The 72,089-nt window shown below is 40.4% G+C and overlaps 1 protein-coding gene across 1 annotated transcript; it reads right to left on the reverse strand.

The window, feature by feature from the left end:
• Positions 1 to 9,587: 9,587 nt before the first annotated feature.
• PIWIL4 (piwi like RNA-mediated gene silencing 4) lies at positions 9,588 to 50,746 on the reverse strand. Its single transcript, XM_024731308.1, has 20 exons — positions 50,604 to 50,746; positions 48,959 to 49,037; positions 46,555 to 46,686; positions 43,356 to 43,570; positions 38,750 to 38,871; positions 36,294 to 36,374; positions 33,989 to 34,186; positions 32,016 to 32,127; positions 27,632 to 27,755; positions 26,431 to 26,548; positions 25,794 to 25,905; positions 23,160 to 23,344; positions 21,108 to 21,180; positions 17,322 to 17,522; positions 16,177 to 16,280; positions 14,391 to 14,461; positions 12,872 to 13,025; positions 10,993 to 11,118; positions 10,739 to 10,886; positions 9,588 to 10,026 (listed from the first exon to the last, which is right to left on the reverse strand). The coding sequence occupies exons 1-20, from the start codon at positions 50,688 to 50,690 to the stop codon at positions 9,910 to 9,912; spliced, it is 2,559 nt and encodes an 852-aa protein (XP_024587076.1). The 5' UTR covers positions 50,691 to 50,746; the 3' UTR covers positions 9,588 to 9,909.
• Between the last annotated feature and the right edge of the window lie 21,343 nt (positions 50,747 to 72,089).

The following is a 72,089-nucleotide window of genomic DNA, read 5'->3' on the forward strand; positions in this document are numbered from 1 at the left end:
TATTTATTCTCCTTGTGATTTTTTTTCACTCTAAGAATGTGTGTTCCAATTTTGGAATATTTGAAGGCATTATCTCTTGAAAATTGCCTCCATCTTCTACCTGTTCTTTGTATTTCCTATTTCTGGAACTTCTACCAAATGTGTGGTGAGGTGTCTCATTTTACACTCCACGTGTAGCTTTTTTTTTTTTTTTAATGTTTGTGACATTTTTATTTATTTAACATCTTTATTGGAGTATAATTGCCCTACAATGGTGTATTACCACAGATTACTTTTTAATTACAAAGAGAAAGCAGTGTCTTTACAGGAGTGATTTGGTAACACTACTTTAACCAAGTGATCAAATTTGGCATCATTACTATTGGAACGAACTGACATTACATACTTCATTTAATCATGCACACACATCTTTTGAGACACACAAAATCACATAAGTATTATTTTTGCCAAAAATGTTTAACCAGCATCTAAAAGTGAGGGAACGATTAGTCAAATATAGATGAAGATACATTTTATAAGACAAATTACTTGGAGTCTTCAAAAATGCCAATATCATGGAGAACAAAAAAAAAGCGTATTGAAAGGGGGTCACTTCTAGATTTCAGGAGATTAAGGGAACATGACAATCAAAAGTAATGCATAATACATTGATTGAATTCTGAATAGGGGAAAAGTAGCTATAAAGAGCCTTTATTTAGTCAAAGTTTATACCAGTGCTTGTGTTATTTTATCAATTTTTCCATTAGTTTGAAATTTAGGAAAGTAAAGAAACTAAGACAAAAGCAAGAAAAAGACAATAGCTAGAAGGCCTTCAGTGTTATAGAATAGGTCAGTGGACCTATTAGTTCATCTGAAACATATAAATTATATAAACTCCATACATGCATGCATTGTAGAATAATACTTATATCTTAGAATTAATCCATATACAGAAATAAATGTATTGTCAGAATTGTCCTAATTTGTAGTGTGTCTCATTATATAACTTTTCTCAAAATTCTTTTCCTATATATCATTTTCTTTTTTTTTGATTTTGCTCCTCTTACTGTGGAATGCTATACACTTTTAAATTTTCACTACATCTTGAACACAGGTGTTTGCTTTAATTGCTGTCAGGCACTGTGACAGGTGCTGAGACACAAAGATAAATAATAGAAATAAAAAATGTTTCCTTTCCCAAAGGAACCCACGTGTAGCTCTTTGTACTGCATTCTAAATCTACTGATTTCCTAAAGTCTGCTTTCTGATTTATTAATCCTCTCTTTGTCTGGTTAACAAATCGATTGAGGTATTTATTTCAATGATTCTATTTTTCATTTTCAGGATTTATATTTGGTTCTCTTTTAACCCATCAATTCTCTTCCAGATTTGGGGAAAATAGCTTAGATACAGTACTCACTTTACACTAAAATATAATCTAGATGGATGCACAGCACTATAGAAAAGGAAATAAAAACCAAGAAAACGTTGTCAAATATCTAGACAGGGATAGATCTTCTAGGTTTCAAATCACACTCTGCTTTAGTAACATTAAAAGAAAACAGTGATAATTTGAATATATAAACTTAAAATTTCTGAAGCTGAAAAGACAACATAAACAAAATTTAAAAGGACATGGTAAATTAGAGACATAGGTACCAAAGTATGACAAATTATTAATATCTTTAAAATACAAAAGCCTTTGGGCTTCCCTGGTGGTGCAGTGGTTGAGAGTCCGCCAGCGAGAACACCAGAATCACAACCAACTGCTGAACAGTCATCGACAGGAAGACACTGGAACTTACAAAAGAAGATACCTCACATCCAAAGACAAAGGAGAAACCACAATGTGATGGTCGGAGGGGCACAATCCCAATAAAATCAAATCCCATAACTGCAGGGTGGGTGACCCACAAACTGAAAACACTTATACAACAGAATTCCACCCACTGCAGTGAAGGTTCTGAGCCCCATGTCCGGCTTCCCAACCTGGGGGTCCAGCAGTGGGAGGAGGAATTCCTAGAGAATCAGACTTTGAAATCTAGTGGGATTTGATTGCAAGACTTCAACAGGACTAGGGGAAACAGACTCTACTCTTGGAGGTCACACACAAAGTAGGGTGTGCATCGGAGTCGGAGGGGCACAATCGCAATAAAATCAAATCCCATAACTGCAGGGTGGGTGACTCACAAACTGAGAACACTTATACAACAGAATTCCACCCACTGCAGTAAAGGTTCTGAGCCCCATGTCCGGCTTCCCAACCTGGGGGTCCAGCAGTGGGAGGAGGAATTCCTAGAGAATCAGACTTTGAAATCTAGTGGGATTTGATTGCAAGACTTCAACAGGACTAGGGGAAACAGACTCTACTCTTGGAGGTCACACACAAAGTAGGGTGTGCATCGGAACACAGGGGAAGGAGCAGTGACCCCATAGGAGACTGAACCAGACCTACCTGCTGGTGTTGGAGGGTCTCCTGCAGAGGCGGGGGGTGGCTCTGTCTCACCATGAGGACGCGGACACTGGTGGTGGAAGTTCTGGGAAGTACTCCTTTATCTCAGCACTCCCAGAGTCCACCATTAGCCTTACCAAAGAGCTCAGGAAGGCTCCAGTGTTGGGTCACCTCAGGCCAAACAACCAACAGGGAGGGAACAAGCCCCACTCATCAGCAGTCAAGTGGATTAAAGTTTTACTGCCCTCTGTCCACCAGAGAAACAGCCAGCTCCACCCACCGCCAGTCCCTTCCATCAGAAAACTTGCAGAAGCCTCTTAGACAGCCTCATCCACCAGAGGGCCGACAGGAGAAGCAAGAAAAACTACAATCCTGAAGTTTCCAATCCTGTGGAACAAAAACCACAATCACAGAAAGATAGACAAGATGAAAAGGCAGAGGGCTATGTACCAGATGAAGGAACAAGATAAAACCCCAGAAAAACAGCTAAATGAAGTGGAGATAGGCAACCTTCCAGAAAAAGAATTCAGAATAATCATAGTGAAGATGATCCAGGACCTCGGAAAAAGAATGGAGGCAAAGATGGAGAAGATGCAAGAAATGTTTAACAAAAATCGAGAATAATTAAAAAACACACAAACAGAGATGAACACTACAATAACTGAAATGAAAAATACACTAGAAGGAATCAATAGCAGAATAACTGAGGCAGAATCTTTGAGAAGATAAACAAAATTGATAAACCATTAGCTAGACTCATCAAGAAAAAGAGGGAGAGGACTCAAATCAATAAAATTAGAAGTGGAAAAAAAGTTACAACAGACACTGCAGAAATACAAAACATCCTAAGAGACTACTACAAGCAACTCTATGCCAATAAAATGGAAAACTTGGAAGAAATGGAGAAATTCTTGGAAAGGTATAACCTTCCAAGACTGAAGCAGGAAGAAATAGATAATATGAACGACCAATCACAAGTAATGAAATTGAAACTGTGATTTAAAATCTTCCAACAAACAAAAGCCCTGGACCAGATGGCTTCAAAGGTGAATTCTATTGAACATTTAGAGAAGCACTAACACCTACCCTTCTCAAACTCTTCCAAAAAATTGAGGAAGGAACACTCCCAAACTCATTCTATGAGGCCACCATCACCCTGATACCAAAACCAGACAAAGATACTAGAAAAAAAGAAAGTTACAGCCCAATATCATTGATAAATATAGATACAAAAATCCTCAACAAAATACTAGCAAACAGAATCCAACAACACATTAAAAGGTTCATACACCATGATCAAGTGGGATTTATCCCAGGGATGTAAGGATTCTTCAGTATACGCAAATCAATCAATGTGATACACCATATTAACAAATTAAAGAAGAAACACCATATGATCATCTGAATAGATGCAGAAAAAGCTTTTGACAAAATTCAACACCCATTTATGATAAAAACTCTCCAGAAAGTGGGCATACAGGGAACCTACCTCAACATAATAAAGGCCATATACAACAAACCCACAGCAAACATCATTCACAACAGTGAAAAACTGAAAGCATTTCCTCAAAGATCAGGAACAAGACAAGGATGTCCACTCTCACCACTATTATTCAAGATAGTTTTGGAAGTCCTAGCCATGGCAATCAGAGAAGAAAAAGAAATAAAAGGAATACAAATTGGAAAAGAAGTAAAACTGTCACTGTTTGCAGATGACATGATACAATACATAAAGAATCCTAAAGATGCCACCAGAAAAGTACTAGAGCTATCAATGAATTTGGTAAAGTTGTAGGATACAAAATTAATTCACAGAAATCTCTTGCATTCCTATATACTATTGATGAAAAATCTGAAAGAGAAATTAATGAAACACTCCCATTTACCACTGCAACAAAAAGAATAAAATAACTAGGAATAAACCTACCTAGGGAGAGGGCATCATCAGAAACTCTACAAACAACAAATGCTGGAAAGGGTGTGGAGAAAAGGGAACACTCTTGCACTGTTGGTGGGAGTGTAAATTGATACAGCCACTATGGAGAACAGTACGGAGTTTCCTTAAAAAAATAAAAAATAGAATTACCATATGACCCACAATCCCACTACTGGGCATATACCCAGAGAAAACCATAGTTCAAAAAGACACATGACCCCAATGTTCACTGCAGCACCATTTATAATAGTCAGGTCATGGAAACAACCTCAATGCCCTTTGACAGACGAATGGATAAAGAAGATGTGGCACATATATACAATGGAATATTACTCAGCCATAAAAAGAAACGAAATTGGGTCGTTTGTAGAGACGTGGATGGATCTAGAGACACTCATACAGAGTGAAGTCAGAAAGAGAAAAACAAATATCGTATATTAATGCATATATGTGGAACCTAGAAAAATGGTACAGATGAATCGGTTTGCAGGACAGAAATTGAGACACTGATGTGGAGAACAAACGTATGGACACAAAGGGGCGAAAGCCGTGGGGTGGTGGTGGTGGTGATGTGATGAATTGGGAGATTGGGATTGACATGTATACACTGATGTGCATAAAATGGATGACTAATAAGAAACTGCTCTATAAAATATAAATAAAATTCAAAAAAATATATATATATAAATGGCTAATACACATTTTCAAATTGTTTTCCTTTGCCAGTAATCAAATATATATAAATAAAAACAAACTATCTGACCTCTACCATATTAACAACATATTTTGCCTCTAATGAGAATATACAAAACATGTTAGCTGTGAGAGCCTAAGATATGACATTTTGGGGAAAATATTTGCAATATATACCAAGCACCTAAAAAGTATTCTAACTTTTTGACTTATTAATTTCACTTTTAAGAATCTAACCCAAGGAACCAACCCAAAATACTGTGAAGAAAAATTATGCCATCTTTTTATAGTAAGGGAAAATTCGAAACAACCTAGAGCTACAATAAAGAGTGAAATATGCAGTGGAATGGAGGAAGGATGGGCTGGGAGTTTGGGGTTAGCAGATGCAAACTATTATGTGTAGAATGGATAAACAACAAGGTAAAATTTTTAAAGAGAGGGGAAATTGTTACATCTGTACAATAAAATATTATTCAATCATTAAAATTTATGCTTACCAAATTTTTAAAATACAAAAAACATGTTATAATCATATGTGAAAAATTAAGTATATAAAACTATATGTAGGGTATAGCTAAAGGACTAGATGAAAAGTATATATCAGAATGTTGACAGTATGTACTTCTGGGTAGTAGGTGTATTGGTGACTTTTTTTCCACCTCATTATATATTTTTGTACATTCCAAATATTCCATAATGAAAGTCTATTATTTTTATAAATTTAAAATTAAGGATTTTTAAAAACTTTCTCAATAAATTGGAAGGAACTGGATTCCGTCTTAAATTCTTCAGTCATCCTCACTCTCTCCCCCTTCAAAACAAATCCTCTCCTCATCTTTCCCATCAGGACTGTTGGATTATCTTGGCCAGGGGGTAATGGGTCAAGTTGATAACCTGAGCAACAAATCTCAGGCATTTGACAGCACTTCTCAAAAGCAGGCATTTCATGTCTGAGATGTTGAAGTGTGTTAGGAAGATTTAAGAGTAAACTGTCCTATGGGAAGTGGCTAACTTGAAATCCAATACTTTAAACATATGATATCTCAAGATAAATAGTTTTCTTTTAAATTTCAGGTTGTGGTCAATGGGAATTCCTAAGACTAAGAACCAGCTCATTTTTATTAAAAACTTAAAAATGACTTACTGGTTAAGGAAGTTGTGTCAGTTTGAGTCCCTCAAGAAACAGACACCAAGGCAGAATTAGAGTTTTCAGAGATTTATTGAGAGAAAAGCCTGTGAAGGATGAAAGTGAGAGGGGGTAGTTAAGTAGGGGGAGCATACAGACCAACATGCCAGTCCTACATCCATGAAAGGAGAGGAGGAAGGGAAGTGGTTGGTAGGAAGAGCCCCAGACTACAGGGCAGTTCTGAGAAAGCCTTGGTCAAGTTAAAGAGGACTGCCCAATAGTGGAGTCCCATGTTGAGCAGAAATGGCCCAAATCTAGCACCTCTGCTGGGCCCAGTCAGTGGCAAGGAGCAGCCTGGGGTGAGCCTGCTCTCAACATCACCACTGCAGTGGACCCTGAGCGTAGCATCTGGAGGCTGTCAGCCAGTTGCAGTAGGTGTGATTAGTGCCCTTCATGGCTGCCATGGAAATGTATTTGAAGTATGCTCTCTTCCAGAGCCTGCTTTCCAACCCCCAAATAAAAGCAAAACCAAAAAACCCACTCCCTAAAACAGCAACTGGTAGACTGCTTATATCTAGAGAAAACATTAAGCTTTCCTTTAAGCAAGATTGTAGAATTCAGAACCTAGCATAGTACCTGGCACATTACATGGACCTGTATTTGTTGACTAAATTATGTCACTTCATGTCTCATGAAGTATAATAACATGGCACTCTTGTTTAAACCCAGATACCGTAGACTGGACATTTCTACAATGTGAACATTGTTAGGTGTCTTTACAAGTAGATACATTGAGGCTCAGAGACGTTAAGTCACTTGCCCAAGGTCATACAGCTGGTAAATGGTGGTTCTGGGATTCAAACCCAGTGCTGCCCTAGACCAGTAGTCCTCAACCCTGGCTAACCATCAGACTTCACCTCAGACCAATAAAATCATTATTTCTGGAGGTGGGCCCAGGGGCCAGTGTTTTTTTACAAAGCTTTTAAATACAGGAGGTTCTAATGTTTCCACAGTTGAGCACTACTGGTCTACTCCAACCCCTTCTCATATTGCAAATTGGGTAACAGTCTCATAGAGGAGAAGTTATCACATCCCAATCAAAGCTAAAAGAGTTGGAGGGCTTCCCTGATGGCGCAGTGGTTGAGAGTCCGCCTGCCGATGCAGGGGACACGGGTTCGTGCCCCGGTCCGGGAAGATCCCACATGCTGTGGAGCGGCTGGGCCCGTGAGCCATGGCCGCTGAGCCTGCGCGTCCGGAGCCTGCGCTCCGCAACGGGAGAGGCCACGACAGTGAGTGGCCCGCGTACCACAGGAAAAAAAAAAAAAAAAGAGTTGGAACCAGAGCTCAAATGAAGCATTTCCTAATCTATGCTGCCCTCTGGCAGCTCACTTGGGGTTGGCTATTCTTCCACAATCTGTTGTACCACATGGACCAGGCAAAGGCGGGTGGGGGGGGAGGGGGGCTCGGCCTATACGACAGTCCTTGTGTGCCCCCTGGTGGGTTAAAATGGTAAAGAGCCACTACCTTGGACAGTGCTTAATAGGTAAAAGGATGAAGAACTCTACAGGCCTGTGGCTTGTCTCATCAACGCGCTGCGTGTAGGTTTATACAAGCCGGCTGTTAGCTGGTGGCGCTTCGCTTCAACCTTGTACTTGGAAGGAAGAAAACCACATCATCAACACAAAAACACAACCACTCTGGATTTATACAGTGCCTTGCCTCTAAGACTTGCTATTCAAGGCCAACTTTAAAGCATATAAGGCACTCCCTCATCTAAGAACTCTGGGAGAAGTTTTTAAAAAATCTTTTATTAAGGCAGTAGAGTCTTGTCGTTCACCTCTCAGGCTTTGGAGTCAAACACACCTGAGGACAAGTGCTAGCTCCACAATTATTAATTTTATAAACTTTGGTTAGCCACACGGCTCAGTTTTACCACCTGTAAAATGGTCATTATAGTGTCTAATTCATGTAGTTGTTGTGAAGAGTAAATGTGTATGTAAAGTGCTTGGCACTGTGCCTGCAATGTATTAACCCCCCCTCCACCCTTATACCCCACAAAAGGTTATTGTTACTATTACTGGAGTGGACCCATGATGGGTGCGTTTTTGCCCGGCCTGGACAAAACTCTCGAACAGGAAAAGACTGTGCTCTCTTAAATGATCTCTGCATCGGTGTCTGCTTCCCCTCATCCCTCAGAGAGAACCTTCTGCTCTCTGCTTCCCACTTCACCGCAGCCTTTCACACACTCTCTCCCCTGGGAGAAGAATCTGGAACTCTGAACTTTCCTGCATCGAAATATTCTCATCCCTGGGGCAGTCTTGTGAAAGGGATAGAAGATGAGGAGAAACCAGCAAAGGAAACTGAGAATGAGCGATGGATGCAACAGGAGAGAAACCAGGAGAGTGTTATCCTAGAGGCCGCGTGGAGTGTCTCAAGATGGAGGAAATGACCAACTGGGTCGAATGCTGTGACAGGTCAGGGAAGATGAGGACTGAGAATTAACCATCAGATTTACCGTCGGTGTCACTGGCCACCTTGACAAAAGCAATTTTGCTCTCGTGGTTGTGGTGAAATTCTGAGTGGAGTATGGAATTGGGTTCATTTTTCTGTAAAGAGGAGCAAAGAAATGGGGTGGGAGCTGGAGGGCAAATGTTTCTGTTTTAATATGGGAGAAATAAGAGTATATTTACAATGCTGATGGGAATAATCCAGTGCGAGAGGGAAATTGATGATGCAGAAGGGAGAGGGAAGGATTGCTAAAGCAGTGTTCTTGATAGAGCAGAGGGAACGGGATTTAGTACACCAGTGGAGGGCCTTCCACAGGAGCGCAGATACAGTTTATTTATGATAATGAGGCGAGGGGCAGGGTCTATGCACAGAGATGCCCTTAGGTGGGTAGATGGGATGGTAGCCTGTGCAAGTTCTCTCCTCATGGCGTCTGTCTTTTCTGTGCAGTAGGAAGCAAGGTCGTCAATGAGAGCAGTTGCTTCTAAGTGAAATAAAATTCCCTAAGAGAAATAAAATTCCCTAAGAGAACAAGTGAAATCTGAAAAAGAATATATATCACTGAATCACTTTGCTGTACACTTGAAACTAACACAACATTGTAAATTAACTACACTTCAATTTTCAAGAAGAGAGAATAAGTGGAATATTCATTTTTAGAAATATAACTCAAAGAGTGACGGTGAAGTGGTCTACTGGGTAAGGGTCTTTGCTGAAAACCCTTAAATAATGAAATTCACATGAAATGCCAACTGAAATTTGAATAACAGTAAACACACATGTGATGCGCTGAATGTTCTTTATTTTCTAACAACTATTTAAACCACTCAACAAAACGCTCTGTAACATAATTTAAGAAAACTTCTGCAAATTTTAGTGTAGAAAGTAGACCCCGTCTGCCTACCATCAAAACATCATGCAAACATTTATTTTCTTAGAAGCTATTTAGCTTTGTAGTATTACTTTCAGGTGATGGTACATTTTAATTCCGTACACCACAATGAGCATCCACTTCAAACAAGTAACCTTTAAAATAAAACAACATCCATTTCTTTTGAACCATTTCAGATTCAGTTATTTGGGTTTTTTTTTTCTTTTCCGTAAGTTTAAACTGAATCTCCTTTCCCCAGTCACAGCCTCGAGCTTACGGCAGATTTGTACGAAGTACACCAACGACTCCTCAGAAACCTCCGCTAGGGATGCCCGTGGTTCATGTCATCACAGGTAGAAGAGAGAATTGGCTAATTCCAAACTTGGTTCTTTATGAGTGCTTTGTGCCACCAGAAAGGTCAGCTTGTGTGCATACTGACACGGGGCTGGAACACTGATTAGGCCCTAAGGAGGAAAAAGTATTGGTAATGATTAAGAGGATAACTTCCTCTTCAAAGTGATATTTTTTTCCTGAGTTTTTTCATCCACTAGTTTTATACACAATAGAATGTAAGTCAATTGGAACCAAACTCAATCAACAAAGGGCACCCTTTCTCCTGGGAACTTAAATTCACTAAGCAAGATGGGAGAGCAGAGAGGGCCAGTCTGGCTTCCCGGTGCTGGGACCTGTGAGCCACATGCTTAGGGCTGATCTAAGTTTCCTACAACTTGATGTTCCAAGGGGCTCAGAGAAAATCTTGGCTTTGGACTTGGTGAGCAGCTCTGGGCCTAACGTACAGGAATACAGAACAGAGCCAAGCCTGTTACTTTCCCACTAGACACAACACCTGAGTTGTCTTCAATTGCCTCATCTGTAACTTGGAAATAACAATACCCTGATTTCCTCCCAGGCTGGCATAAGAAAATGTATATAATAAAGTCTTCTAGGAAAATTATCAATGCTAATGCATTATAGAGTTACTGCTACTTTATGCCTATGACAGAGTGGGTTTCATCCACTGTGGACTTAAGAAGTCATTCATTCATTCATTCATCCCTCCTTTGTGGAAAATCAGGCATTGTGCCAGGGGTTGGGACACCAAGGTGAATCGGGTGACAATCCCCTGGTAGGCGCCTTGAGTACCACTCTGTACCTAAATAAACAGCTGTCACTTACTGGCCAGTTGTAGTAGAGGTGGCACAGTTTGAATGTGAGTCTCTGCATGTGGTCGGGCTTCAGGCCATTGTCATCATAAATGACATTATAGTAGGTGGGATTAAGGGTTCCCCGACAGGCAACCCGGCTGATCAAGTAAAAGTCATACCTGAGGGGAAAAGAAGGACTGTGAGAAAGAAGGCTCGCAGAACAGGACCGAACCTGACCACACACACTCAAAGCTCTGTTAAAAACGGATTTTCTAACAGACTTGCCATTCAGGCCGCGTTGCTCCTGAATCCACGATGGTGCCAAGAGGTGGGTTCTGCAGAGTTCGGCCTGTTTCCATCAAGAATCGTGGCATGCACCTCTTCCTGACTACGATCACTGACAGTTTGGGGCTTGGAACAAGAGAGGCAAAATAATAAATTAAAAAATAAATAAATAAATATGGAGAGAACTAAACCAAGCCATGCAACTATTTATTTTTATATATATATTTGGTAATCTTAAAATGAAATAAATTAATTGATCAGCGAAACATTGCAAAACAAAGAAAAGAAAAATTACCCCCAATCTCCCCTCCCCCAGAGACACAAACAATTTTTTAAACCAAGGATTGTCTTCATTTGTTGCAAAAGCGTGGTATGCTCAGTCGTTTGACCAATTTGTATCACTGAAGGGGGACAGGGAAGAATGCCTCACAGGACAATGAGCTACAGTCAGCACTTCTAAAGAAAGGTTTTTCAGAATTATCCGTGGAGACAAGATTTTCTTCCCATTAGCAATCATCTCTCTATTTTCACCTTCACTCTTCTCAATTTCTTGATAGCAAAGGAAGAACCAGAAGTTCCTCTTATTCTTCAAATCAACGCTCCTGAATCCTGCAAAACACGCACCTGGGAGGATCGATGGACGGTCCACATACACATATGGGCCAAATGCTAAATGACCAAGTGTTAAGTCAGTATTTGGTAGACTCCAAATCCAAATATTCACCCATCATGGAAGAAACCTCTAGGATGCAAGGGTCACTGAAATTTCACTTTTTTTTTTTTTTTTTTTTTTTTTTTTACGGCAGGTGGACTCTCAACCACTGCACCACCAAGGAAGCCCTAAGTGTTTTAATTATTTTAAAAATATATTATTAATGTTTTCAATCTTGAAACTTTTTAGAAGTTGATGTCATAGTGCAGGAGAACTAACTCCTTAGCACCGTCAGCTGCTAAATTTACTCCTGTGATCCCCAAACTGCACGGAGGTGATTCTTAATAAAATCTAACTAACCCAAGGTCAGCGGGGAATGAGAGATTTTGGCTCTGATATTTTGGATACAGCTAAAGGTGGTTCTGCCTCCAAACTATGATTCTCTCCCTCCTTTCTGATGGTTACTAATGAGGTCAAGGCTCAGCTCCTTTGGGGCTCGTGGCTGCGACACTTTGGTTGACGGTGGTGATGACAGTGTAACCCTACAGACCAAGCTCTATGCACAACAGAATAAGATGCTTTCTGAGGATTTTAAGAAGCCAATTTCAGATCGTCATCCTCCTCCATCTTCTAGTTCTAACATTTTTCTTGCACTTAACACTTGACACAGTCATGGAGAAAAATATACCAAGACATTGAATCTAGAAGTGTGACAGCAGAACAAGGTTCCTGGTGTCTAGCATGGTCTGGTTTTCATATGCAGCCCAGCTTTCACAGCACACACACCGCTCCCAGCACCTTCTGCGGACCTGAGCTGCACATCAGTGCCTGCAGGTCAGAGGCTTTTGCCCCGTGTGTTGATTTAGGCCTCAAATTTGAAACCACAGCTTGTTTTTTTCCCTAGCATGTTAACAGGTGTGAAGCATCTTCACCTGCCAGCAGCCCTGCAGGCTTCCTGCTGAATCTCAGTGTCAGGCACCCTGGAGGATTCCCGCCTTCTTCTGGTGTCCCGACCCAGGGCCCCCAAAAGCTCATACCACCCAGACTATTTACATAATACCATCCCAACTACCCTCCAACCTAGTGTCGGTTGTACTTGCATAATGCAGAAATGCAGTGAAACTTAACTGCATGGGAAAAAAAAAAGAGATGCTGGCATACAGTAATTTTAATAGTTGCGATGAATATGCTAGAACTGGAAGTGGGGGAAGGATACTAATTTGATACCTGGTATTTGAACTTGCTTCTGTCACACTGCTCAGTAGCTGTGGAACTTCATATTCAATGAGTGTTCTTAGCTGACCATCCCCTACACCGTCACGGTACACAATTATCCGTCCTGGCAAACCCTGGTTATGCGTGTACCATCTGTTCAGTGCCCCTGCAGGATTTGGTGTTAGTAAGAAAAGAATGACTTGCTTGATGCCAATAAAGAATAACATTCCCATATATTTCAACATTTAAATAGCTTGCTAGTTCAGACCATGATAAGATAGGGTAATACCTAATTTGGGTTGTATTTGCAATAATATAAAAATGGATAACTTTCCAGAACATTCCTGCAACTCTGCTATTTAAGGAATCATTATAGTTTCTATGGCATAATGTATTCTCAAACTTAGCATATCTCTTTAGTAAAATTTTAATATTTAAGCAATAAATTAAATTTTAATTCATGCAATAGACATACAAATTTCCCAAACCCATATTAATACTAATTTAGTTTCTTTAAATCTATAAATCCTCTCAATAAGGACAGACTGGATAATTTTATGTAAATTTCTTCTCTAATGAGCATAAATATGAAAACATAAGGAAAGGACTTGGCTGTTCCTCTAAAAGCATCTCTTCACGTGGATTCACCCATCACTCTCGCTGACAATACGAACTCTGAAAAATGTCCCCTCGCTCTAAGAAACTGCCTGAAGAGCAGAGGCCAGACAGTGACTCCTGCCCAACAGAAGCTTTTCATAACTGCTACTGAGGTTTTGAAGTGAGGGGAAAGTAATATGATAAAATATTTCTTTTCATGCATACACGGCACCATCGTTTTAGGAGAGTTTATTGTCCAGGAAATTCATTTGTTTGATAGAAGATGACCGTATATGTAAGTCTACTACCAAAATATGTCACCAAATTCACCTTTTTTGGAAACAAATATTTATGACCCCCCGAAGTTTATAGTTGGGACGATGCAAATCGGGGAGTGATCTGCACAGGTCACAACGCTAGGGAATGACCAAGCCAGATTCAGACCAGGGTTGGAAAGGGCATGGGAACCCCAGACCCCCTCTTTCTACTGCATCCCATAGTAAGGAGGGCACCCTCCCCGTCTGCTGCCTTTCCCATCTTCTCCTGCCACGCCACACTTGATTTGTCAGCATCTCCATCCCAGTACCAAAAGCTTCTCTCCTATTTCTAGACCTAACGCTGGTCTGTCATAATCCTTGCTCCTCCAGGGTAGGTTTATTCTGACCTTCAAACTGCTTGCAAGAGCCACCAGCAGCTACAAACTTTTTTTCCTCCTGGCTTTTAGTTTATCACACACAGACACAAATGTAAATTCTACAGAGCCTGTCTGTTAGCTTGAGTCAGGCCACAACTTCAGGGTCTCCTACTGGGTGGCAGTCAACTCAGGCAGGCTTGAGAAGTCTGTTTCCACCTGTCTAGTCTGCTAGAGGCTTATGAATTTTGGGTCTGAAAGAACAGTGCTTGGAGCCCACCCCCATTGTTACATTTTTAGTACCAGTCATGAAAACTTTTAAGCAATCTGCAACATCAGCCGTTGTTCTCTGAAGCATACAGCGGGAGAACCATCTAAAGTAAGCAAAGAACAAAAGTAAAGTTCAGTTTCAAAATTTCTATTCTAAGCATGCATTAGTATTAAGAAATAGACATAAGTAAATTAATGTTCATAATTTTATATACACTGTATGATTACAATTATATTAAAATGCTCTCCCTCACCGCCCCCCCCCCAAATAAAATTTATTGATACGAGAAACTAAAGCACAGTGCTAGCATCAGACGTCTCTGGGTTCAAATCCTGGCTGGTATACTCACCAGCTATGCGACTTTTTTATGTGAACCTAAGCCTCAGTTTCCTCATCTGTGCCAAGGAAATTTATAAGATAGTAAGGTAGTTAGTACCTCATAGGGTTGTTGTAAAAATTAAACGAGATAATATATGTAAAGTACTTAGCACAGCACTTGGTACCTAAGAAGCATTGATAAATAGAGGCCACTACATTATTATTATAAGGGAATTTATTAGTTTAGCAGATCCACTTTAAAAATATTCAAAGATTTCTCAAGCATAAACTTCATTTCTATAGGTAAGCTTTTGGGAATTGAAATCTTAACATGATTAACTTATTTAGATTTCAGAAGCAAGTTCTCTTGCTAAAATTATTCATTAAAAGCACTTGGAAAATGAAGATCATGACTTAGTGGTATATATGTGTCCACATTATTCCAGTTCTCTAAATCTGTGCAATAATAACGATGCAATTAGAAATGCTGCTAACAAGCCGGAAGTCCCTTATGTGCTTGATTAAGGAAGTGACATACAGAACAGGGATCTCATACAACCTGGACTGAAGTCAGAGGCACGCAGTTACATTGCTGCTTTTCCTGTCTCCCACAATCCCCAATATATACCTGATCACAATTTAGAGGAGTAAATCACATAGCTTAATTCTAGGAAGAAAACATGGTTCAAAACAGCCTCAAAACACATTGTTTAGTTACGAATATTGAAACACTTCTAAGAACTACAATTTAACATGTACTAAGAGTCAATGCTTAATGTGTTATCCCTCATCCTTGCCTATGTTTTTTTTGTTGGTTTTTTTTTTGCGGTACGCAGGCCTCTCACTGCTGTGGCCTCTCCCGTTGCGGAGCACAGGCTCCGGATGCGCAGGCTCAGCGGCCATGGCTCACGGGCCCAGCCGCTCCGCGGACCGGGGCACAAACCCGTGTCCCCTGCATTGGCAGGCGGACTCTCAACCACTGCGCCACCAGGGAAGCCCCTTGCCTATGTTTTTAATAGCTGTGTAAACAACCACCACATCAAGTTTCTGCGAGCATTAAAAACAACAATAACAGCAAGCATGTCTTGAGCATTTACCGTAATAGGTAAGTGAGAGATCAGGATATAAATCCAGGCAATCTGATTCTCAACTGCTTGACATCGTGTATGTAAACTTCCTAGTATGGAGCCCGATACAGTGCAGGTGTTCAGAAAACAAATGCACAAGAATTTCTACACGGCCGTCATTTGGGGAATATGATTTGCATACGAGCAATAGCTTGTCCTAATGTATGTATAAAAATAGTTTTTTAATGAAACTACATTTTACCCCAATATTATCCATCACATTTATAGATGTAAGTATAATTTATGACCATAAGTGTCCATATTTTAAAAATGAGTGAAGAATACAAACTATTCCTTTCTGTAAAGTCTTTAGTTAAACCACAAGTAATAGTCTAAATAACTGAAGAATATGTTAGGGTAATTTTAAAAGTACCTGGTGATTCTGGGGTTAATACTGGCCACAAATCCAACCACCACCATTCCCTGGTTGAATGCATCTTTACAGACATCAATACCAACCACCATCAGGGACTTTAACTGTAAAATTAAAATTTTTCATGATTTAATGGAATGAGGTGTTTTCCCAAGCAATGATGTATTATGAAGTTTTTAAAAGACTGTCCCTAGTTACTGAATTATTTAAGTTAAGCTATGTGCCAGGGAGATCAAAGTCGAGATGAGGCAGATTATTAAACCAGAAACCAGAGAAACTTAAAGATGAAGGGAATAGTAAGAATCTGCTTCAAAGAAAAACAAAAAGCAAAAAGACGGAGGGAACAATATAGTACATACTTTGCTTAAGAGACTCATTGTAATAAAAAATGGCCACCATCCTTTATGGGGGTGGGCAAGGGCCATCAGTGGCTCAAGAGATTCTGGTAAAGTGGCCTGTCCATTTCTCCCCTGTCTCGAGGCTGAAGGAATCTGAAGGGAAATTCCATTCCCCATTCTTCAGCTCTCTAAGGAATCCTCACTTGTCTATGTCCTCCAGGAGGGGCAGCTGGGGGTAACCTTGTACATCCTGGGTAAGGGAATAGGCAACATTCCCTCATTCCTCACCCTCCTCACTTCCTCCCATGGTGGCCATAGCTCAGGAAAGAGGAGAAGATTTTCTCAGTTCCCAACACGACTTGGAGGTTTGTATCACAGGCTCTGCCGGTTCCCCAAGCTCTAGTGGGGGCGTCCCATCCAGGGTTCAAGGCTACTCTGCAAAGTATCACCCTGCTGAAAGCAGGTAAAGGCAGAGGCCATGGAGCACAGATTTTAAACCACGGCTGGGAGGCTCCAAATCAAGTGCCTCCAAGTCGATGCCAAACTAGATTCTGTTTCACGAAAGATTCTGTTATTAGCTTAACCAAAGCTCCATGAGAACAGGGGCCACGCCTCACCTTCTGGATACCCTCCCAGTGGCTGGTGTAACGGAGCCCAGAGCAGACAAACATACAACCAACCAACCCAACAAACAAAGCAAATATTTCTAGGATCACGTGAAAAGATCTCCTCCTACTTTGATTTAATTTTTAAAATTCATTAATAGATAGATTGATGACTAAAAGAAAAAGAGTGACGGTTCCTCACAGGGATCTCCACAGCCCACAGCTCGCCTCCGAGTTTACAGGTCATCTGCAAGGCAATCTTGGTGGCGATGCTCATCAACATTCCCTGTTTATTCAACGTCTGAGCAAGCACACACTGGCTGGGGACTGGGCAGTCGGAGAGCAAATATTTTTTAATGGAATCGTAATAGCTATTCTGATTAGAAGGCAGAATACACATTACCTGAAAGTCAAAAAAAAAAAAAAAACAGAAGAAAAGAAAGTTCATTTACTTATGTTCAGAGGAAGCTTTAGAAAAACACGAATATATGGATGCAAACATCTTTTGCCCTTAAGTTCCCAAGAAGCAAATATTAACATACCCACAGTTCTTCTCTTTTTTATTATTTTTTTTGTTTGGCCACGCCACACAGCTTGCAGTATCTCAGTTCCCTGACCAGGGATTGAGCATGGGCCACGGCAGTGAAAGCACCAAGTCTTAACCACTGGACCACCAGGGAATTGCCCCTACAGTCCTTCTCTTAAATGGCCTTTAAAGAGCAATGAATCTAAGCCATTTGAAATGCCTTCTCATCAGCCATCCACTCTGCAAAGCCTCCCTCCAACCCTACCACTTCCCTTGGCTCTTCCTCCCTCCTTGCTTCTCTGCCAATCTGATTCTGCCAGACTCCTCAAATTCCCTTCCATCCTAGCTCTTCCTCCAGCTGCCTCCCTTACTGCAGTGATCCTTCCCTGTAGCTCTCCAGCTATCATCCCCACTGCCTCCTCCCCAACTTCATCCACAGATAAGCAAAGTGGAGAATTAGCTTAAATTGTCGTCTTTTTCCCATTAGGCGCTGGACAGGCAAAATAAAAGGAAGAAGCAACAACACATTTTTTGTTAACCTGGACTTGAGTGTAAGGTATGAGGGGAGGGAAAATAAGGAAAAAGAAGCTTCAGGTGCTCTGGTATTTTTAAATTCCACCCTTCTCTCTCACTGCCTCTACTTCCCATCAGGTACTTCCCTCACAGAAGGACCTCTCCTGGCCTAACTCCATCTCCTTCCTATGTTTTATTCTCTACTTTCAAAACACCCAAATTACAGAAAAGATAGGCACTGTCATAATTAACAGAAAACAACGTGATTTTTTTCACCTACAGGACTGTTCATTATCATAATGTCAAAAGCCAAAATTATTTACACTTAATTATATAAAGTTGGGAAAAATATTTTTAAATTATCAGCAAAATTGTCTTAGGGGGGTTTCCTGCCTTCCATCCCATGAGTCTGGGGCTAAGCAAGGGAGGTGGAAGAACAAGGAATAGCCCAATGGGGACCAGGACCAAAAGAAGGTGGGAGTCAAGTGAGACTGGTTACACACCACGGATAAAGCAGCAAGTATGTGGAGAATAATAAGGGCCATGTTTCTCACTACTAGAGAGATGAGGTACAAATATGGAAAGGGGGAACACTTTCCTGTGGCACTGGGCTGCAACTGGAGGCGTGAACACATTTTTACTCTTTAAAATTTTAATAAAACATTGTAATATATACATAACTACATATAGTAATAAAATAAATGCAAGTGTGTACTTATATATATGCACACACATACATATACATATTTCTTAGCTTTGCCCATTGGAAAAGCCTAGAGGCAGTGACACCCCAGTAGCAAATAAACACACCCAGTGCCCAGCTCTTGGTTTCTAAATACTGTTCTCTACCAAAAGGAAGCAGGGCTCATTGGGAAAACATATGATTCTAGAGTTAGACAGCAAAACTTAGATTAACCTGGAATGTCTTATTGTGCCAGACAGTAAGGAATTGTTCCAAGAAAGTTGGGAAGGTGTCAAAAAGACACACAAGTCAGCTTGAATGGGGCTCCCACTGGCAAAACCAAGGACAATTTGGATATTGAAATAAATAACAGTAGTGATAGACTGTAAGCTGGTAAATAAAATAGGAATCCATGAATCCATACTGATGTAAATAAGTGAACAAACAAACAAATGGGAAGAAGAGAAAGCTCTTCATTATAATGCCAACTAATAATTATAGAAGGAAGTACAAAATTAGAAAGCCACGATTTGGCAACCATCAGAGTAGTAATGGATTCAGACAAGAATTATCAATGGATTCTAAAACTAGTGGGAAAAGTCTGATGAAGAACAGGATATTTTCATAGTCTCAAAGTATCTCCCTACCAAAAAACAAAAAGAAAAAAGCCTGCTTAATTACAAAGAGAAAAAGTGTAACTTTACAATGGAGAAAATTGACAGAAACCATCTTTATCAATGGAGTCCCCCCGGTAAGATGCAGTAAGAACACAGAATCATTGCTGTAATACCCCTGCCCAAAGTGCATAACCTGAATTTAATCATAAGGAAACATTAGACAAACCCAAATTGAGGGACATTATATAAAATAACTGGTTTATGCTCTTCAAAACTGGAAGGTCATCAAAGTCAAGGGAAAACTAGGGAACTGTTACAGACTGAAGGAGAGATTAGAGAGACAGGGAAACTAAGGGCAACATATTAGATCCTTTTAACAGAGAAGACACTTGGGGAACAAATGGAGAAATATGAGTGGAGTCTGTGGATTAGCTAGCTGTACTGCTCCCTGATTTTGATGGTTGTTCTATGGTTCCATAGGAGAGTGGCCTTGTTTGTACGAAATGTGTGCAAATGTATTTTTTAAAAGGTAATGGGCATCACTCCTGTACTTACACTCAAATGGTTCGGGAAAAAAATAGATAGGATAGATAGGAAGGGAGGGAGGGAGGGAGGGAGGGAGGTGGAAAATGATAGAAAATCATAAATATAATAAAATGTCAAAAATTGGGGAATCTGGGTGAATGGTATATTACAGTTCTTTGTACTATTCCTGCAACTTTTCTGTTAGTTTGATTTTACTTTTTAAAGTGAAAAATAAATGCTCTTAGGATGATAACTTCCTGTATTATAACATCCTTACGGGCCATTTTTTGTGGAAACAAAGAGATAGCTAAGCTGCTTTGCATGCACTATAAATAGGAAAGTTAGGAGTTGGGATGAATGAGCTAGGGGGGTCAAACAGGAGATGGGACAGAAAAGCACTGCAGTACTGTGGGAGACTGAGAGAACATTTCCAAGAAATAGGAATGATTGAGAGATTTTTTAAGAAAGGGATGTCAATTTTAACTTGTCTGGAATGTTGACATGTGACATAACCATGCCTTGGCCCCAACCCTCAGCAAAGTCAGATACACCACACACACACACACAGGACACACACATACACAAACACACACACATACCACACGCACACACACACACACACAATACTTTGGGAAATGAAGCAATTGTGGGTGTCCCTCAGGGTGATGCAATGCAGGAGGAAAAGGCACCCATGAAAGGGGGCAAGAATTCAGAGGAGGCAGGGACATGGGGCCATAGGTGACATGGAAACACTTAAACCTTCCAAGAATCTCCTGAAACAATGGGGAGAACACAGGGTGCCCCAACACTTATGGGATAAGATGGGAGTCAATTTATCTTAAATCTTGAGTAAAAGATGATCCTCCCAGTAAGTTGGAAAATATGTAGACATCCAAGAGGCTGATACAGGAGTAACAAAAAGTATTTAAAAATTAATATTAGAAACATGAAAGGAAAACAAAATATTGATTAAAATATCAAGATAAATACTTTCTTGGGTGCTTGGGGAAATGCACAGCAATTTGCAAACTTATCATGGGAGAACATGTTTAAATTCCTTCTTTCAAGGCTATTAGATATGAAGAAAAAATTAAAATTATACCTCAAAACTTATCCTATACTTACCAACTGAACCTCAGGATCAACGTATTTCTGTATAGCGTGAAGAAATGCAGCTGGATTTTCTTGTACTTTTATGCTACAGAAAAAAAATTAATTTTGAAAATGCATAGTTCCCTTCTTAGTAGCACATAATCATATAGAACTAAAAATATTAGTTGATTTTTATAACAGACTATAATTTGAGGAAAAAATCATTAAAGTGAAAGCTTTTGAGTCTAAAATTGCTTCTCCCACACATGATACACCAGGAACATTTCATTACCATTTTTATTAACTTAAAAAATAGTTTGGTGAAAAATGAAATTTTCCCCACTGTATAGAGTCCCTACAGATGCTATTTGAACAATTCTGCTGTTCAAAATGGAGTTGAAAGTGAACTTCTGAAACACAAGTCTCAATATCAAATGACTGAAACAGAGTTCAAGTTAAACTGGGATTAACAATTCTCTAATTCTGAATCTCCCTGGGAACTTTAAAATAAAAATCATTAGGTTAATGAGATCAAGAGGTTCAGTTAATCTGTATGATTCATACTAAAACCTTTCTTTTTTCCTTAATGGCACACTGTGTGGAGCCTGGAATATTTAGCCATAATCAATCAATCAGTGGACAAGTATCAATACTTATCAATTATCAGTTCTGTGGTTACATTATATTAGGGGCCAGATGCTACAGAAAAAAATTGCCACGGAGAAGAATTTTTAGATCTGTTTTCTTGACATAGGTTCAGCCTCTCATATGTAAATAAATGGGACTTTCCCAATACCCAGTGGCCTTTTGAAAGTTGACCAGCAGGTGGCAGGACCACTGTCTGCCGCTTGCGGGTTCTAACAGGAGTGGCCATCAACGTTGTTTCAGATGGAAGAAAACTACACATATAAATCTAGTAAGTAAATGGATACTTCATAGGGAAAAAAAAGGATGGACTAAAATATGAGCTTTCAAATAAAACAGGCCAAGGACCGAACACGGGCATGGGCTTGTTGGAATTTGGGTGAGAAAGAGCCTATGATGCCAGCCCAGGTTCCGAGACTGTGGCTTCTTTCATGAATCTTTTCCTGCCTTATTACCTCATGGGTTAAGAGAAATTAGAGCAGGTGAAACTCAAACCAGGCGATTTGTTAACAGATGTGATAAGAGAAGAATTCTATACTACAGTGTAAAATGAGACTTTGGGAACAGCTATGGTTTTCAACAATGCTTATGCTGCTGATGTAATTAATTAGTAACCATGTGTTTAAAGAATAACTTCCCACCCTGCCAATTTAGGACATTTGCACCTCCACTACAACAAAGAAAAAGAAGTATCTGTTGCTCTTTTTTATGCATAGCGAGCTCAATGAAGTAAGGTATGACCAACTTCACGGCTCTTCTAAAGCAAAACAATATTCGACTTGGAGCGTGGCTGAATATGAATGGATCCCTTATTAAATTGAAAGCATCGTATTTATCTCATCCCATGCAAACAGCATAGCATTTAGAATGTAGTAGCAGATACTCAATAAGTGTTCAAAGGCTAAATGAGTGACCTGGTTCTATCAGAAACGATCTAGATGACTCTTATGCTACAGGAACAGAATAAGAAAAGCTTATTTCAGATCTATTCTTACATTAAATTTTAAAACATAAAATCTATCAAATAAGTCAGGAAATGCAACATTTATTTGTTAATATCCTGTTTGCTGTTCAGTTTTATAAGTAAGTGATGTGGCAGAATTAAGAAAAGAAACTGAGGAGGCACTATATGGATTTATTAAGGATTTATACCCCAACTAGTACTGGAAAGACGCTGAGATAATGAGAGTACTGCCTAGGAAGAACTATGAAAATAAAGTTTTATAAAGACCAACATAAAATACATTTCAACTGGATAAAAATGTAATCATTGCCAAATCTATCTACTTTTAACTGCTTGGCATTCTACGTTAGGAAACTTTACTGACATTAAAAAAAAACAACAAACTTTTGTAGCTATATCAGCCATCATCTCCTATCTTTTAACCAAACCAAATTAATATCTGAAAAAAGTTGGGATGATTTTCTGCATCTTCTCACATTTTGGGGTGGTTCACATTAAATCCTATGGGCCTTCCAACTCTTCTCAAGCAGTTCAAAAAGCTCTCCGTCACACGTTCAGCTCTGTTGCTACATATAACCAACCATTTATTCAAAGACTGCGCACTTAAAATCTTGCAAGTTCGCATATCCTTGGACCAGTCAGCCGCAGACACAGGTTGACACTGAGAAAAATAATGATTGTGAAAGGGTTGAACAAATTTACTCAGAGAACAATTAAATAAAAAAGACAGTGTGGAAATAGTTCATATTTGTCATAACAGAACTATTTAGTACAGTTTGCTATTCTCAGACTTAAAACACAGATACAAGCGCTGCACATCTGAACACAACACATGTGCTTCCTGGGAGTGGATGTATCTCAGCATCATCCCAGGTTAGCCGTTCCTTGCCTGCAGATCCTTGGCAAGTCCCTTTACTTCACGGGGCTCTGCTGTGGGCAAGGAAAGGTGCCTGGTTCAAATCTCTAGGTTCTCTTCCAGCTCTAAAAGTCTACGACCTTTACTATGAATGTAAAAGCCAGGCTACTGGCTGTCCAGTTTGGTCTCTTTGCTTTAGGTACCTAGATATCTCAAATAGAAAATGCTGATGACTGATGCAATGCAGGTCATCGTACTGAAACTAACAAACCCTACAATTAAAGACTATACGTTATGCCAAGAGTAGATACGTCTAGGAGCAAAGGTGAGGCCAGGACACAAGCTCCTTTCTCATTCTTTGGAAGGTTCCCCAGGTGACCAGGAAAAACAAGCTCCCTGCCTTGAAGAGGGGAGACTTCAGACTGGTCCCTAGCCTTCTGTTTATATCCATGGACTGGAATCAAACGGAAATGTTCTTGGTGTGGTAAACCAGGAAGAGTCACTGTTAGAATTTAAAAAAACACTGCAATCTAATCTCTTGCTATTTAAAGTGTTGCCTTGTAGCAGCATGGCTATCTCCTGAGAGCTCGTTAGAAATGCAGAGTCCTGGGCCCAATCCCAGACCCACCGAATCAGAATCTGCCTGTTAACAAGTTCCCCAGTGACTCACCCGCACATTACCATTTAAGAAGCATTCCAATTCCCTTGTTTACAGGTTCCAAAGACATGGCTGAAAAGGGTTGTGGAGCCAGCTGGTGGCACTGAAGGTTTAGAATACTGCTCTTGTCTTTGCAACCAGGGCCCTTTCCAGCAAGCACTCTGACTTCCAGGCCCCAACCAATCTCACGGTGGCCAGGCAAGGACTCAACTTCAGGAAGCAACCTTAGCCTGAGAATGAAGGGGAAGGGCTAGGCCTCCATAAAGGCTTCTGTCTGGAGCTAGGATTCGTTCCTTCCCTTTACAACCAGTGTGAAGAGAGCCACAGCTCTCTCACCTACACTCCTACCTATTATGGGCTGGCAGGGGGCCCAGGACAAATGGGCACGGGCCACTCTGAAGCCTCTGAAGCCTGTGAACCTTTAGAGTACTCAGTTCCTCGAACCCTATTTCCAGAAAGCAGGATCAGCTGAGAAGTCGAGGACACAGCCACCTCTAGCCCACCCACCATCGCCTCTAGGGGGCGGGTTCTCCACCTTAGTGCCCCTTCTCCTATGGAGACCTGTTTCCAGGCCAAAATATGCAAACAAATCTCTGACAAATATGACTTTACCTAGAGATGATGAGACAGACCATTTTAAATATTTCCCATCTCACTTCACGTGTGGAACGGAAACTGAGCTTCTCTTCACTGACTCCTGAACAAGATCTTAATGGGGGTCTACATTTTAGGACTTGACAAAGTTTTGTTTTGTTCTGCTTTTAAAGTAGTTTTTCTTCAGCTTCTCCAATAAGGGTTTCGGTTGCTTGGATAGATTATCAAAAAGAAATGATGAGAAAAATCTCCATTCTGCCAACAAAAAACCATTCGCTTGCTCAGTCATTAGTTTTGACATGTTGACTTACTTATTACATCAAATAAAGGCAAGAAGAGTGCCTTTAAAAATGAAATGTAATTGGCTTTAAAAATGGGCAAAACAGAGGGGAAAAGTAGAAAGAGAATGTGCAATTTTTGCATAAGATAGGTTCATTTTTAAATGGAAGCCCCAAAGAAGCAATGATTTGTCTCTCCAGGTTTCAGAACGCCTCTCTGCCTAAATGCCGTGGCTGGGATGGGCTCTGTGCAAACTTCTTCATGTTTATGCCAACTGAGCAGCATTTTACTTTGGGGGAAAAAAACCTGAGGTACCAGGAAATATGGTCTATTGGAATTAATCTTCAGCAGTTAAAAGAATTTTCTCAGGTACCATAGATTTTTTTAAGTGATGTAAGAGTACTACAACACGCAATAATAGGTCGGCATGTTTTGATTGCAATGGCTTGAAATACCATTTTCTAACTCATCTTTAAATGTGACACCACATCACAGTGACTGACCTAAATTATGTCTGCTGGGTGCCGCTAAGCCTTTCAAAAGTACACTTGGATTAAAAAGGAAAACAGAGGGACCTGGAGGTTTAGAACAAAGGAAAGGCAGGGACACGGCCATGGAAAAACCAAATGAATATTCTAAGCCCACTAATCATTCTGGCATATGATCAAACTGACACACATTCAAGAAAATACTTTTAAATGAAAATAAAATCACTGCGCTTACTATGTGGTCTTGTATTATTATATTTTCTGAAGGCACAACCCGGCCAGTCACAGACATCTGGCATCCAAAATGCAGGCCCCAGGTCTCCAGCTCAAAACGAGCATCCTTGTTTCTGTTGATAGAGTTGAGTTTTAAATCATTAAAGGGCTTACTTTCTAAAGAATTTTAATCATTAGAGATAAAATTACAACTTAATTATTCAGACTGATTTTTTAGGGCTCCTGACTTCTATTTCTACTCACCATTGTTTTCCCTGCTCAAGAGAATTATAGGAAGACTGCACCCATGGGGGACACGCAGGGATGGAAAGGCTCCCAGTGTGGCTCACTGGTTAGCAAAATGGGACTTTGAGCCAGACAGACCAGACTTCAACTCCGAGTGCTGACATTTAATAACACGTGACCTTGAGCAAACTCTGAAATCTTTTAAAGCTGTGGTTTCCTTATTGGCAAAAGGTAGGACTAATTGACTACTTCACAGGGCTGATGTAAAAATTAAACATGACAATACATGGACAGTGCTACCACCCTGCCTGGTACATGTTAAGTGCTCAATAAAGGTGAGATATCACTGCTGATAACAAACTTATCACTAAAGAGATACTGTGAAGCGTCTGGATGTGGAGATGTCCCTGTACCTCTGGATATCATCCGCGAGCCTGGCCAGGCGCTGCTGCCTTCCCAAAGGACTGAGGCGTGTTTCTTCAGCCACAGCCTTCATCAGCCGGAAATCAGATCTTGCCTCGCCAGGCAGCCCTATTCAACGTGAATGAAAACAAAGTGAAAAATGGACAGTCCTTGATGTAACCCCAGCCCATCTCAGGCACAGGGTAATAAACGTTTTCACTTAAACTGAATCAGATTCAGCATCTGGATAGCACCATCTGACAGCAATGCAAGCCACGTGTCATTTAAACTTTTCTACAGTAGCCACATTAAAAAAAAGCCAAAAAGAAACAGATGCAATTATTCAAGTAGTATATATTATTTAACTCAATATATCCAAAATATTATCATTTCTACATGCAGCCAATATGAAAAATTTGTCAATGAGGTAGTTTCCCTTTCCTTTTCATACTACGTCTTAGGCATCCAGTCTGTATTTGACACTTACAGCACTTCCCCAGCCAGTCCCTCAGTCGCACTAGTCATGTGTCAAGTGCTCAGTGACCACGTGTGGCTAGAGGCCACCATGGGGACTGTGCAGACCTGGGATGTCATTAGTACCACTAAGAATGGGCATCCCTCCCTGCAGGGATGATGTCCTTGTTAACTTTTCTAATCACAAAAGAAATACATACACATGATAACTGATCCCAGCAATACAAAGTGTAAAAAGTAGAAAGTCCACCCTTAGTCTCACCCTGGTAATCAGACAAGCATGATTAAAAGCACCTGAGACAGTTATTCAGCTTCTACTAGAGAGCGAAGATTACCTTCTGGAAGCTTATGCAAAAAGAAAATAAGGAGCATTTTGGCACCACTCAAAGAATATACCTGAAGAAAATTAAATCGTGTGGCTTCTTAGCCTAGTGAAGTTAAAAAAATGCGGAAGAACAGCTTGGTTTTAGGAAAACATCTGGGGACCATTTTAACATCAAATTAACAAATAGAATACACGAGATAAAGGAAATAGATAGCTTTCACCGTGCTGAGCAATTTCCAAAGAGCACTCTACCCTTCCGCTTCCTCTGTGATGAAATAAATAACTTAAGGCTCATCCTCCATGGGTTAAATTAGTGCTCCGGCACTCAGCTAACTTAAGGAGGTTCTACCCACCGCAAAGCATCAGGAATCTGTGACTGAGAGCCTGACAGAGTATAAAAACATAAACATCACCTGTTAGAAAGCAGAGCTCAGGGATCAGGTGGGCCATCCGAACCTCAGCGTCATCATTTCTCTTGCTTTTCAACAGACTAACAAGCACTGGCTGGTTTAGGTCAGATAAGGTAATATCATATTGCTGTAGGATGCAAGATTAATGAGGGAAAAGTTAATATGGAAACACTGTAAAACGAGCATCCTTGCTTATGAGCAGCAAGGTAATCCCCAAATGAATAGATAAGCAAATCCGTTCAATAGAGGAAAAAAAGTTCCTGCTAATCCCTATGGTTATGTACTCATTTCTACTTCCTTCCTAGGACCTATCTCTTATACCTCAGGGTCAGTTTCATGATTCTATTATCTTTTATAATGCAATATTTTTTTTTTCATTCATTTCCTTGCTCTCTTCTGAGTTTCATCCAGAGACAGGAATAGCCTTCAGCTGGCTCCATCCATAATGCCATGACCCCACTGCAGCATTTCCACCATTGGAGACTGAGGCAGACTGCCCCATACATAACTAACTGGCTCTAAGCACCTGTGCTCATTTTGAAAATACCTATACACAAGTTGGAGGCAAGGATTATATTGAGTCAATCTCAGATTTCCCAAAAGAGCACAACTGTCCTTCACTCCCAGGACAGTATGATGTTGTAGGGAAACAGCTTCGAACTCCAACAAATGTAAATCTGATCCCCAGCTCTTCTATCAATACGTACGTGGACTGTGACACTGCGGAAGTTACTTACCTTTCCTCATCTATGACATGAGGAGAACGGTAGCTCAGAGGTGTCCCATGTAAACCACTAGCGTGGTGTCTGGTTTATAATGAGTCCTCAGCAATCATTAGTTCCTACCCCACCCCCTTTCCCTTTGTAAACTTCAATTTCAACATTCTCACCTTGCCACGAGTTCATTTACCTTCCAACGGCAAAGTTTCCAATGAACACTCATTCCCAGTATAATTTACTCAATACTGATGACAGAACAACTGGAATTATAATTTACCAACTGCCTGGCGACTATATATTATTGACTGACATCAATAATTATAATTAAGGAAGCTAGCAGTGAGTGCTTCTCCATTCAATTAGGACTTTAAGTCATTAAAAACAATTCAGGAAATGTGATCACTGCAACAATGCTATGGCTGAAAAGCTTGGAGAAGGCTTCACAGAGTGTTTTTATATGTGACTTCATTAATTCACATCTCGTGCTTGCTATATTCCAGGAACAGCGGGGGATACAAAGATAAAAGAGGCACAGTTCCTACGTTTACACATAACTACATTATCTACAAAGCAAAGTAGACCAGTAGCACAAATAATATATGCTAAGCACTTATATTTTCCCTCATTTAGTCTTCTTTTAATGGATGTGTACTATGTTTTTTTTTTAATTGAAGTGTAGTTGATTTACAATGTTGTGTTAGTTTCCGGTGTACAGCAAAGTGATAGTTATACAAACACACACACACACACACACACACGTACGTATGTATTCTCTTTCAGATTCTTTTCCATTATAGGTTGCTACAAGATATTGAGTATATTCCCTGTGCTATACAATAGGTCCTTGTTGTTTATCTATTTTATATATAGTAGTGTGTATATGTTAATCCCAAACTCCTCATTTATCCCCCACCCTTTCCCCTTTGGTGACTGTAAGTTTGTTTTCTATGTTTGTGAGTCTATTTCTGTTTGGTAAATTAATTCATTTCCTCCTTTAATCTTAACCACGATGAGTCAAATACTATCATCATCCCCTTCACTGATGAGGAAACAGCATCAGAAATTAAGTAACTTTGCCAAGGTCCCATAACTGTACATTAGCACAGCCAGGATTCATCCCTTAAGACCTGGGAACCTCTGCTTGTTACACCACTCAGGACTGGGTCCCTCGCAAGGAGTAGGGAACAGGGTGGTAGTGAAAACAATTTCTGGCTGGTAAATCAGGGAAGGCTTCGTGAAGGAAGTAGAATCCAAGAGAGAACCTTGAAGAAAACGTGGGAGTATTATAAGTTCCAGGAACAGCTCAAGCAAAACTGGGACATGTTCCAGGAAGAGGATATTCCATTTACCTGGAACATGGCCAGGAATTCTACCCACTAAGCTGTGTCATCAGCTGAACTTTACTCTCTCCTGTGCCCCAATTTTCTTAGCATTTGAAAATATTTTTCATGATAAGATAAAATAGAGAAATATAAAGGTCAATATCAAGATGTCTTCCACTTTGAAAGTTGACTGCATAATAATTTAGCATTCCTTTCCTAGGACAGAGAGGAGGACATTCTAGAAATTGACACCATTTTCTTTCTTTTCTCCCTAATATATATGCAGTGAACCACAACTCATTACACAGGAAAGTGAGTGGGATTTTATCATGATTCCCTTTTCAAAATGTCACGGGTCCTAAAATACATCAAAGAAAAATGAATTTAACTGTGCAGAAAAAAAAAAAGTTTAACAAACTTTGTGTCTGATAAACGAACACTTATGGAGCACATTTTCTGCACAAGACGCTTTGCCAAATGTCAAATGCCATCCGTGTTCTATAAGGAAGACGTGTTCTGGAAGCAATGTGGAATGTTCTACAGGTGCTCAGGGAAGAGAACAGCTAGCTCTTCTGTGAGTGTGACAGGGAGCAAAGTCAGAGAGGACTTCACTAACGAGATGACATTTGACCTTGAAGAGGAAAGGTACAGTGAGGCTTTATGCCAATGTCCCTTGAACATGAGCGAAGGCTGAGTGACAGCAAGTAGACTGGGGTGATGGCAGCATGGGGCACACGGTGGGAGTGCCGTGGGAGATGAGGTCAAACTGTGTGATGCTACAGTTGAAGAAAGGAAGTGCTCATCACCTGCAGGAACTGGACTAAAAGCTCTGCGTGGACGATTCAGCGCTTACACAACCGAACGAGGAGGTGACGGTAAAGATGAGGAAGGACCAAAATGTCTTCCTGAGAGGCAGAATTCCCAAGGAGAAAGGGAAGTGGGAAAGACAATGAATTCAGTTTGAATTATGTTAGTGTGAGATGCCTGCAGGATATTCATGCAAATACAGTCTGAAATGGAGATGAGGATATAATTTAGGAATGAGGGCAAGGCAAAAATACCATATTTGAACAATCTCAAAATATGAAGCAAAGATCCTCTGCAAGGGGACCATGGTGAGTAATAGCATTTAATGTCTGGGGGAAATGAAGAAGGAAGATGTCAAAAGAGGCTGAGAGAGAACCACCTGAAACCTAGCAGAGAACCACCAGGGATGTGCGGAGGGGCCAAGGAAGAGGAGTTCAGCTCAGTGGGAGTGGTTACTAGTGTCCAAAGCCACCAAAAGCCCCTCCGAATAAGAACAGTAGCTGAATTTGACCTTGGAGAGCTATTTCCATAGCAGCAGAACCGGGTACCAGACTACTGAGGCTTCAGGAAGGAAGAACTGAAGAGGTGCTTGGAGCTAGTTTAGACAACCTTCTAAAGAAATGAGCTAAGGAGGAAAAAGAGATCGCTTTTCCTGAAGGTATAGAAAGGTCAAGGCAGGGTTTTTGCTTTCTGTTTTTGTTTTTAAAACAGTGAGATTTTGGAGACTGAAATACGACTGCACATTAAAGAGAAGGCACCTCTGAAAGGAACTGAAGTTGGATGGTGGGGATGAGGAAATTGTCATCACTGTGAATCAAGCTCCCAGAGTCAGCAGGAGATTCCATCAATAAATGTCTGAGTACCTACTAAATGCTACCCTGGGCATCCAGAAATCAAGAGCTCAGCCTTGAGGAGGGGAGTCAGACCATTCATGTCCTTTCTGTGATAGTCGGCTACAGCTAAGTGCAGGGAGGGGACCCGGGGGAGAGCATCCTAGGGCTCCCTTAAGAGTTGACTGCTGAGCTGAGTACTGAAGGGTGTTCAGTGACCGGCTGGCTATGAGTGGGCATCAAGGAAGAGGAAGCAACATGTGTGAAAATGCATAGGGGGTAACTGACTCGAGGAACCATGAATGGTGGGCACAGCAGAACCCAAGAAGGAAACAGGGGATGGTAAGTGATGAGACTCAAGAGGCAGGGAGTGGCCAGATCATAAAGGACCTGGGGAATTCTGCCCAGGAGCTTAGATCTGACTTCTAAAGCAACAGAGAGCCATGGGAATATTTTAAGCGGGGAAGTGACATTATCAGGTGTGTTTCAAAGGAGGTAACTCAGACTATAGGAAGGACCACAGGAGACAGGATGAGGGTCTGAGCCAATACAGGAATGGTGGAGATGGAGGGGAAGGGACAGGTCAGAAAATTATGTCAGAGGCAGACTCAGCCCGACAGACTGGGGGACTTGTTGGATTGGAAAGGAACAGGGACCCTCTTCTGAGCTAAGCATAAGGGAGATGAGGATGAAGGAAGACAAGTCCCACCTGCTTGTAGTAATCCACATAGGTGATCTCGGTGCCATCCCGCTTCTGGAAGGTGTGCGTGGGCTTCACTGACCAGTCAATGTCATCGATGCGATAGGTTTTGTTATTGTATCTGGTAAAGGCAAGAAATCTTTAAGTTCTTTTCCCAAATCCTACAAGGTAAGTGGCTCTTTCACTATACTTTTTTTAAAACTTATTATTATTTTTTTTTTTTTGCGGTACACGGGCCTCTCACTGTTGTGGCCTCTCCCGTTGCGGGGCACAAGCTCCGGACGCGCAGGTCCAGCGGCCATGGCTCACGGGCCCAGCCGCTCCGCGGCATGTGGGATCTTCCCGGACCGGGGCACGAACCCGTGTCCCCTGCATCGGCAGGCGGACTCTTCCGTTCACAGGAGGACCTCTACCGGTGGGAGAGTCATTAGACCACCACGTGCTTTCTCACTGAGATACACTGCCACTTCAGGTAAATCATTCTTAAATGTTCAAAGGCTGAAGCATGGCTCACAACTTTCCCATCAGCTTCTGGTGCCACTAAGATTTTCTGAACTCCCAACTAGTGCTTCTGATAAAAAGCACCCCAAGCAGGCTGATGGACCACCCAATTCTGGAAGCCTGCTTCATCTCCCACCTAGGGCTGACCCTGGGCAAAACTGCAAAGCAGGTCGGCTAAGATCCTTCTAAGCTCTTTCTCCCCTTCATCAGGTACCGTGTGGCCTGGAACATTCTCTCATGCCACCGCAGCCTTGGGACAGAAACCTCCTTGTCAGGTTTCTTCTGGGCTCTGGGTACCTTGCAGGGTGACTGTGAAATAGTGTGATAACTTAATCCATGAAGATCATGACAGGAGAATAAGGGGGCAGCGTGGAATTCAATCCGCACCACCTCTCTACTCTGTAACCCAGAAAAACAACTTCAAGTGGAAATTCCAAGCCAGACTAGGAGAAGACTAGTGCGTCCTCTAAAAGAAGTGTCCCTGGACCAGCAGCTGCGTAGGTGGGGCTTCTTGGTCCTCACGAAGTCACCTAACTGCCCATGTCCCATTCAGTTTAAATGTGCATTGATGACAAATGTATACACAGACAAACCTAGAGACTTGAAAGGTCTCAGCCTTAACGGCCTCATAATCTTATAGCACAGATGAGACACGGACCTGATGTTCTGTCCTGTTGTTACTGAATCAAACTTGGGTCTGCTCGCCCACGCGCAGTAAAGCCAGTCTACTGACACATCGGGTTGTGGTGAAGGAAATGTGCATCAGATACTGTTATTTGGGTACTTCACAGAGGAGCTAAAAAAGAGGATATGGGGCAGAGGTCTGCCTGGGAAGGCCCCATAGGGTCCTGCTTGTTTACACTGTGATGTAATAAAATGAAATGAAATGGCTCTAAAGAGGTGGCTTACAAACACTGGACTTTGGGAATTGCCTGGCGGTCCAGTGGTTAGGACTCTGAGCCTCCATTGCCGAGGGCGTGGGTTCAAATCCCCGGTCAGGGAACTAAGATCCTACAAGCCGCGTGGTGTGGCCAAAAAAAAAAAAGAAAGGAAGAAAGAAAAAAAAGCATTGGGTTTGGGGAGCAGCACAGGGGCGGGAACTGAATAATTCCAACTGAATGGACAGGTGGAAGGTGGGAAGCTTCAGAAAAGCAGTAACGTTTGAGCTGGACTTTGTGGGAGCAGAAATCTAAAAGGCAGAAATGGGGGTGGGGGAACCAGGCAGAGGGGCTGGAGCAGCAAAATGCAGACCACTGGCGGTTAGGGGAGAGGGTACAGCAGGAGGTAAGGAAGGACCAGGTCAGACTGTGGACCACCAAGCATGCCCCTCGAGGAAGCCTGCACTCTAGACAATTGAGAACGGTCAGGTCTATAACAGGTCAGTAGACTGATCAGGTCTGGGCTCAGGCCAGTGCCCTGTTCCCACACGGCATACATAATGCATTCTCTAGAGAAGAGTCTATTTAAATGCAGGCTTTTACCTTGTAATGACAATGAGCCCAATCAGCTGTTTCTCACACGTCTGGGTAAAGCAGGACATGCCAGTTTTGTGGCGGAGATCTGTCATGAATTCTAGAACAGTCTCATTCCTGAGTATTTTATAACTCACGTCAGCACCAAACAGGAGCTTGCTTTCAAAATGTGACACAGAAATGGCAAACCCAGGCCAAAGGGACAATCTTCAAAATAAATAAATAAATAAATTTTAATAAATAAAATTTATTAAATAAATAAATTTTAATAAATAAAATTTTTTTAAATGTTTTAAATGTTATATCAGGAAAACAATAAACACTTTAAAATGGCGACTTTACATTCCAATTCTCTAGATTTCATGAAACAATTTTTCTTTAATCTGATTTCTTTCAGTGGCTGACTTAACACTTCAGTTATTTCCAGCTGGAGTGTCTTTAAACATATATTTAGGATAAAATACATTCCTGTAGAGCTGCATTGTTTTGACCTTGATACTACTGACATTTGGACTGGAAAATTCTTTGTCAGGGGCTCTAGTATGCATTGCAGGATGTTTAGCAATACCCCTGGCCTCCACCCACTAGATGCCAGTATCAGCCCCCAAACTGTGACCACCAAAAATATCTCCAGACATTGCCAAATGTCCCCCTGGGGAGCAAAATCGCCTCTGGTTGAGAGTACAACTGTAGGATTAAAATGTTTATGGGGGGATCCATCCCAGCATGAAAACATCTAGGTTCAGAAAAGCACACTGACTCAATGGTGAAGACAATGACTACACTTAATAATGAGATTAAGAAATAATCTAAGTGATATCACGTACAGACATACAAGGAAAACTGGAGCAGTGGCTACATCCCCTTTCCACATTTATGAATATCATAGTCTGAAGTCTTGAATAAGAAAACGTTATGGAAATGGCATGAAAGAAAAGACAAATATTTTTTAAAAATCATTTCAGTTTATATTTTGTGGACTTCATTTGCTGTGATACTCATGCCAGCTTTCAGGACAAGCATATGCACTAGGACCAGCTCTAGCTCAGCACAACACTGGGCCCACGAGGATTTCTAATCCAGGTGGAGAGATAAGTGACGGGGGTGAATGAATAGGATGCTTTAGACAGACCACTCTGACACACTGAATTAACATACAGAAACCCTGCCCTTTTCCTCTACTCGGCAGAAGCCGAACTCCCTGCCTCCACTTTCTATCTTTTCTGTACAGATCTCCCTCAACTTATGATGGGTTTTCATCTTGATAAACCCACCATAAGTTGCAAATATCCTCAGTAGAAAATGCATTTAATACACCTAACCTACCGAACATCATAGCCTAGCCAACTTAAACATGCTCAGAACACTTACTTTAGCTGACAGTTGGGTAGAATTATCAAACACAAAGCCTATTTCATAAGAAAGTGTTGAATACCTCATGTCATTTATTGGATTCTGTACTGCAAGTGAAAAAGAGAATGATTGTGTGGGTCCAGCATGGTTGTAAGTGTGTCGGTCGTTTACCCTCGTGATCGGGTGGCTGCCTGGGAGCCGTGGCTGCCGCCGCCCAGCCTCGCCAGCGAGTATCATCTCCACATCCGCTAGCCCGGGGAAAGGTCAAAGTTCACAATTTGAGGTATGGTTTCTACTGAATGTGCACGGCTTGCACGTCATCATAAAGTCGAAATATTGTAAATCGAAATACTGTAAGGCAGGGACCGTCCAAACTTCTCCATTTGTTTCGCATCTGTCTTTGGCTGCCTCTGTCTGGCTGCCTCTGTCTTGGCACTGCTACTTATTTTGGAGAGCTGAGTAACAACCAGTTCAAGACACAGCCGGTCACATTCCCTGCAGCATCTACCTCCCAGTTTAGGGTAAAAACTCTGCGAGTGTTCCTAACAGTTCACTAGGGCAGCTTAGCCGGCTTGTGTGTCTGACATCTGCTTACGCAGTAATTTCCAAACAACCACCCTGGCTGTGTTAACATTCTATCAGCAAGATTACAGAGCCCCAGCTATGTGGTATAACATAATAGAGCTTATTCTGCTCTCATTACAACTTGTCATACACAGAAAACTCAGTTTCTGAATTCCTTCTAGGATTTATGATAATGACCTAGCACACTAATATAAGAAAACAGGCTGCTAGCTTCTGACATTCACCATTCTATAAAGAACTTGAAAATTTTAAAAATCCATTATTTTTCATACCACAGAATCTCTCACAGGAGGCATAACGGTATAATATTGCATCACAAATTATGCTGTTCACATTATAACAATTTCAGAGTAACAGAAGACATGAACAAACCTACTTGTGCTGGGGAATTTCCACAGGCTCCGAAGGCTTATAGAAGTTCCGTCCAATCTGGTACATGGACAACTTTTTTAAGATCCTGCAAGTATATATTTTTAAAATCTGTTAAACAACCGTTGATAACAGTATACTTCCAAGTTTGTATGCATGCTGAAAGAAAAACAATAGAAAAGTCCAGAACTCTTATTGTTATAATACTGGAAGGTTTAGCTGCTAAATATACATATGAGTGTATATACAAGAACTATCACTTCATGTTTGGGAATGACACAATTGAAATTAGTTCTACCTTTCTGGGTTTAACTGCAATAAGGAGGTGGTCACTTTCCAGTTATGACTGTAACATTCTGGTTGGTGTGGATGAGGTGAGAAAAGCCATGTCCACAGGCTCTTCTGGCCTCTTTCTTATTTTGAGATGAGGAGGCTGTTTCCCTTCTTTTTCTTTCTTATTTTTTGTATAGTTAATTTACAATGTTGTGTTAGTTTCAGGTGTACAACAAAGTGATTCAGTTATATATACTCTTTTTCAGATTCTTTTCTATTATAGGTTATTACAAGATATTGAATATAGTTCCCTGTGCCATACAGTAGGTCCTTGTTGTTTATTTTACATATCTTAGTGTGTATATGTTAATCCCAAACTCCTAATTTATCTCTCCCCCCGCATCCCCTTTGGTAACCATAAATTTTTTTCCTATGTCTGTGGGTCTATTTCTGTCTTGTAAATAAGTTCACTTGTATCATTTTTTTAGATTCCACATATAAGCAACATTGTATGATATTTGTCTCTCTCTGTCTGGCCTACTTCACTGAGTATGATCGTCTCTAGGTCCATCCACATTGCTGCAGAGGGCATTATTTCATTCTTTTTTGTGGCTGAGTAGTACTCCATTGTATATATGTACCACAACTTTATCCATTCATCTCTCGATGGACATTTAGGTTGCTTCCACGTCTTGGCTATTATAAATAGTGCTTCTATGAACATTGGGGTGCATGTCTCTTTTCGAATTAGAGTTTTCTCCACATATATACCCGGGAGTAGAACTGCTGGGTCATATGGTAATTCTATTTTTAGTGTTTTAAGGAACCTCCGTACTGTTCTCCATAGCGGCTGCACCAAGTCACATTCCCAAGGAGGCTGCTGCTAATGAGGCTCTCAGGCTTCCCAGCGGTACCAAACGACAAGACTGCCTCTTCAGCAACTAATCCTGGTCACCTTTGTAACGTGACACATCACTGATCTGAGGCTGCCCCATGCACGGGGGGAACAGGAGAGTTTCAAGTCCGAAAACAGGGGTTCCAACTGCATGATTTTTGGCTGTCCAATGTCATCTGAGCCTCAGTCCCCTCATCTGTAAAACGGGGATTTTAATCCCACCTGGCTCAGGGCTCTCGAGTAAGGATCAAGGAAGCTCTAACATCACACAAAGAGCTTTGTCACTGCAAAGCACCTTGCAAACGTCAGCTGACTTAAAATAGTCCCCTCAGGGGGGCACATGCAAGACTGGCTGCTGAAGGGCATTTTACAATGCTGAGCTGAGGCCCAGATATGATCTAAAGATGCTCGGCAAGATGTCTGACTAGAATCAGAAAACAATGTTATCTGTGTGATGAAAGTTCCTTTACGTGCCCTACTCAGCAAAACCCCAAACTCCCCTGTCCTCATCCTGTCCAGAGGCCATTGTTGAGTGAAGGGGGCTCAAATCTTAGGTTTTTAACACATCATGCTAGTGATCCACACCCATAGCAGGGAAAACGGTGGTTCTCAAGCTTTCGTGCTCCCACGTGTCATCTGGGAAGCTTGCTAAAAATGTGCATTTTTCAGGCCCCACTCATGAAATTCTATTCATTAGGTCCAGTGAGGCGCTAGGGAATCTGCATTTTGTGGAGTCCCACCCAACATCCAAGATGACACGGAAGCAAGTGATCCTCAGGTCAGTTTGAAGAACACTGAGAAACTTGGTGACAACCTTCCTGCTGCCCCCAGGGACACATGGGGACGGAAAGGGGGCTGAGAGGCAAGTGACAGCAGAAAGCAGATGGTGATGGCCTTTCACACCTCAAATCAATCAGCCAGGAGAAAAACCAATCCTTCAGTTTACTAACCCAGACATATGCCTCTTTTAAGTCTGGCGGTGGAGGCTGGGAGTGGGTACAGAAAAAGAAGAAAAGGGAAGAGGCACCTGCCCTGCAGCCACTGAGACATCACAACCCTTGAGTCCTTTGTCTCCATACAGATGATACTGGATAGCAACAGAGGTGCCCGTCTGAGGCCGTGATGGACCGTGGTGTGTATTATTGCACAAGTACATGAAAGGATATGGAAAATTTCCCTAAAGACGACACTGCTGCTGGCACACTGCCTACAAAACGGTTAATACTTTGAATATCCAGGCTCTACGATGACACGCATCACTAGCCTAAATTAGATTCACATTTAAGGCACTTTACTTCTTGAAGATGATACTGAAGACCTGCATGCACACGGGAGAACTTGCCGGCAGCTCCCTCGTCAGAGTGACAGTCATCTTTACAGTCTCACCTCTTCGAGTTTCGCTTGACAATTCCACGACCTGAAAAAAGAAGTACTTAAAATGCACTCTACGGATTAACCTCAAGCACACAGAACGTGCATATGCTAAAGCCGTCCCAACGTAATAGGCATAACAAAAACGAAACTGCAGGTGTTGGTAATGTAATAATCTGATGATTACGTTACGTTTGGAAGGGTTTTTTCGCTGTATTTTGCTAATACCAGAAAAGCAACACATCTCTTTCCTCTCGAACTTCTTAATAGAGAATCAAAACCGGCCTCGGAGTTCAAACATTCAATCCAAAGAGAATCCAGAGCAGCGGTTCTTGACCTTTCTGGGGAGTGGGAGTGGGAAGACAGGTCACAACCTATTCTGAGAGTCTGATCAAAGTTACAGACATTCTCCAAAGAAAATGTCACATGTGTATATATAGCAGCAATGTATATAATGTACCCATTTTCAGACGTTCATGGATGCCCAGAAGCCTACTAATGAACTTTCCTGCCCATCCTGGGTTCATGGATTTCAGAGGGAAGCCTCTCAAAAGTTCATTCAAAAAAACAGAGGAACAGAGAAGAAGAAAGCAAAGGATAGGGAACAGACGAGAGGGAAACATAAATGTGGAAAGAGAGAGGAGAAAATGGTGAAAGTTTAAACAGATATGAAATCTGATTTTATTAACTTTTGTAAGGTCTAGAGAAATCCCTAGGGTTCTTATAATCTGGAACAACGTTCTAACAATTATAATGAACGCATGAATAGGTCTTTATACCAGACGCCTAACCAAATTTAAAGCTCTTCAGATCAGGGAGGGCTCAGGATAGATTTCTGGAATAAAAAACAACAAATCAGTCAGTAAAAATCTATGATCAAGGGTTTTTCAGAAGGGTAAGGAATTACAAGAGGTCAGTTTATTAGCAGGCATTTATGTATTTTACCCCTACTTTCCATGGTGAAAGTGTCGTTTTAATGGCTTTTAGGTTGAACCAAGAATGTAGGGCAGGGATAGTTCACTTCAGGGAAACAAAGAGAAATGTGTCCTTTCACAGGGGATGAAATATTTCACTGAGGCGTTTCTTGCTTCAGATAGAACTGTAGAGAAGTCAGAGGTGGCGAGTTGCGGGAAGAGCTTATCAACATCTAGAAGTCTAATGGGCAGGAGATGGGGGAGCGGCACTCAGACTGCTGCCAGTATCTCAGGACAAAGGCGTAAGCCAACAAAGTATGCTGGGATGAGTGGCTGGCAGCAGACGGTCCCCACTCAGAGCTTTATTCAGGAACCCCACTCCTAACAGCCACCAAAGAGCAAAATCGGCAGCACCCCCTGCACTTCCCCCACCAAACACCACTCCTCTTCGCTTCCCGCCTGTTGTGCATCCCACACCCTCACTCTCAGAGTGCGCTTTCACTTCCTCCTCTCCATCCACTTATCTTAACGGGTTGGCAAGCCTTCGCCCTTCGACACCAGCGATTTCTCTGCTCCATTTCAGCTGTTCCAATACCAATATTTACCACCGAGCCCAAGAGCACGTGACGGGGAGTTGCACAGACCCTGGTTCTCTGCCTCTTGCAGCCTGCATGTTGCGGAGCAAGTTACTGCAACTCTTTAAGACCTTTTCCCATCTCTAACGTGGGAGTGAGACCAGGATAATGAAGATTAAATGGGATAATTCATGGATCTTATCCCTATCCGTAGCAGTGCTTTGTACCTCGTTCGAGTTCTTTCGACAGCCTGCCCAGATTATTCCAGCGGCACTTTATTAATCGTCCCACTTTGTTCTGTCAGCCATTCAACAGGATGTGATCAGTCACTGAAATGTTACATGGCTCTATGGAAACTCTCCTCAAAGGCTTCAGTGCCCCACGGAGGACAGTTCCTGTTCCTCAGCAGGACATTCAAAGTTCGCCCTACCTTTGGAGCCACAACTTGCAAGCCTTCCCAGCTAAGCCTGAACAACCAGAAGTTTCTAAACTATGCCCTTCACTTCCCATCTTTGTGCTTTTGCTCCTCTGGTCCTCCCCATCTCCCCTTTCATTAATTCAAATCCTGCCCAGGAGATAAATTAATGACCATTCCCACTGAAGTGCCCTGCTGGGAATAATCTTTCCTTTCATCACCTCTTTTTGAAGACCTTGGGTAAGACACTTAACCTCTCTAAGGCTCCAGGGGTGATGAGAGGATTAAATGAGTTCATGCATACAGCAGCCTGGCAGAGTTAAGTGCTCATCAAATGTAGTCCAGTGGTAGGTGGGACATAAAACACAGATCTGCTCATCTCAAGAGAGCTGTGCTGGGGCTAATCCAGAGAACAACCAAGCAGAGCACCTAACGCCTCATAAATGCTCGATAAATGCTAGCATAACAAAACCACTAATTATTATTATGCCGCTTATGTCATTCTATCTTGCACTGAATTTATTTGTAAATAACTTCAGTACTAAATTGAAACGTTTTTGACAACAAGATCCTTGTTTTATTGATCCTGGTTTCCTCCAAGGTGCCAGCACCCTGCCTGGTACACAGTAGGCTCTTTATAAGTGCAGAGGGAATGCATGAGAGTGGCAAATAGATGTGACCGGTGACAGCAACCTGGGTCGCGGCCACAGATGCACAGATGGGGTCTGAAAGACAGTGGAAGGCCAGGAGGCAGCAGAACAGGACTTCTAGAACTGCACTATTTGGGGGTGCAATGAGTGAATCAGTGGAGGGGCTCTTTCCATGAAAATAAGCATCCTATAACGTGTGTAGGGGATGGATGGGAGCACAGGATTAAGCCTGAGTCAGTATTAAGACCAGAAGAAAAAGATGAGACTAGCAACCTTTGTTAGAACAGTTTCTTTTTACTATCTCATTTTTACTGTCATTAGATGGTAGGTCATATGTTGATAGAAAATAAGACAACACTCTTCTGTCTAAATCTAGTATCCCCTCTGTCTGGAAGACAGAAGCAACAGGTCTGATCTGTCACACCTCGTTTTCACCATCTATTTAAACCCTGCATCCTCATTAGACTCCATGCCCAACAATAAGAAGATGTGTGGCATATACTACATGCTCACTTTGAAAGAGAAATGAGTAATACTCACTTATTCCTAGCATCTGTAGAGTAAAATTCCTCCATTTTCATTAGGTAAAATTGAAGAAAGCTGGACCATTCAAGGGGGCTATATGATTTTTAATATATCCAAATTTCCAAACTGTTACTACAAATGTATTTAGAAGAACAAGATCTTTAATGATAGTAATGCCCTTGAAATATATCATTTAAGTATGAGAGGCCATATTAGCATGCTATCAACATCTAGTCATAGGACAAAATATTGAGGGATCAATAAGGACTCATGACGAATAAAAATGTTTCTAAGTTTACAGATCCAGATTTTCCAAGTCCTTAAATTTAATCATATGGTGTAATTTTTAAACTCCATATTCAGATGAAATAAACACTCAAGTAGCTCCTATAAATCTCACAGTCTCATAAAAGGAAAAAGGTTCCAAGAGTGCTCAGAAACATACTTCTTGAGGAAATTAACAAAGATACACATGGAATCTAGAAATTTACATTTATGCTCTTGGTGTTCAAAATGCTGAACTTAAAAAAAAAAAAAAAAAAGATTAAGCTTTCCAAGGGATAGAAGCGTCAAGTTTTAATCCAATACTCTGTTTTAATTTTTCATACAGAAACCAGTTCTTTCTCATAATTTTCATACTGCTTTAGAACAAAGCGTATGATAAAAACCTCAATAACAATACCTTGATTTTAGGGCTAAAAATGTGGAAGGCGTAAAAAAAATAATAAAATAAAGGGCTATGAATCTTGCAATTGCCATATCCAATGGTCATAACCATTAAACATATCCTTAAGATTGACACAAATAACTCCTATTTCATATGATGGAACAAGTCATGAAACTATTTCATATGATGCAACAAGGCATGAAAGAAATGACAGTTTTAGAATCAGGATTGATGTAAAGTTCTTTGGACACGTGGACACAATGTGCAGGAGCAAAAACATGTAGAGTAAATTTAAAGCTCTTAGGCCATAGGCTAAATGGTGTTTTTTAAACTTTTTTTTTTTTTTTTGGCCACACCCTGCAGCATGTGGGATTCTCCAACCAGGGATCAAACCCGTGCCCCCTGCGTTGGGGGCTCAGAGTCTTAACCACTGGACCACCAGGGAAGTCCCTGTTACTTAAACTCTTGCCTATTTGGGCAAAGTTGAAAAGGATTCCTATTTCAAGGACACTTTGCCTTTAAAAAAGTAGTTGAAAAAGCAGTGTTTGTATTACAGCTCTTCTTTTTTAAATGCCAGACCATCAGCTTCTTAATTAAGAAATCAATCCTGATGAGGTCTTAATTAAGAAGTCTTTCGCTCTCAGGCATGGGAATAAGAAAGAGAAAAGGAGTGAGTGACGTACTCATTCCAACTGTCATGAAAATCAGCTAACCTCTAAAATCTACATGAAGGAGTATAAATATATGCACACATGTGTGTATTAAAAAATTAAAAATACCATACCTTTTCATCTAGCTTCTGGGAGAGAAAAAGGATGACACCATCAAATGCTTTTGCTTTGTTGGAAAGTTCCGTGTGACTATACAGCAGAGCAATTCTCAGCCTTCTAGATTCTATATCTGGACTGTATGTCACATGATACTGGTATAGCTGCCAGTCCTGGGGCAAGTCTAAATTAAAAAGATTTGTGACCAGTTTCACAGGTATTCCACTGGAACCTGAAGAAAACAAAGAAAAAACATGTTTTAACCAAAAAACACCCATTGTGTTCATATTAATCACAGCATTCAAAAAATGTATTTGCATATGCATAATTGTTGCTAGAAAGCAAGGATTCTTGTTCAGTGACACAAGGTAAGCTCTAGTAACCAACTGCCTGATAACCTTTGGAGCCCTGCAAGCAAAAGGATCCTGTGTAAGGCAGGCCTCATAAGAACCTGAGAGCAGACGCTGACATTCTTGTTTTGGGGAGAAAAGAAACATCTGAATTCCACTACCCCAGGACTCCTTCCAAAGCTTGCCTTCCAGCTGATTCTCAAATCGATCAAGTAAGCATTTTGTAACCAAGCAGGACCCCACGGGGCCTCCCTCATATCCTCTGCTTTAGCTCCTTGCTGAAGTATGTAGGTAATAGTATCTGGTGTACATTTCCTGAATTGTTTTACAGATGCTAAAACCCCTACCAAATGGAAGAAATTAACTACTTGATGACCATGAGCTCCCTCCAGACCTACTGGCACCTAAGGATTGATAATATTAACCCGTTACCTCACCATCAGCCCACCAGAGAATTGTGCAGGAGCTGATCACAGACCCTGGGGCGCCCCTCTTTCACTTTGCCTTTAAACATGCTTTGCTGAAACCCTTCGGGAAGTTTGGGCTTTTTGAGCACTAGCCGTCCTAGACTCCTCGTACAGCGCCTCACAATAAACGCTGCACTTTCCTTCACCACAGCCCAATGTCAGTAGATTGGCTTTACTGAGCATGGGGGAAGGGACCCAAGTTTAGTTCAGTAACAGTTTCAGATGCTGCTCTGGAATTATGGTGCTCTCAGATTATAAAGAAACTCTCCAGTTTTTATCATGAATACAACCCCCATCCTCTTGGAAATCCAGATAATCAAAAGTTCACCATACTTTGGAAAATTCTGAAATCACTTCATTCAGTGATTAGATGGCTCTGTAGGTCCCAGCAAAGGCCCCCCAGAGATAAGGGGGCGACTGGGGATGGAAGAAAAAATTTTACATCTTCCCTGTGTGAGAACAGACAGGGCTCTGGGCTTCTGCTTTTGCAGGCACAGGGAGGCCATGTGGGCTTCCAGGAATTCCATCCCCTACAGAATTTTTATTCACCTCTTCAAAATCTACAGGACAAATTCAGAGATGGCCACGATGTAGCTGGTCAGTGCCCAGTATGGCATAAACTGCATCCAGGACAGACTCCAGGAGGGCACAAAGGAAGTACTTCTCACCTCTCCTTGGAGGGAATCATCCAGTGTTCATCTTATAGGAAAGAATTATCAAATAGTCACTATTTGCCTTTCTGGTGGAGGAGGTGGAAACATGAGCCCTGAGGTGGTGAGGAAGAAAAAGTATCATGTACACCTTACGTAGTATTCCCTCAGTTTTGACCTGTGTATATACTAAGAAATAATGCACAACCTAAAAGGTAAGAGTTACGTTTTATTCAGCGGACAAAACTGAGGGCTTAAGCCCAGGACACAGCAGCTCAGTTCTGAGGGACTGCTCCCAAGAGGTAACGGAAGAGCCAGGATACATAGGACTTTTTGCAACGAAGACTGGAACATCCTAAGATTACTTTTCATTAAGTAAAACCATATGTCTCGAGTTAATGAATTTAGCGCTTTTCTATGTTCAGGAAGATGCAAGAGTCTGGGCTCACTGAAATCATTCCTTTGATATGCACCTCAGCTATCTGGGGCCAGTGTCCTGTTCTTTCCCACCCTGAGTCTCCTTAGGGTGCATCATTGGAGGGTGGCTGCTGTGACTGAAGACTTGGCAGCCGGCGCCCCGTCTGTCTCCATCCTGAGTTCCCTCGGGGCTCACCGTGGGAGCGGCTGCGCGGCTTCATGGCTGCAACATCTTTTGTGTACTGATAAGGCAGGCGATATTTTTTTCATTGACGTGCAAATATCCAGTAGGAACAAGGAATCTTTGTGCTATTTTAATTAAAGGGTTTTTTTTGTTGTTGTTCTCCCAGAGGACATGGCAACATATTTTAGCTGCTCATATTAATGGACAAAGAGAAGTCATCTAGAATATCAGAGCTGGCAATACCCTTTAAGACCACTTACAACAGTGTGTTCCAGCTGTAATCATGACCCATTAGTGCTGCAGTTATGAAAGTAAGTGAGGTGAACCGTCATGTTTCATAGAAAGACTAGAATACAATAGAATGGATCGGAGTGTGCTGCCCATAGGAAGGGCAAGAATTGTTTCATGAAACTTTGTTTCAGTTGCGTTTGTGTAGTGTGTGTATGCTGGAGAACAATTTATGTACTTATTTTTGCTGCATGGTTTGAAAGAGTTTGAAAAAGACTGACCGACATCAGTGAGTCTTAACTTTTAGAGGGGGTTACAAAGCCTTTTGAGAATCCTATGGAAACAATAGGCCTACTTTTCCTGAAAATACACATGCAATCCTAGGTTAAATTTCAGGGGTAAGCCCAGAATCTCCCTAAAGAATTCCCCAAAGAGGCTACATTTTTCTTTTTAGACCTGAAGTCCAGAAAGGTTATTCCCCATATAGGAAAAAGGTTGGGAAAGAGACAAAGCATCTTTGCTGACCCCTACCTCAGGTGTAAGGAGAAAAGGTTTTCAACAAGTGAAATGTAGTTCTGGAGAAAATGTTACTCTTCCTATTAATGAAAGAGAATTAAGGCTAAAACAACTAATGCCTAGATAATGCTTGAATATAGCAGATGTTCAATACATATCTTTTAAGGCAATACATGAACTTGTATATTTTATTAAATTTAAATTAAAATTTCTTAAGCAAAATTTGGTAACATTAAAAAAAAAAGTAAGAAATTCCCTGGCAGTCCAGTGGTTAGGACTCTGTGCTTCCACTGCAGGGGGTCTGGGTTCAATCCCTGGTCGGGGAACTAAGATCCCACAAGCAGCATGGCATGGCCAAAAAAATAAATAAAAATTTAAAAATAAGTAACATGAAGACTGGGTACCTCTTTTGCAGTCTCTCACATGGGCCAATTTCTCTCTGGTACAGACACTCAAATCCATCATCTCTCGTCTGATTTTCCCAACTCTTTCCTTGAAGGTACATCCAGCATCACCAGAAGATAGACCACCTTCACCTAAAATATGAAGAGAACACCAAAATGTTATATATTATTAATATTACATACATCAATAACATTTCATGCTAGTGATATCATTTACAACTATCATATCAAAAATGCATCTAGGGCTTCCCTGGTGGTGCAGTGGTTGAGAGTCCGCCTGCCGATGCAGGGGACATGGGTTCGTGCCCTGGTCTGGGAAGATCCCACATGCCGCGGAGCGGCTGGGCCCGTGAGCTGTGGCCGCTGAGCCTGCGCATCCGGAGCCTGTGCTCCGCAACGGGAGAGACCACAACAGTGAGAGGCCCGGGTACCGCACACACACAAAAAAAGAAAACAACATCTAGAGGGAATTCCCTGGCAGTCCAGTGGTTAGGACTCTGAGCTCTCACTGTCAAGGGCACCAGGTTCAACGCCTGGTCAGGGAACTAAGATCCCGCATGCCGCTCAGCGAAGCCAGAAAAAAAGATGCATCTAGAACCAAAGCTCAGATTTTTGTAGCTTTTAATAAAACTGGCCCACATTGCTGAAAACAGTCATGACTATACAGAAGTCTGCAGCCTGAAAGCTGAAAACTGTGAAGGAAGCATGGCGTGTTTTGTTAGAAATAACAGACTCTGAGTTAGTCCTACCTCATAACATTTGGGGCTGACCTGATTCTCCTCTTGGCTAAGGAGAAAGCTCTATCTCCCTATATCCCACTCCACACCCATTTATGGAGGGCTGGTCTCCCTCCTGTAGCTCTTGTGTAACACCCAAAGAATTACAGACTAAGATTGGCCACATCAACTTCTGTACAGATTGGGGCTGAACCTTTCCCCCTTCTCAATCACAGGAAGAGAAATGCCCATACACTGCCATCAGTGTTTATGCTACATCACTCCCCTGAGAATGAAAGTCAGCACGTCACCTTGGGATGTGTCACTTACTGTTAGGTTCTAGAAAATGGGAAATTAAAATCTGTTTCCTGATGACTATTTTCTTTTTTAAATAAGTACAAAAAGATGCTAATTTTTCGGATACAACTTTGGCACTTTGAAATGTGAAAATATAAATTTTATATTACAGAATTATTACTACAAAGTAATGTGGCTAATAGTAGGACAAACCTCTAGGCCACTGACTTGACCACTGTCCTTTGATACAGTCACCGTATGCAACTACCCCAAATGGCGCTACCCACCTGCCCAAAACTGCTGTCCACACCCTTCTCAGTGGAGTTGGAGTCTCCCAGGAAAATCACAAAATTTATTTAATTTTTTAAAAATTCGATTATTCTCACTAGATTGTCCATATCATTTACTGCTCTTGGTTTCAAAAGATGTTTGATGGTTTCTAAAAATTCACTCTACCATATAACGGTAGTTCCCAGAGTCTGGGGGTGGGAGGGGCAAGTGAGGAGTTCTTGTTTAATGGGTACAGAGTTTCAATTCTGTAAGATGAAAAACTGTTCTAGAGACGGATGGTGGTGATGGTTGCACAGCAATGTGAATGTGCTCAATGCCACTGGACTGTACACTTAAACACTGTTAAAATGGTCAACTTTATATTATACCTATTTTACCACAATTTTTAAAAATAAAAAAAAAATCAGTCTACCCTCAAAGGATAAAGAGTTTCCATCACTTGCTAGTCACAAGAAGGCACAGCAGATGCGAAGGAAATTCCCAAAGAAAAGCTGGAATAACACTTGAATGGTGGCAGTAGGGCTGGAATTACAGGACATTTCTACTGTTTAAGCCACCCAGTCTGTGGTACTCTGTCATGGCAGCCCTAGCAAATTAGTGCATCGGGCATGCCAAATTATACTGTGTGGTAGGGGCTACTTGGACTAGCACGTGGACAAGTATCTTGAGGCCAAACCTGGATCTGCAGGTAAGAGAGCCACCACCAAATGGTGAGGTCTACCGTGGGCGGGGAAGGAAGAAGAGAGAAGGGACAACAGGCATGTGAGGTTACTACCATCCCTGCAAGGCAATGGTATTGGCATTTACGTGTCACAAAGAATTTAAAAATACGTTTTCAAAATTATTCAGTAAACAGACAGAATCAGAAAAACTGGTTTCCTAATATCTGGGGGTTCCCAACTGCTAAGCAGCATCAGGAAATTCAGTGGCAGATTCTGTGTTTGGAAGTCCCAAAGAAACACAGCAAACACAGGGGGATCCTTCAAAAAAGGAAGATAAGATGCTCAAGAAGTGAGTCTGCTGCTGAAAGGCTTAGTAGAGTCACTCCTATTCCATTCAGGTGGGACGGAACTGGATGGAACAGACAGAGCTGCACTTACATTTCTGTGAAATCCTGCTGGTTCCCACGTGGTCACTGCTAGAAGATGCTTCACTGTCACTAAGAGCAACAGACAGAGGCTGAAACGGGGAAAAAATATTTGGTCAGATTTAAGATGTTAAGTCATAAACCAAAACTTTATCACAAGATGAGAATGGTATCACGTCCTATGTCATTTGATTACCGTGAGCTAGGAAAAGAAAATGTTGGCAGGTAAGATGCTTGAGAGAGGAGAAAAGATTGCCCATTTCAGAATAAAGATAAGGACGAGCTACGGTTTTCCCCATTCATCAGTCTTTGATTTCAGTGCCAACTGTGAGCCAGATACAGCCCTTAGCCCCTGGAGGTGGGAAGAGGCAGAGGTGTGATCCTTGCACCCGAGGAGCTCATCAGAGCTCCTCTGGAAGGTGGTACAGGTGATCGCAGACCTCATGCTCCTGTAGCCTTCAGACATGGGGCCTCTGATGTGAACCTATTTGTAGCAAGAAAATAAACTGAGCCCAGAAGATCTGGGCCACCAGCTCAGATGATGACTCTCCTCAATAAACTGCTCCAAAAGTTCACAAAACAGGTGAAGGGAACCATTAATATTTTCTCTTCAGGGTAATTACTTCTCTGTTCAAGAAGGTATAGATCAGCCTGCTAAAAAAAAAAATGGATGATACCAAGAGAAGACCTCTCTATGAGAGTTAAGGCATAGACTACTCACTTGAACACTTCTGGTCTAAGATATTGCTCCAAATACTGAGTTTTTGCTAAGTATTGCTCCAAATACTAAATGTAACATCACTCAAAAATTGCTGGTTTGCCACTCAATTCAACCTAGTTGTCTAAGTCTAATAAGGAGCCCTATGCACAGTGGTTGCTCAAGAAACAGTGGTTGATTCTAAACTTCATTTGTGTCTGACATTATTTCTTTTTATATATAAATTAGCGAGACAGATCATATTAGATTATATACCACATAATGGTACCTTTGAAGGGACAGCCATTTTTACGAGGAGACTTACAAACGAATGAAGTAATTAAAACATAATGATAAAGACAGGAATAAAGACGCTGACCTACTGGAGAACGGACTTGAGGATATGGGGAGGGGGAAGGGTGAGTTTTGACAGGGCGAGAGAGAGTCACGGACATATACACACTAACAAACGTAGTAAGGTAGATAGCTGGGGGGAAGCAGCCGCAAGGCACAGGGATATTAGCTCGGTGCTTTGTGACAGCTTGGAGGGGTGGGATGGGGAGAGTGGGAGGGAGGGAGACGCAAGAGGGAAGACATATGGGAACATATGTATATGTATAGCTGATTCATTTTGTTATAAAGCAGAAACTAACACACCATTGTAAAGCAATTATACCCCAATAAAGATGTTAAAAAAAAAAAAACTTAATGATATACTTGCCTCCCATTTTCAACCCTTTTCACTGACTGAAATATCTATATTAATATCTTACTCAGATAAGCTCCCCCACAGGGGAAAAAAAAATGTGAGAAACCCTGGAAGGACTCAAAGTTGAAAGAGAAGATAAGCCACTACTTCGTAGCAGAGAGGAAGAGATATATGCCGAGGAAGGCGGTGTCCACGAAGGAAACAGAGGTAGGAGTGAGCGAGACAATGGCAGCTGCTAAGCTTTCTACCCACCAATGGCGAGGCCTGGACGCGCCCCACCTCCGCGGCGCTGGGGCTGAGGGCCATGCCTCGCGCCCTCGCTCGGGCCCGGCCGCTCATGTTCCAGATGCGCCCAGAGTGACTTCAAAGGCAGCCAAGTCTCAACGAGGGTATTTTGTCACCGGTACCCAGATGACAAGGCTGCGACGGAAGCGGTGGAAGTAGTGGCTCTCTGGGTCCTGGGCTGGAATGGCAGCCGAGGCGCACGAGTGGGTGGAGCCAAGCGCACAGCCCACCAGGGTCCCGTGGTAGGGGCGGGGGAAGCACGTGGGCGGGAGGCGGTGTGAGGGCTGCGGCCAGACTTCTCTTTTCATCCACAGCCTCCGCCATATTTGGAATTATCCGGCTTTCTAGTTTTTGCCCATCATATGTGTATATAAGGTTGCATCACACTGTTACCTTTTGTCTGTATTATCTGCTCACTTCTACTCCTGGCTTCTAGATGTCTTTGAATATGTCATGTAAATGCTGTTTCTGGGAAATATCTGACTCACCTACTGGGGGATGGGGAGAATTTATTTTAAAATGTGCATGAATGCCAAAGAAAACACAAAAGGGTAACCACCTCTTCATATACGTGATAGCTGTGGCGTTTTTGTTGTTGTTGTTCTGTGAATTGTCTGTTTATATCCGTTGCTGTTTTAAATTGGATTTCTCATGTATTTCTTGTGATTTGGAAGAATTTTTTTTCTTAACATAGCAAATATCTACTCCCTATTTATGAATTATTAATTTTAACTTTGAAGTTCTTTATCTAATCAAAAGTCAATTTTGATGGAGTCAAATCTACTAATTTTTAATTTTATGGTTTGTGCTTTTTGCGGTTTTCTTGAAAGAAAATTTTCCCTGCCCTAAATTTACAAGGATGTTATATGACATTTTCTTTTATTAACTTTATAAGTTTACTATTCACATTAGCTATCTTGTATCCTTCGAGTTTATTTATATATATATATATATTTATATGATATGTAGAATGTGAGGTAGGGATCTAACTTTATCTCCCTATAGTGAGCCGATTTCCCCGAATGTCATCTATTAAAATGTTTATAATGGTTTGTGCAGCCACGACCAGCAAATCACAAATTCTCATATATACCTAGATCTAATTTTGTGCTTTCTAGTTCTATTCTACTTATCTATATCTGCTCTGCACCAGTACTTTACCACTTGTAATTGCTATTTCTTTATATTACTCCTAAAATCTGGTGGGGCAAGTCTTTATTCTTTGATTTTTTTAATTAATTTATTTTTTGCCAACTGTATTCTTCCATATAAATTTTTAAAATAAGTTTGTCAAGTTTCTTTAAAACTCCTTAATTTCTAGTTGGCATTGTATGGAATATATAAATTAGTTTGGGAAGAACTGCCCCTCTTACAGTGTTATAGTTCTTCATTTATTCAAGTTTCTCTTTATGTCCTTTAATAGAGTTTAATTTTTTCATAAAGGTCTTGTGTATTGTTTAATTGATAGAAATTTATAGTTTTATTAGTATTTTGAAGTATATCTTGTTTTCATTATATTTTCTAATTATTATTAATATAGATACATGATATTGATTTTTGTAAGTTGATACTGTTTATCAAATTTTCTGAACTCCTTAGTTCATATAGCTTGTCCTTTGATTTCATTGAGTTTGCATGTAGATGATTATATCATCTACAAATAATAGTAATTTTATCTCATCCCTTTTATTCTTACTTCTTTTTCTTGTCTTATCATGTTGATCAAGTTTTCCTGTACAATGTTGAAAGTGACTGTGATAGCTGAAATTCTTGAGTCACTTAAGTGACTCACCCAAGGTACTACAGTTTGTGTGGCAGAACTAGGATTCCAACTCTGGTCTATCTACCTTAAAGCCCACATCATATCCCCTCATCTCTTATTCATCTCCCTCCAAAAAGTGATCTGCCTGACTTTACATACAGCCTGTACTATAGAAAAAAGCCCCAGTCCTGTGTAAAATGCCATGCTCTTCTTTCTATTTATTTCCCATCAGAATACTCTTTTATTCAGTTGTCTTGGGAAATCATTATCCCTGAGGGCTGGCAAGTGCAAGAGGTATGATGGCCTTGGACAGAGATGGCCAGTCTTGGACTTGGCTCAGTGAAGCCACTCTAATGAATAACACATTTCTTTGAAAACGAATGAGTCTAACAGTTCTGAATGATCATAAACTGCATGCTAAAAAGTAGGGCAGGTGGAAAACAGAATCTGGACAAGGAATCTACTTTTGAAAATCTGTGCTTTGTTTCTGAATATAAAAATAATCTTTACCTCATGTTTTCCAAATTGACCACCTCCTGGTAAATTTGACTTGTACTGATGTGAGAACACTAAGAGTGATGAGAAATGCTGAGAACACATGTAGGCAACTTCAAACAGTCAAATCCTTTCAATTTTCCAAATACTAACTCATTATGAAATCAGAAATATCAGTTATTTCCAATCGTTAACTGCATTTTCAACTCCCTGTTATAATTACTATACGTGACATAAAAATCATTCACACTGTACCCTGCACATATGATTTTTAAAGGCACTTATGTATTCCCTGTAATAGGGAATGTATGGCATGGTTACAAGCATACATGGGCTTTAGGGTCAGACAGACTAGAATTTACATCCCAACTCCATCACCTACTAGCTTTCTGACTCAAGAAAATGTACTTAATTTCATTTAGCCTCAGTTTCTTCAACTGTAAAATGGGGATAAAGTTATGCCAGGATTTCTCAACGTTGGCACTATTCACATTTTGGCCTGATAATTTGCTATTTGATGGGGTCTGTCCTATACATTATAGGATGTTTAGCAGTAATCTTGGCCTCTACTCACTAGACACCAGTATCTCTTCTCCTTGTGAGGACCAAAAATGTCTGTAGATACTGCCAAATGTCTCCTGGAGGGCAAATTGCCCCAGATTAAGAACCACTTTGATATGGCTACCTCTCAGGCTTGTTTCAAGGGTTAAATGAAATAATAATAATGACAGTGTAGTGTTTGGCATGTAATAAAAATTGGATAATTAGTTATTATCAATACCAGAGGGTACATTCTTGTCTCATGGCAGAAAGAATTCAGAGATGAGACAGGGAGGTCAAGAAAGCAAAGTGAGGATTTATTTAGGTGATAGTATGCTCTCAAGAGGAGAGCAGGCAAACTCAGGTGAGTAGCTAACCTGAGTTTCTTTAAGGTGGTTATGTGGGGTGTAGAAAAGAAGAGGTGAAATATTCATTGGGGAGGGAAGGTTTTGGGAGTCATATTCCCTGATTTTTATCTCAGCTCCACCTTCCTGAGATGGGGAGGGATTTTTGTCCTTATTTAGTCTTGATCGGAAGTGTCATGGTGGAGGTGCTCAATGGGTACTTCTTACCTGCAAGGCTAATTTTATTGTAATGAGAGCATAATGAGCAAAGGTTACATTTGGAAGCCAGAGATTCCCACCTTTTCTCACCTTCCTTTGTCTGCCTCCCGGACATTTATCACCCCAAAATGTGTGGTTCCCTGTCAGTCTGGAGATTCCTGCTCTTCTTTGCCTCCCCAAGGACCCCCGTTGTTTACAAGATGTGTGGGTTCCTGCCATTTGCCCCATATCCCCTTTCTCTGCTCATATCTAGCTAACTGCCTGCTTTGACATTTTTATCATAAGAATGTGTGATGGACACATTTTACAAAAATTCACTTACTACAATTTTTGCCATGTTTCATATCTGTGTCAGATCCCTTCACGTACACATACTGGCCATGATGTTCTAGGCACAGACAACTCTGGTCTTGTGCCACCCTTCACATTCTCCTCTGCCCACCTTTTAACTCCAGCTGTTTCTGTGGTGACCATCTGCACACAGCACAACCTCAGCTGCACCATACCTCTCTCGCTTCTGTCCTGAGGCATCTCTGCTGCTGCAGGATACATGCCCAGAGGAACCCACTTAGCCATTCCGACACATGAGCAAGCCTAGAAGTGCAAAGGAGTTGACATATCATGGGGCAATGCTTAGCCAATGTGGCGTGGAAGATGGTGGATAAATACTCCCTCCTCCATCCATTGGGCAAACTGTTTTGTGGTGCATTCTACGGCTTCACAGAGGGTCTGAGTGGATCAAGTATCAGATGTCACAGTGGTGATCACCTCGGTAATGCATTCTTTTTTTTTTTTTTTTTTTTGTGGTACGCGGGCCTCTCACTGTTGTGGCCTCTCCCAATGCAGAGCACAGGCTACGGACGCGCAGGCTCAGCGGCCATGGCTCAGAGGCCTCCGCGGCACGTGGGATCCTCCCGGACCGGGGCATGAACCCGTGTCCCCTGCATCGGCAGGCGGACTCTCAACCACTGCGCCACCAGGGAAGCCCCGGTAATGCATTCTTGAGTTGACATCATCCTTCTCTCTTTCACTCTTCCCACTCCCTCTCTACTATTTCTTGCAATCACTTTCCAAAATAAACTACCAGCATGCAAGCCCCTATCTCAGGTTCTGTTTGGAGGGAAGCTAGGCTAGTCTAGTTCAGTGAGAGAATATAGTATTCACTCACTTAAAACATATTTCATGCCCACTGTGGACCTAAGCATGGGTATTTGAATTTTATAAATGATGAAAAATAAATTAAAATATTTACCTAAACTCATCCTCCAAGTCAGCTGTAAAATCAGTTATTCAGTCCTGTGGTTGTACCTTAATTTTTTTAAATGATTTTTATTAGGAAAACACTAAATAATGACAACTTATAAGTGCAGACATGTTCAGATCAGCTAATTTATTTGTTCAGTGGTTTATCTGTGGCTCCTGCTAGTACAAAACTAATTTCTCAGGCACAGGTGTAGATGGTTGAACCTGTGAAATTAGTGCATCAGTGTGTTGTCTTCTTTGGACCTTATTTCAGCAATACTTACTGGATTAATTTTGAACAGTCTCATTTTTTAACTTTTTATTTTGAAATATATCACATTTACAGAAATTTGCAAGACCAGCATAAAGAACGTTTCACCAAGATTCACAGGTTAATATTTTGACATACATGCTTTATTATTTTCTCTTCGTGTACACATACACACACACACACACACACATATATACACATGACCCATTTACCAAAAAGTTGTACACATAATACCCTTTGACCCCCTAATATTTTAGTGTGCATTTGTTAAGAATAACAATATCTTCCGAAAGATGGCAGGGTAGGAGGACGCAGAGTTTTCTTTTATTTTTAAATTTTATTTATTTATTTTTATTTTAAAATTTTCTTTATTTTATTTTCCTTATTTATTTTTTGGTTTTGTTTTGTTGTTTCATTTTTTTTGTAACATCTTTATTGGAGTATAATTGCTTTACAATTGTGTGTTAGTTTCTGCTTCACAACAAAATGAATCAGTTATATATATACACATATGTTCCCATATCTCTTCCCTCTTGCGTCTCCCTCCCTATCCCACCCCGCTGTTTCATTTTTATTGTTATTTTTTCTAATATATTATTTATTTTTCTAATTTTATTTTATTTTTATTCCTCATTATTGTTCTGATCTTTTCTGTTTATCGCTTTTTTTAAATTAATGGCACTATTTCTAATTTTTTATTTATGTATTTATTTATTTATTTTTTGGCTGCATTGGGTCTTCGTTGCTGCACATGGGCTTTCTTTAGTTGCGTCGATCAGGGGCTACTCTTCATTGCAGTGCGTGGGCTTCTCATTGCAGTGGCTTCTTGGTGCAGAGCACAGGCTCTAGGTGAGCAGCCTTCAGTAGTTGTGGCACGTGGACTCAGTAGCTGTGGCTCATGGGCTCTAGAGCACAGGCTCAGTAGTTGTGGCACATGGACTTAGTTGCTCTGTGGCATGTGGGATCTTGCTGGACCAGGGCTTGAACCCGTGTCCCTGCATTAGCAGGTGGATTCTTAACCACTGCACCACCAGGGAAGCCCCTGTTGCTTTTTTTGTTTTTGTTTTTTTCTGCCATGCTGCATGGTTTGCAGAGTCTTGGTTCCCAGGCCAGGGGTCGAGATTGAGCACCTGTGGTGGGCGCAGCAAGTCCCAAACCTCTGGACTAACAGAGAACTTCAGGTCCCAGGGAATATTAATTGGGTGAGTTCTCCCGGAGGTCCTCATCTCAGCCCCAAGACCCGGCTCCACGCAACTGCCTACAGACTCCAGTGCTGGACGCCTCAGGCCAAGCAACCAGCAAGACAGGAACACAGCCTCACCCATCAAAAAAAAAAAAAAATGAGATGACCAAAATTATGCTACAGACAAAGGAGCAAGGTAAAAACTTACAAGACCAAATAAATGAAGAGGAACTAGGCAACCTACCTGACAAAGAATTCAGAGTAATGATAGAAAAGATGATCCAAAATTTCAAAAACAGAATGGAGGCACGGATTGAGAAAATACAAGAAATGTTTAACAAGGACCTAGAAGCACTAAAGAAACAGGGATGAACAACACAATAACTGCAATGAAAAATACAATAGAAGGAATCAATAGCAAATAACTGAGACAGAAGAACGAATAAATGAGCTGGAAGATAGAATGGTGGAAATAACTGCCGAGGAGCAGAATAAAGAAGAAAGAATGAAAAGAAGTGAGGACAGTCTCAGAGACCTCCAAGACAACATTAAATACACTGACATTCAAATTATGGAGATCCCAGAAGAAGAGACAGAGGAACGGTCTGAGAAAATATTTGAAGAGATTATAGTTGAAAACTTCCCTAACTTGGGAAAGGAAATAGTCACCCAAGTCCAGGAAGCACAGAGAGCCTGATACAGGATAAGCCCAAGGAGAAACACGCCAAGACACATACTAATCAAACTAACAAAAATTCAACTCAAAGAAAAAATATTAAAAGCAGCAAGGGAAAAGCAAAAACTAACATACAAGGGAATCCCTATAAGGTTATCAGCTGATTTTTTAGCAGACACTCTGCAGGCCACAAGGGAGTGGCAGGATATATTTAAAGTAATGAAAGGGAAATACCTGCAATCAAGATTACTCAACCCAGAAAGGATCTCATTCACATTTGACAGAGAAATCAAAAGCTTTCCAGACAAGCAAAAGCTAAGAGAATTCAGCACCACCAAACCAGCTTTACCACAAATGCTGAAGAAACTTCTCTAGGTGGGAAACACAAGAGAAGAAAAAGACCTACAAAAACAACCCCAAAATAATAAAGAAAATGGTAATAGAAACATACATATCAATAATTACCTTAAGTGGGACTTTAACACACCACTTATACCAATGGACAGATAATCCAGGCAGAGAATAAATAAGGAAACACAAGCCTGAAATGACACAATAGACCACAGAGTTTTAATTGATATTTACAGAACAGTCCATCTAAAAGCAGCAGAATACACTTTCTCCTCAAGTGCATACAGAACATTCTCCAGCATAGATCACATCTTGGGTCACAAATCAAGCCTTGGTAAATTTAAGAAAATTGAAATCATATCAAGCATCTTTTCTGACCACAACACTGTGAGATTAGAAATCAATTACAGGAAAAGAACTGTAAAAAAAACACATTGAGGCTAAATACTATGCTAATAAATAACCAAGAGATCACTGAGGAAATCAAAGAAGAAATAAAATTACATAGAAACTAATGCCAATTAAAACACAACAACTGAAAACCTATGGGATGCAGCAAAAGCAGTCCTAAGAGGGAAGTTTATAGCAGTTCAATTCTACCTCCAGAAATAAGAAAAATCTCAAACAGCCAAACCTTACACCTAAAGCAACTAGAGAAAGAAGAACAAACAAAACCCAAAGTTAGTAGAGGGAAAGAAATCATAAAAATCAGAGCAGAAATAAATGAAATAGAAATGAAGAAAACAATAGCAAAGATCAATGAAACTAAAAGCTAGTTCTTTGAGAAGATAAACAAAATTGATAAGCCTTTAGCCAGACTCATCAAGAAAAAAAGAGAGAGAATTCAAATCAATAATATTAGAAATGAAAAAGAAATTACAGTGTATACCAGAGAAATACAAAGGATCATAAGAGACTACTACAAGCAATTATATGCCAATAAAGTGGATAACCTGGAAGATATGGACAACTTCTTAGAAAGGTACAACCTTCCAAGACTGAACCAGGAAGAAATAGAAAATATAAACAGACCAATCACAAGTAATGGAATTGAAACTGTGATTAAAAATCTTCCAACAAACAAAAGTCCAGGACCAGATGGCTTTGCAGGTGAATTCTGTCAAACATTTAGAGAAGAGCTAACACCTATCCTTCTCAAACTCTTCCAAAAAATTGCAGAGGAAGGAACACTCCCAAGCTCATTCTACTCGGCCACCATCACCCTGATACCAAAACCAAACAAAGATAGCACACAAAAAAGAAAATTACAGACCAATATCACTGAAGAACATAGATGCAAAAATCCTCAACAAAATACTAGCAAAGAGAATCCAACGCACATTAAAAGGATCATACACCATGATCAAGTGGGATTTATCCCAGAGATGCAAAAATTCTTCAATATATGCAAATCTATCAATGTGATACACCACATTAACAAATTAAAGAATAGAAACCATACAATCATCTCAATAGATTCAGAAAAAGCTTTTGACAAAATTCAACACCCATTTATGAAAAAAAACTCTCCAGAAAGTGGGCATAGAGAGAACCTACCTCAACATAATAAAGGCCATATACGACAAACCCACAGCAAACATCATTCTCAGTGATGAAAAACTGAAAGCATTTCCTCTAAGATCAGGAACAAGACAAGGATGCCCACTCTCACCACTATTAGTCAACATAGTTTTGGAAGTCCTAGCCATGGCAATCAGAGAACAAAAAGAAATAAAAGGAATACAAATTGGAAAAGAAGAAGGAAAACTGTCATTGTTTGCAGATGAATGATACTATACATAGAGAATCCTAAAGATGCCACCAGAAATACTTGCAAATGAAGAGAAAATATTTGCAAACGAAGCAACTGACAAGGGATTAATCTCCACAATATACAAACGGCTCATGCAGCTCAATATCAAAAAAACAAACAACCCAATCCAAAAATGGGCAGAAGACCTAAATAGACATTTCTCCAAAGAAGATATACAGATTGCCAACAAATACATGAAAGGATGCTCAACATAACTAATCCTTAGAGAAATGCAAATCAAAACTACAATGAGGTATCACCTCACACTGGTCAGAATGGCCGTCATCAAAATATCTACAAACAATAAGTTCTGGAGAGGGTGTGGAGAAAAGGGGACCCTCTTGCACTGTTGGTGGGAATGTAAATTGATACAGTCACTATGGAGAACAGTATGGAGGTTCCTTAAAAATCTAAAAGTCGAACTACCATATGATCCAGCAATCCCACTACTAGGCACACACTCAGAAAAAACCATGATTCAAAAAGACACGTGCATCCCCAATGTTCATTGTAGCACTGTTTACATAGCCAGGACACGGAAGCCACATAAATGTCCATCGACAGATGAATAGATAAAGAAGAGGTGGTACATATATACAATGGAATATTACTCAGACATAAAAGGGAATGAAACTGGGTCATAGAGACATGGATGGGCCTGTCATACAGAGTGAAGTTAAGTCAGAAAGAAAAAAACAAATATCGCATATTAACACATATATGTGGAATCTAGAAAAATGGTACAGATGAACCTATTTGCAGGGTAGGAATAGAGACGCAGACGTAGAGAACAGACAGGTGGGGAGAAGAGGGGGAGTGGGATTAATTGGGAGATTGGGATTGACATATATACACATCCATGTGTAAAACAGATAACTAGTGGGAACCTGCTGTATGGTACAGGGAGCTCAGCTCGATGCTCTGTGGTGACCTAGATGGGTGGGATAAGGGGATGGGAGGGAGATCCAAGAAGGAGGGGATATATGTATACATATAGCTGATACACTTCGTTGTACAAAAGAAGCTAGCACAACATTTTAAAGCAACCATACCCCTATTTTTTTTTTAAAAAAAAGTAAGTGTAAAAGTAACATCAGATTTTGTAACAGTAACTTGAATGCAAGAAAACAATAGATATTGTTTTGAAAGAAAAGAACTTCATTTTTGTACTTTCACAACCAAGCTATTATTGAAATGTGATAGAAAAATAAATGTCTTTTGGGGCAAAAGAAAAAGAATATCTTCCATTTCTCATATAAGCACAATCCAGTTACAAAATTTAACGTGGATAAAACACTGTTGTCTAACCTACAGTCAATAGTTACTTTTGACAACTGTCCCCAAATGTCCTTTAAAACATTTTTTCATGTCCAAAGTACAGTTAGGACAGGATAATACATTGCATTTTGTTATTACGCCTCAGTCTTCTTTTATCTGTGACGTGAACAGTCTCTCTTTTTCTCTCTCTCTCTCAACAAATTGTAAGAAATATGTTATTAAAATATCGAGAGAAAGAAAAATTCCCATTATCCATGTTAACTGCTTAGCCATTGTGAAGGAAATCATCCCAAAACATTTTATCTACCTCCTGCTCTATAGTAAATGCTCTAAAGGTCAATTAACTCCTTCTGGAGACATGAACTTACAAGCACTAAATATTCCATGCTGCAGAGGTGTTTCTGTTTATCTGTGTGTAGTCCCATTGTGCTCCAGGAAGGATTTACGATTATTTACCCACATGTACAAGATAAAACAAAAGAAATATGTTTACAGTGGAGAGCTTCTCTATTTCCTAGTTTCTCCCCTAGTTCTCTAGCCATTACCTTTACACCTTCCTCACCCAAGCACTCATTCCATGGGAAAATCCTTCCATCTTCAGCAAGAAAACTCACCCCAATGACTGCAGGCTGCCATTTTGACTTTCCTTGGTCATAAGCACCTTCACTTGGTGGGCTCCTTTTTCAGTTAAAAATATTAAAAATTATATCTTATAAGTTAGATGATATAAAGATTAATATATTAATGTTATATGTTAGAACATTTTCTTGGAACAAAAACATTGTTTCCTTTTCTAATTTAAAAGAAATCAAACATTTTCTTGTGCCCCACCCCGCAAAGTACTGTGGGCCTTAGACACTGTGCCTACTGCATCTAAAGCATAAGGCAGCCCTGCTGTATCATCCATATGCATTTGCCAAGTTGAGTGATTTGATGTGGAGGCCTACTCAGGCACTACATCAGGAGGGTTATGGATGGTCCCTGGCTCCCAATCCCTACCAGAAGTGTGCAGAAGGTGGATGAAGGTGGATCCCATACCCAAGATCAACAGCCAAGGGTAGACGCAGTCTTCCGGGTCAGATTTCCTTTGCAGTAGTCCCTTCTGTGTGAGTGCAGGTATGTCTGCTTATTTTATTTAATTATGGAAACTTTTTGGTTTTGTTGATTTTCTCTATTGATTTCCTGCTTTCAATTTCATTGATTTCTGCTCTAATTTCTTTTCTTCTGCTTATTTTGGATATAATTTGCTATTCTTTTTCTAGTTTCCTTAGGTGGAAATTTAAATGATTGATTTTACATCTTTCTCCTTTTCTAATATATGCATTCAATGCTATAGATTTCCCTCCAGCACTGCTTTCACTGCATCCTGCAATCTTGGTGAGTTGTATTTTCATTTTTAGTTAGTTCAAATGTTTTTTTCATTTCTCTTGGGATTTGTTCCTTTACCTGTGTATTATTTAGAAGTGTGTTGTCTAATCTCCATGTATTTGGAGATTTTCCAGTTAATCTTTCGCTACTGATTTCTACTTTATTCCCATTGTGGTTGGAGAGCAGACATTGTATGACTTCTATTATTTTTAATTTGTTAAGGTGAGTTTCATGGCCCAGAATGTGGTCTATCTTGGTGAATGCTCCATGAGAGCTTGAGAAGAATGTGTATTTTCCTGTTATTGGATGAAGTAGTCCATAGATGTCGATTATATACAGTTGATTGATAGTGTTATTGAGTTCAACTATATGCTTATGATTTTCAACCTGCTATCTGTCCATTTTTGAGAGATGGATGTTGAAGTCTCTAACTATGAAAGTGGATTCCTTTATTTCTCCCTGCAGTTCTATCAGTTTTTGCCTTATGTAATTTAATGGTCTGTTATTAGGTGCATACACATTAAGGCTTGCTGTGTCTTCTTGGAGAACTGACCCTTTTATCGTTACATAACACACTGCTTTATCCCTGATAACTTTCCTTGCTTTAAAGTCTGCTCTGTCTTAAATTAGTACAATTACTCTTGCTTTCTTTTAATTAATGTTAGCATGGTATAATTTTCTCCACTCATTTAACTTTTAATCTATATGTGTCTTTATATTTAAAATGGGTTTCTTGTAGATAGTATGTATATATATAGTTAGATCTCATTTTTTGATCTTCTCTGACCATCTCTGTTTTTAGTTGATGCTTTAGCCCATTGATGTTCAAAGTGATTATTAACATAGTTGGATTAGTATCTACCATATTCATTACTGTTTTCTTTTCATTGCACTTATTCTTTGTTCCTACTTTTGTCTTCCATTCTTTCTTTGCTTTTGTGGTTTTAATATATTTTTATTGAAATATATTTGATATGTAACATTGTGCATATTTAAGGTGTACAACATGTTAATTTGATACATTTGTATATTGTAATATGACTGTCATTGTAATGATAATAGCACTTCTATCACATTACACAATTATTTTTTTCTTTTTACTAGTTGGAATACTTAAGTTCTAGTCTTTTAGCAAGTTTGATGATTATAATGCAATATTATTGTCTATATTCACTATACTGTACATTATATCTCTCTGGCTATTTACTACTTGTTATAAGTTTGTACCCTTAAACACCATCTATCCTATTCTTCAATCCCCTTACCATGATAACCACCATTTTCATCTTTGTTTTTATGGGTCTGGCCTTTTATAGGTTCTATGTATGTGATGTCATATGGTACTTGTCTTTCTCTGTATGATTTATCTTGCTTAGCATAATGTGCTCAAGGCCCATCCATGTTTTTGCAAATGTCAGGATGTCCTCCTTTCTCAAGGCTGAATAATATTCCATTGTATACATATGCCACATCTTCTTTATCTATCCATCCATTGATGGGCAGTTAGGTTGTTTCCATATCTTAGCTACTGTAAATAATTTTGCAAGAAACATGGGAATACATGTATCTCCTTGATATCCTGTTTTCATCTCCTTTGAGTATATACTCAGAAATGGGAATGCTTGATTATATGGCAGATCTATTTTTAATTTTTTGAGTAACCTCCATATTGTTTTTCATAGTGGTTGAACCAATTTACATTTCCACCGACAGCATACAAGCATTCCCTTTTCTCCACATCTTCACCAACTGGTATCTCTTGTCTTCTTGATGATAGCCATTCTAACAAGTGTGAAGTGATATCTCACTGTGGTTTTGATTTGCATATCCCTCATGATTTGTGGTGTTGAGCCTCTTCTCATGTACTCATTGGCTATTTGCATGTCTTCTTTGGAAAAATGTCTATTTAGTTCTTCTGCTCATTTTTCAATCAGATTGTTTGCTTTTTTGTTATTGAGTTGTATGGTTTCTTTATATATTTTGGATGTTAACCCCTTATCCAAATATGATTTGCAAACATCTTCTCCCATGGGTGCCTTTTCATTTTGTTAATTGTTTCTTTTGCTGTGCAGAGATCTTAAGCTTGATGTAGTCACATATGTTTTTGTACCAGTACCACACAGCTTTTATTACTATGGCTTCACACGTAATATTGTTTGAAATCAGGAAGTGTGATACCTCTGGCTTTGTTCTTTTCCTCTGGAGTGCTCTTGCTATTTGAGGTCTTTTGTGGTTCCATACAAATTTTAGGGTTACTTTTTCTATTTCTGTGATAAAGGCCATTGGTATTTTGATAGGGATTGTGTTGAATCTATAGATGGCTTTGGGCAGTATAAACATTTTAACAATATTAATTCTTCTGATCCATGAACAGAGGATGTTTTTCCATTTGTGGCTTCTTCAATTTCTTTCAGCAAAGTCTTGTAGATTTTGTTGTATACGTCTTTCCCTTCCTTGGTTAAACTTATTCCTAAGTATTTTATTGTTTTTGATTGTAATTATAAATGGGATAGTTTGATTTCTTTTTCAGATGTTTCATCATTTGTGTATGGAAATGCAACTGATTTCTGTACGTTGATTTTGTATTCTTCAACTTTACCGAAATTGTTGATTTCAGTTCCAACCGTTCTTTTGTTGTCTTTGGAATTTTCTATGTAAAAATCATATCATCTGGAAATAGTGATAATTTTATTTCTTATTTTCTGATTTAGCTGTATTTTATTTCTTTGTCTTACCTAATAGCTCTACTAGGACTTCCAGTACTATATTGAATAAGAGTGGTGAGAATGGGCATACTTGTCTTGTTCCTGATCTTAGAGGAAAGGCTTTCAATTTTTCTTCATTGAGTGTAATGTTAGCTGTGGATTTGTCATTTATGGCCTTTATTATATTGAGGTATGTTCCTTCTATACCCAATCTGTTAAGGATTTTTGTCATGAAAGGATGTTATAAATATTTTATCAAATGTTTTTTCTGCATCTATTGAGATGCTCATGTGATTTTTATCTTTCCTTTTATTAATGTGATGTGCTACATTTATCAATTTGCATATGTTGAACCATCCCAGGGATAAATTCCTCTTGGTCATGGTGTATAATCCTTTTAATGTGTCTTGAATTTAGTTTGCTAATATTTTTTTGAAAAATTTTGCATTTATATTGATCAGGGATTTTGGTCTACAGATTTCTTTTCTTGTGGTTTCCTTATCTGGCTTTGGTATCAGGGTAATGCTGGCCTCATAGAATGAGTTTGGAAATGTTCCCTCCTTCTCAATTTTATAGAAGAGTTTGAGAAGGATTCGTATATAATTCTTCTTTAAATATTTGGTAGAATTTTCCAGGGAAGCCCTCTGGCCCTGGTATTCTCTGTTGGGAGATTTTCATTATTGATTGAATCTTGTTACTAGTTATTGAATATGTTCAGATTTTCTTTTTCTTCCTGATTCAGTCTTGGTAAGTTGTGTATTTCTAGAAATTTATCCATTTCTTCTAGGTTATCTAATTTGTTGACTTATAATTGTTCTTAGTAGTGTCTTTTGATCTTATGTATTTCTGTAGTATCAGTTGTAATGTCTCCTTTTTCATTTCTAATTTTATTTGAGTTTTCTCTCTTTTTCTTAGTCAGTCTAGCTAAAGGTTGATCAATTTTGTTTATCTTTTTGAAAAACCAGCTCATACTTTTGTTGGTCCTTTCTATTGCTTTTCTGACCTTTACTTCATTTATCTTCACTCTGATCTTTATTATTTCCTTCCTTCTGCTAAATTTGAGCTTAATTTGTGCTTTTTTTCTAGTTCCTTCAGGTGTAAAGTTAGGTTGTTTATTTGAGGTATTTCTAATATCTTAATATATGCATTTATTGCTATCAGCTTTCCTCTCAGAACTGCATTTGCTGCATCCCATGTTTTGCTATGTTGTGTTTCTATTTTCATTTCTTTTGAGATAATTTTTATTTCCCTTTTGATTTCTTCTTTGACCCATTGGTTATTCAAGTGTGTTGTTTAGTTTCCACATATTTGTAGATTTTCCAGCCTTCTCCTTGTTGATGATGTCTGGTTTCATACCATTGTTGTCAAAAAAGATAGTTGGTATGATTTCAATCTTAAATTTGCCCAGATTTGCTTTGTGTCCTATCATATGATCTATCCTGTAGAATGTTCCATGTGCTCTTGAGAAGAATGTGTATTCAGAATACACACTATATTATAAATAGAACAACAATATAAAGTTGTTCTCTATATATCTAAGTCCATTTGCTCCAAAGTATGTTTCAATTCCAACATTTCCTTGTTGATTTTCTGTCTGGATGATCGATCTATTGCTGACAGTGGGGTATTGAAGTGTCCTACTCTTATTGTATTGTTGTCTATTTATCCCTTTAGATCTGTTAGTATTTGCTTAATATATTTTGGTGCTTTGATATTGGGTGCATATATAATATTTACGATTGTTATATCTTCTTGAAGTTTGACCCCTTATCATATTATAATGATCCTCTTTGTCTCTTGTTGTCATTTTAGGCTTAAAGTCTACTTTGTCTGACATAAATATGGCTACCCCTGCTTTCTTTTGGTTTCCACTTACATGGAATATCTTCCATCCCTTCACTTTGGGCCTATATGTGATTTTAGAGCTGAAATGAGTCTCCTGTAAGTAGCATATAGTTGGGTCTTGGTTTTTTTCTTTTGGGGATGGGTTGTTTTGTTTTGTTTTTAATCCATCCAGCCACTCTGTGCCTTTTGATTGGTGAATTCAACCCATTTACCTTTAGAGTGATTATTGATATATAAGGCCTTACTATTGCCATCTTATCATTTGCCTTCTGGTTATTTTGTATCTCTATTGTTCCTTTCTTCCCTCTGTTTCTGTCTACCTGTGTAAATTGGTGCTTTTCTATGGTTATGTGCTCAGACTCCCCTCTTTTTATGTTTTGTGACTTTATTCTAGATTTTAGCTTTATGGTCACCATGAGGATTACAAAAAACACCTCATAGATAAAGTAGTCCATTTTATGCTGACAGTAACTTATCTTCATTCTCCTATAAAATTCCACCCTTTTATTCCTCTCCCTTTATATTTTTGGTGCCACAATTTACCTCTTTTTATACTGTGATTTAATTAACAAATTATGGTAACTATAGTTATTTTTAATGCTCTTCTCCTTTAACATTTTACTATAATAAAGTGATGAAAACACCATTCTAATATAGTTACAATTTTCTAATTTTGACTTTTTATTTTTCACCTTTACCAGAGTATTGTTTACTTTCCTATGTTTTTATGTCACTAATTATCATCTTTTCATTTCAGCCTGAAGGACACCTTTCAGCATTTCTTGTGAGGCAGGTCTAGTGGTAGTGAGCTCCCTCAGCTTTTGTTTGTCTGGGAAAACCTTTCTTTCTTCTTCATATATGAAGGACAACTTTGCCAGATAAAGTATTCTTAGCTGGCAACTCTTCTGTTTCAACACTATGAACATGTCATTCCACTCTTTCCTGGCCTCAGGAGAGTTTCTTCTGAGAATTCCACTGATAGTCTAATAGGGGATCCTTTGTAGGTTGCTTTCTTTTCTTCCAAGGCTGCCTTTAAGATTCATTCTTTATCATTAATTTTTGACAGTTTCATTATAACGTGTCTTGGCAAAGGTCTTTTTACATTGCGACAATAGGGTGTTCTATGAACTTCATGGACTTGTATTTCCATTTCCTTCCCGAAGTTTGGAAAATTCTCATCTCTAAATAAACTTTCTGCACCCTTCTTCCTCTCTTCTCCTTCTGGTATGCTAATTATTCTTATATTTGTCTTTCCAATTAAATTTTATAACTTGTAGAGCTTCTTCACTTTTTAAAAGTCTTAGCCTCTTCTGACTGAATTATTTCTAAATTCCTATCCTCCAAGTCACTTATTTTTTCTTCCATCTGATCTGCCCTGTTGCCTATGCTCTCTAATGCATCTTTTATCTCATGCATTGAATTCTTCAGCCCCAAGATCTCTGTTTGGTTATTTTTTATAATTTCAATCTCTTAGGTAAAGAATTCCTGTTCAATGATTTTATTCCTGGGTTCATTGAATTGCCTGAGTTTTCTTGTAGCTGGTTGAATTTCTTCATAAATTATGAATTTATTCATAATTTCTTTATCATTTAGAAAGCAATGTTCTGTGCCTTTGAATTTGGTTGCTGGAGAATTATCATTTTCTTTTTGTGAAATCATACTTCCTTTATTTTTCATAGTGTTTGATAGTATGCACTTCTGCTTTCACACTTGAAGTAGCGGACTCGTCCTTAGTTACGTATTTATTTACTTTGGTTTTTACAGTTCAATAGGCTGACAATTAGAAACCTTTCTTTTGTATTCCAGAAGGTGGCGAAGTTGCTGAAATTTTTGATTTCTCCTACTGGAGCTGTTTCTCAGGGCTGCAGTCAAGGGCACACACAAGGAGCTGGCAGCAGACTGGGGAGAGGTGTGGGCTTAGCATCTGGGGCTTTGGGGGTGTCCATAGCCCTCACAGGGAGAATCCTTGAGTGGAGGACTCCCAGAGGTCCATAGTTGACAACCAGCTGAAGGTCCCAAGCATACAACAGGAAATGTGTTCCTTCAATGCCCTTTGATATTCTTGTCTGCCTCCTTCCTCTTTCCTCTCCCTCCCCCAAGTCACAGAGGTCCCTCCTCAGAAATCTGGGTGCTGCTGGAGAGAAATGGGTCCCTCCAGCTGCAACCAGGTTGGCAGAGCAGTCTGTCACTCACCACTTTTGCTTTCCATCTCCTCTGCTGGAGAGGTAGCCCCTGCAACTGCTCAGTTGTCCAGTGTGTTGCAGTGTCACCCTCAGGAAGGGGGCTGCCTTGGCCATGTCCTCCCTCTCCTCTGCCTCCAAACTCATCCCTTTCCCACTCTGATAGCATGCTAGTTTCTCCCATCTGGCAGGCTGGACCTCCACAAATTCTCTGTCTCCTGCGGTGTCTGCCCAGCTTTGCACTCTCCAGGCTCCCATTTTCCTAATCGTGGTAAGTGGGATGGGGCAGGCTTACCGACTCTCTTGGATTCGCAGCCCCCTCTGAGGTCCTATCTACCCACTTTTGGATGTGCAGGTGGTGTCCTGCTTTACCGTGCAGACACACTTTTGTTCAGTTATAGATGCCCCATTAGTTGTAAATCAAAGGGGAGAGAAGAGGGAACAAGTCAAACCATGTGATGCTGATGTCACTCCTCTCCCTATGCTTTAATAGGGTTTTAACAACCAAACAGGTATCTCTGTTAAAGACAAGTATGAACTAGACAAGGTTATACCATTTGCAGTATTGAAAAATAAGTCCCAGGCACAAATTGAGATCCTAGATTGGCCTACCCGCCCTGGAAGGGGTGGTAAAAACCATGACTAATTGGAACCAGCTGTTTGTCTTCCATACTCTGACCATGACAGACCCATCTTTCCTTTAGAAGCATTGACCACTGGAGAAATACTCCTTACCTTGTGGCTAGAAATGAGAATTTAAAAGAGGCACATGACTACTGTAGAGGTGGTATCCCTTCTTCCCTTGAGTTAGCTCTCCCAGGCCAGCTAATAACAGGTACATGAGGAAAGGAGCTAAGAGTTATGATACAATCATATTCAGATCTGCCCACAAAGAACAGCCCAGGGGAGTAGGCCCTGCTCACCTGAGTCACTATGCCCATATAATACAGCCACATAGCATCTGGTTTTGACATGGGTTCTTCAAAGACTTTTGTAATTAGTTTCCCTGGCATGGACTCTTTTTTCCAGCCATACCCTAGACTTTGTCAGGGTAGTTAGGGCTACTTTATCTGTTGCCCTTTTCTCTGGTTTCCTGGTATCTAGGGCTGCTGTATGGCAGTGGGTTCCAGAGTCAAGGCAGCACAAGCCCAGTGGTGGCCCAGAGGCAGTAAGTGTCTTACTGGGCCAGTTCTGCATTATTCCAGGAGTCATGCCAGAAGGATATAGAACATACTGTTTCAGCATGTCCAACATTCCTGAATTAAATCCCTTTCTAATTAAAAATAATAAAGAAATACACACACACACACACACACACACACACACACACACACACGCAAAAGATAAATCCCTTCCTAATTAAAATACGTATAGTGGTACCTTATTTTTTCAAACCCAACTCAAATATCTCTTACTTCTTGAAAGCTTCCTGCATATCCAAGAAAACATTTTTCATTCTTTGACTTCTTTATCATTTTGTACCTTTCTTTCAGCACTGACCACAATAGTTATTGGTAAGCTTGTCTTTTCAAAGTTATTATTTATTTATATATTTTTGGCTGTGTTGGGTCTTCATTGCTGCGTGCGGGCTTTCTCTAGTTGCCGCGAGCAGGGGCTACTCTTTGTTGCGGTGCACGGGCTTCTCATTGCGGTGGCTTCTCTTGTTGCGGAGCACGGGCTCTAGGCTCGCAGGCTTCAGTAGTTGTGGCACACGGGCTCAGCAGTGGCTTGCAGGCTCTAGGGAGCAGGCTCAGTAGTTGTGGCGCATGGGCTTAGTTGCTCTGTGGCATGTGGGATCTTCCCAGATCAGGGCTCGAACCCATGTCCCTGCATTGGCAGGTGGACTCAACCACTGTGCCACCAGGGAAGTTCCTCAAAGTTATTAAATCATGAGTTCCTTCAGCACAGGAACCAGCCTGGCCTCTAATCCCACCCTGAACTTAACACAATTCCTTGAACCCAGTAAATGATCAACAAATATTTGTTGAAATACTTGAATTGGAATGTGGCTTTTAAAATTTTGAAGGTTTGTTACAGAAGAAAACAGAAATATAAAATAAAGAAAACACAGTCTGCAAAAATGGTAATAGGTGACAAAGGGCATAAGAAGCAGAAACGGAAAAACAACTTGCCCTCATGGAACACAAATAACTATCCTTCTGTTCTCAACAAAAACAACAAAGAGATATTATCAAGACTATAGGTTCTGGTTCAAAATGACCACGTTGGTGGATCCTGAGCTCACCTCCTCGTATGGACACACCAAATCTACAGCTATATATGGAACAATTAACTCTGAAAAAACAACCACCAAAACCCAAACTAGCTGCTGAGTGACTTCTACGCATCGGGCAAACTAGGAAATTCCCACACTAAAGGAGTCAGGAGAGGCTGAGACACACCCTTGACATTACCCCACCCCTGGCACGGCTACCTACAATTGGGAGGGAACTCTCACAAACTCAAGTCTCTCCCTGAGGAGTAAAGGCTTTGAACCCCACATCTGGTACCCCAATTTTTAAGAGCTAGACCTGAAAGACAAACCCCTAAAATAGCTAGCTTTGAATACCATGAGACCTACAAGGCAATGGTGAACTGAGAAACAGTCTACAGGACTTGCCTATGCAGATTCACCCACCCCAGGGCCCAGCACAGAGGCAGCTGACTGAAAAGTGCCCCGACTTTCTGTGAAAGGCACTTATTTGCTTAACTTACACCGTTAGCCTGAGGGACAGTCATCTAATTTAACATACGTCTAGGGGCCTACTGAAACAGTCTCCAAAGACAGAGATTGGTGGGTGCCATATTTGCACTCTCCCTCTGCCCTGCTCCAGCTCACAGTACCTCCCAGAAAGGAGCCTGTACCCTTGTCTGTTGCCTGGGTTTCTGTGGCTGTGGCTCTTTGATGGCCTGGCTCTGGTGGCCAGTGGGGCTTCCGTTTGTGGGTCCCATGAGACTGGTACAACAGAGGGACAGTTCTTAGCCAGCTACCACCAGCAGGGCATAGCACAGCCAGCTTACTGAAACACAGCCTCAGTTTTTCTGTGAAAGAGGCCTATTTGCTCATCCTGGAGCTTTGGCCTGAGGGGCAGGGTTCTGGTTTGGCACACACCTGGAGGATACCGAAGGGTTCTTCAGGGACAGAGGCTGCTGGGTGCCATATTTGTGCTCTCCCTCTGTC

Source organism: Neophocaena asiaeorientalis, unplaced genomic scaffold (genome assembly GCF_003031525.2).
Source record: "Neophocaena asiaeorientalis asiaeorientalis breed wild unplaced genomic scaffold, Neophocaena_asiaeorientalis_V1.1 scaffold143, whole genome shotgun sequence".
In the NCBI taxonomy this organism is placed as follows: Eukaryota; Metazoa; Chordata; class Mammalia; order Artiodactyla; family Phocoenidae; genus Neophocaena; species Neophocaena asiaeorientalis.

Bases quoted from the DNA above. Each gene is read 5' to 3' on its own strand.
- PIWIL4 (XM_024731308.1), bottom strand. From the start codon at position 50,690: ATGAGCGGCCGGGCCCGAGCGAGGGCGCGAGGCATGGCCCTCAGCCCC. The intron at 49,038-50,603 runs GTGGGTAGAAAG...TCCCCGTTTCAG, and splicing joins GCGTCCAGGCCTCGCCATTG to CCTCTGTCTGTTGCTCTTAG. The intron at 14,462-16,176 runs GTACTTTTAAAA...TGCTTACTTTAG, and splicing joins ATTAACCCCAGAATCACCAG to ATGGTTCTCCCGCTGTATGC.